Genomic DNA, 72089 nt, shown 5'->3' with positions numbered 1-72089 from the left:
CCCTCTTCAGACCCATACACAGAAGCCCCTTTCCCTACCTCTAGATGTGCATCTAGAAGGCCCATCTCTCTCTCCATATACGCACCCAGATGCCCTATCTCTCCCACCAGATCCAAACTCAGACGCCCATATCGTCCCTCCAGACACACGCCCAGAAGCCCCATCCCTTCCTCCCGAAGCATACCCAGATGCCCATTGTTAAGATGGATTTCTGAACTCTGTCCTGGAGGGGCAGAGGTTCAGAAGGACAGCCTAGTTTCTTGGAACAGGGTAACCTCTGGACAAGCCAGACCAATCAGGGTAGCGATCGCGGCGGTCAAGACTAGGTCTCAAGAGGGGTGAGGGTGACTGAAAGTCCGCAATGAGACACAAATCAAGGACACTTACAAATTACTCAAAGCAGGTGTTATATTAAAAATATATACACATTTATTACAAGGCCTTTGTAACATTGACCGTAGCGAAAAATCACAATAAAACTCAAGTAAACCAACACATATCAAACCAATACAATATATATACAAATACAAACGAGTCTAACGAGTTAGACGCACGAAATGTGTAGACCACCTAGATGGGGAGGAAAACAGGCAGTGCGAATAATAATTAGACCCAGTCCGCCTTCAGAGGCACCTAACTAAAAGGAAGTCCAAGCCCTACCAAGAGTGGAGCCTTGTGCTCAAAAGTACCTGCACACGCTGGTGCCAACGGGCAAAAAGGGGAGACTCTTCGAGGGAATTAGGCAGTTTAGTGAACAAATGAAGATGAACAGAGCTCCGCAACTCAAGCGCAGCCTCCACTGTGGGCAGAAGCAGAGCGCGAGTACGGAAAGGCGTGCTGTTAGACACAGCGGGGAAAAGCTATGGGCTCCTGCAGGAGGGCGACCAGTTCCTAGCGATGCTACTCACCGGTCCCCAATGCAAGCAGACCCAGGCTTCTCCACGTCAGTTTCAGTGCAGGTAGGTTTAGATATGAGCAGGGGACGTCTCGGCGTCGTGTAGATTCCGCAGCAGCAGAAGTTGAGTTGAGGATGTCCCAAACGCAGTGAACCCGCACAGTTTGTTACCACAGCAGAGTAACGGAGCGGCCGTGTGTATTTCAGCCAAATGTACACTACTCACTTCAGACCTGGGAATGCCAAGTGTACGAATCGTGTGAGAGTGACAAGGACTCGTAATACAACACAACCTGACGGCGGTTACAGAGCAAGACTCCTGGGTAGGCTGGTCAGTCTGCTGGATGGCCCAGAGACACTTCCGAAGGCTTACGTGCAGGAGATGGTGAAGATGCCGAGAATAGTTGTTCCCACTATTCCAAGGGGTCGGAGTACCAGTACAGGCCTTCTCGTTTGATCAGAGGTAGAAAGGGTTTCACAAAGCGACAGCAGTGCAGAGGAGCAGTCCTTCAGCGGGTCACCAGCGATTCCTCGGTTTAGCCTCGTGGTTGCAGGATACTTGGCACCTGTATTCCTTTGTTCGTGAGAACTCAGGAGATCGACCCGTAGTGGCGTTTTCATCCCCCTCTTATCCACGGTTCCCTTCGCGCCAAAAAGGAGGGGACCCAATGGGAGATCCGCTCATAAAACACTCACACCATATGTGGACCTATCACGGACCACGGGGGTCCCAGGCATTCACACCACCCTAGACTCTCTGGCGCCCAGGATGTGTATTGGGACCAGACATCCCAGCCCCCATCCTGGAGGCACACACAAGGCCTGTAGAAGCCTGCAAAAGCATCTGTGTTTCGTGGGAAAGTACATGCCCAAATAAGGAAGGCCCCGGGTCGGCTCGACCTGGGGGAGGTGAAGGGGGCAAGACGGTCAGCGGACAGGACAAAGAGCCTCGTGGTCTGGCCATTTTGGAAGCCAGGCCACCATTTTGGGCTAAGCGCGAGAAACGCGCTTAAACGCCAAAAGGAGCTCAAAAACACAAGAAACGATCGATGCCATCAATCCCGTCCATGACTCACTTGGACCGTTCATTTACAATCCAAAGAGAGCATATAGGGCCTGTAGAAGACTAGAGACCCAAGAGAGCAGTAACTTAGCTTATAGTCAGGGGTGGACTGGCCTATAGGGAACTCTGGAGATTTCCTGGTGGGCCTCTGCACCCTGGGCCTCTTTTCTGTGGTATTTCCACTTTTTCTCATAGGGAAAGCATTGGGCTTGCTGAAAATGTGTCATATGGGGCCACTTTGAACTTTATTTCCAGGGCCTCTTTTGGTCCCCAGTAATTATTTCCAGGGCCTCTTTTAGTTCCCAGTCCAGCGCTGCTTACAGTTCCCTCTTGTGCCATGTTGCGCGAAAGCTGCAACATGATAACGAAACTACGGAAAATCAACGTTTCCCGGTACTGACTGTCTTAAGGGCATGTCAGTTTCCCCGTAAGAATGGAGCGAAAGCCCAGAGGAGTGCGCAGAAGGCTGCACTTCTCTGGCAAAGTCTAGATCAGGGTGAAAACAACAGCAAAAAGTTTAGGGGTTGCCACATGGAAGGAAAATTACCCACAATTAAGAAATCTTTCCTAACACTCGCCCCTCCCAGACTATGGACAGGGGGAACTAATCCACCCCTGGATGAGTCTCGTGTTCAGGTCGGTTAAACATTCTGGACAACCCATCAGCATATGTTGGACACCTGGCCTATGCTCAATAGTGAAGTCGAAGCCTTGTAGACTTATGGCCCACCTAAGCAACTTTGGATTCTCCCCCTTCATGTTCATCAGCCACTTTAAGGGCTTATGGTCAGTTTGCACAGTGAAGTGGGTCCCATAGAGGTAGGGCCTCAGCTTCCGTAGGGCCCACACAACAGAGAAACATTCTTTCTCCACTGTGGACCATCTGAGCTCTCTGTCCTTAAGGTGGCGACTAATAAAACCAACAGGGTGTTCCTTACCCTTCTCATCTACTTGCGATAGTACAGCTCCTATCCCAGTGTCAGAGGCGTCAGTCTGCACAATAAAAGGTCTTTGATAATCAGGGGCCCTGAAGACAGGGGCCTGGCACAAGGATTCTTTTAAGCCGTTGAAGACCTTCTCACACTCGTCGGTCCAAGTTACCTTCTTGGGTTTCTTCGGAGTAGTGAGGGCAGTCAGAGGGGCAGCTATGGTGCCATAGTCTGCCATGAAGTTGCGGTAATACCCTGTGAGTCCTAAGAAGGCTCTCACTTGGGTCTGTGTAGTGGGGGTAGGCCAGTCTTATTCTGCTTGTACTTTACTGGGAAGAGGCTGTATCATCCCTCCACCTACTTCATGTCCAAGGTAAACCACTGAGCCTTGTCCAATCTGGTATTCAGTAGCCTTTATGGTCAAGTGTGCTTTCTGAAGAGCCTGGAGCACAATCCCGAGGTGTTTCACATGGTCTTCCCAGGTGGCACTGAAAACTGCTATATCATCCAGATATGCAAGACAGAATTCGTCCAACCCATTCAACACATGATTTACAAGCCTCTAGAAAGTGGCAGGTGCATTTTTCAACCCAAACGGCATTACCCTGAATTGGTAAAGACCGTCTGGAGTAGAAAACGCTGTCTTCTCCTTGGCATGTTCTGCTAAAGCTATTTGCTAATAGCCAGCAGTGAGGTCAAACGTGCTGAGGTACTTGGAGGCACCCAAGGTATCCACCAGCTCATCTGATCGAGGCAAGGGGTGTGCATCTGTCTTGGTGACAGCATTCAGAGCCCTGTAATCCACGCAGAACCTCAATTCAGAAGTGCCTGCCTTTGGAACCAAAACCACCGGGCTGGACCAAGGACTACTAGAGGGTTCAATCACCCCAAGGTCTAACATCTTGTTGACCTTGGTCTTAATGTAAGACCGTACTTTGTCTGACATCCTGTATCCCCTACTTTTGGTAGGTACACTGTCTCCTGTGTCTATGTTATGTTTGCACCAAGGTTTCAAACAGGCGACTGTGAAAACAGGGGGGAAAACTGCCTAAGCAAACTTTTCACCTCAGCCTGCTGATTAGAATTCGGGTGAGGGGCCACTCGGACACCCTCAAAGGAGCTATCTGAAGGACCGCTTTGGAACAGGTCGGGGAGAGGTTCAGACTCCTCTTCCTCAACATCTGAAGCCAGTAGCAGTGCTGCAATTTCGACTCTTGGGACGAAAGCCTTCAGCCTATTTACGTGGAACACTTTTGGAGCCTGTCCAGGCCTTCCAAGGTCCACTAAATAGTTAACCTCACCCAGGGGCTCCACCACTGTGTAAGGGCCTGACCATTTGTCCTGTAAAGCTCAAGGCCTTATGGGATTCATGATCAGGACTTGCTGACCAGGTGTAAAGTTGATGAGGGAAGCTTTCTGGTCGTACCAATGTTTCACCAGCGCTTGTACTGCCTTCAATTTATCACTAGCCAAGCCCATCAGAAGTACCATCCGTTTTCTCAGCCCCAGCGCATAATCTACTATGTTGGTAGTAACAGGGGGAGTGGGCATCTCCCATCCCTCTTTGACTATGGCTAAGGGTCCCCGTACAGGATGACCGAACAGACGTTCGAAGGGGCTGAAGCCAACACCCTCCTGTGGTACCTCTCGGTAGGCAAACAGTAAGCATGGTAAAAGAAGATCCCATTTCCTTCTGTGAGGTTCTTCCAGAGCCCCAATCATGCTTTTTAACGTTCTGTTGAAACGTTCCACCAGACCATTGGTCTGGGGGTGGTATGCAGAAGAGAACTTGTAGGTGACCCCACATTCTTTCCACATAGCCTGCATATACTTTGACATAAAGTTGCTGCCTCTGTCAGACACAACCTCTTTAGGGAAGCCAACCCTAGTAAAGATGCCAAGTAACGCTTTTGCAACTGACTTGGCAGTTACAGGGCCTCATTACACGGTAGGCGGTAAGGGTTTACCGGTACCGGTATTTTACCGGTACCGATAAATCCTTACCGCCTTACTACGAGGTCCCTTTGCGGGTTGGGGAATTTAACGCCTGCTTTTTGCAGGCGTTAAAAACCAACCCGCAAAGGGACCAGGGAGATAATTACGGTACCGCAATTTGCGGCACCGTAATTAGCGCCTTCCCCATTCCCATAGAGCCCTATGGGGGAAAAATGGGAATGGGGAAGGGCAATGGGGGAAGGGGGAATTACCACCCCACCAACCTTGGAATAGGGCGGTAATTCCCCTTTCCACCAAGGCGGTGCCGGTATTTTACCGGCATGGACCAAGGTGCTAATAGCACCTTGGTCCACCGCCATCCGTGTAATGAGGCCCACAGTTTTCAATGGGATGGCCTCAGGATATCTGGTAGCATAGTCGACTAGCACCAAGATAAACCTATTGCCTGAGGATGTCTGCGGGTCAAGGGGACCAACAATGTCGATCCCTACCCTTTCGAATGGTATTCCCTCAACTGGGAGTGGTACCAATGGAGATTGGATTGTTGAGCCACTTTTACCAGATAACTGGCAGGAGGCACAACTCCTGCAGTGACTTTCTATTTGCACCCCCATCTTGGGCCAGGAGAAGTGCATGGATAACCTTTGCTTGGTCCTCTTAATATGAAGGTGACCAGCAAGGGGTACTTCATGCGCCAACTGCAGGAGGAAGGGTCTTACAGCAAGGGGAACCACCAACCTCCTGTGGTCTCCTTCTGTAGACTCTGTGGGCTCACTATACAGGAGTCCTCCTTCCCAATAAATCCGATGCGTCCCAGGAGATTCACCCTCAAGCTGGGAGCAGGCCTGTCTCCTTAGGCCTTCCAGAGATGGGCACTCACGTTGGCCTTTACTGAATTCTTATAGCAGCAAGGAAGTGGGCACCACTCAAGGATATAATCCTTACTCAAATATTGATTTTTCAAAAAATTAGTTTCTTATGTGATTTCTTGTCCAAAGATTGTAAAAGGGAGCCAGCTGAGATAAATAAGGAGACACCCAAATTCAAATTCAACTAAAAAAGCAAAAGACCAAGTACGCAACAAGGTCACTCAGCCGCTCTCCAAAAAACCAAATCCGGGGAAAATTGATAATGCAAATTTTTCAAAAGTTTAATGTATTTCCGAAAATATATGTTCACATATAATAACCACGATGGTCCATTGATTTTTCAAAAAAAGAGTTTTTATCAACAAGTAGTTGCGTAAAAGCATAATAATCCGCCTCGTGGAGTGAGGCGTTGCTAATGTTTATTTAGCGAGGAAGGAAAAGCCACTTAGCATCTCATATCAGACCAAAACATTTGCCAATGCATTTCGGATTCATATATCCTTCTTCAGGGCGAGTCTGCAAATAGTACATGTGTCATTCCATAATATTCCAAAATTGGTGTGTTAACAATAATCATATGAATAAAGTAAATAACATACCAATAGTTGTGGTGGTGGAAAAGGTCAAGATTGATAGATGCGGATAACAGGAAACAGAAAAAGAAGAAACCAGCAGTGAGAAGGCTGATGCATATGAGATTGACAGAAGTAAGAAGTTCGAATAGCATTTACCTGACTGAGTGATAAAATGCTTGCATACGTGGTGGCTTGGTGTGCGAAAACATGTAGACGGCAGTGAACTGCCCGGGAAAATGTCAGCGCCGTAGCGCAGCCTTCGGAATGGGCTGAAATGTAATAAAAGTACCATGAGCTATAGAAGCAGACAGGTACGATCAGTGTAGAAAAATCTTTAAGAAGGCTTACCGTGAGACCAGCGAGCGGTGGAACTGTCCCTCTCGCTAGCTCGCCTGAAACTGCGGTGCACGCATCGGCGCGTTGTCAAGACAACGCCTCTTAAATATTCCACGTGACCGCTCTCCCGAAGGACACGCGGCTAGAAATAACAGAAACCAAAAGAACAGACCACAAACCAGATTTCAACTAAGGAAAACTTAGTGATCAACATATCTAGCCGACCACTGACAGGAGCAGAGGAAGACACGTTACAAAAAGGTTTGAGTTTTGTACCCACTTACGGTACCACTCTCTTCAACACGAAAATTGAGCTCTATAAATTCGTTAGAAAATTGAAATTGAAGGTCTTCTTCGAAGAACTAGAAGTTCAAGAAAAACCACCCATTGGTCCAGATTTTCAAGAATTCAGAGAAAAGAGCGACTTTGTGCCACCCATCACTGTTCCTTCCATCGATATTTTTCAGAAACTAGTTACCCGTGACTTGGAGAGAATTAGCTATAAGAATCCTCCCCATAAGAATCTGAAACCTCACGAAATGAGACTCATTAGAGACCTGTATGGAGATAAGAAAATAACCATTCGCCCAGCGGACAAAGGTGGAGCGTTAGTTATCCAAAACACGGTGGACTATGACGCAGAGTGCAACAGGCAACTTCAGGACAGGACAATTTATGCCACCCTAGACCGTGATCCTACTGTTACGATTAAACAAAATCTCAAGACTCTATTAGACAAGGCCTTCGAACTAGGGTGGATAAACGAACACACCCAGAAGTTTTTGCTTAAAGATCATCCAAGGATACCAAATTTCTATACTTTACCTAAGATTCATAAGCACCCCACCAACCCTCCAGGAAGACCAATTGTGGCTGGCATGGAAAGTATTAATCAACCACTGGGCGTCTACGTCGATTTTTTCCAACAGCCTTTAATTCAGAAAACATCCACATATACTCGTGACACCACCCACTTTTTACAGAAACTTAGCTCCATTATTCCTGAACAAGGCGATTGGTTGTTTACTATAGATGTTAGAAGCCTCTACACATCTATACCACATGATCTAGGATTAGAAGCTGTGGAATGGCTACTGCTACAAGCACCTGACATACGAGCACAAAAGGAGTTTCTATTAGCCCTCTTACAATTCATATCAGAAAATTCCTACTTTCAGTACCGTAATCGGTTCTACTTACAAACCTCTGGAACATCTATGGGGGCAACAATGGCACCCTCATACGCCAACAGCTTTATGTATAAATTTGAGACTGATAATGTGCTGAGTAATCAACTTTGGAAAAATGACATCCGCCTATGGACTCGCTACATCGATGATATCTTTGGAGTGTGGAGGGGCACCAAGACGGCCTTTGACACCTTCTTTGATTATCTCAACAGTATTGATCAACGCATCCAATTCACTAGAGAGGTTTCACAGGATACGATTACCTTTTTGGATGTCTGCATCAAGAGAGAGACTACATCTTACAGTACCTCAATCTTCCGGAAACCGACAGACCGTAACAATCTGTTACACCGCTTGAGTTTTCACCAGCCCAGTTTACTCAAGAATCTTCCATACAGTCAACTGCTTAGGGTTAAGAAGATTGTTAGCGACCCCGAGGATTGTGCAGTCCAACAACAGATTATGAAAGAGAAATTTCTAGCCCGGGGCTATAAACAAACAGAACTCGACATAGCATCAAATAGGGTCAGTACCCTGACACGAGAAACTTTGTTATCTACCCAAAATCCCAGAAATAAGAGAGAACTAAAAACACCAGTATTTGTTTCTAAATTTTCAACTCAGAGCAGCAGGATTAAGAAAACCATTAGTAAGCACTGGGGGATTTTGAAGAATGATGTCCGAGTACAAAGTTTATTCACTGAATTACCGGTATTTGCCTATCAACGTAGCAGGAACCTGAGAGATGAACTGGTATATACTAGACCCCCCTTGAAAGAATCTGTAACCCAACGCACTGGGACATACCCTTGTCTCTACTGCACCAATTGTAATTCAGTAATTAAAGGAGATTTTATCAACCATCCCAGAACAGGGGAAAAGATTCCGCTCAAGAACTATGGTACTTGTGATAGCACCAATATAATCTACGGCATTAAATGCCCGTGTGGAAAATTCTATGTGGGACAATCCACAAGAATGGCTAAAATGAGGTGGAATGAGCATCGCTCATGCATCCGGACTGCTAACACCAACTCTGCTGTAGCCCGCCACTGGATGGAGAATGGTCATAATTTGACCCAAATCAGATTTGTGATCTTGGAGATACTGACTAAGAATAATCCTCACGAAGATTTGAACCAGCGGCTGAACCGAAGAGAGACATTTTGGATCGACAAACTTGGGAGTTTGGTTCCCCATGGAATGAACGAGGAGATTAATTATCACTGTTTTCTATAATTTTTCTTTGATTTTATGGACATGTTTCTAGCTATTATATACTGTGAATTTCCATGTGACTGATCTATTTATGTCCTCCCCGCTACGTCTCCTGGACAATTGTCTGGGACCCAAGGTGGCGTTTTGCGCCACCATAGCAGTGGGGAGGCTTGTGCTATCAGTGTTACTCTCTTTGGTGTCGTCACTGTTCGACACTGCATATTGTATGTCGATTGTAATTTTAGAGTGTAATTCCACAACTATGTGTTACTAATATCATGTATACTGTGCTTAACATATTTAGTAGCCCGTTCCTAGATTGGGCACCTTATTAGTTGCCATCTTACTTTCACACCTCTTGCCATCGCTTGTCTTTACTCTTCTTTTCTTCTGCTTCAAATGTCAGTATTTCTTCTGTTTCCATGTTTTCCATTAATTACATTATTATATTTTTGAGTCACCATTATTCCGTGATCACCTTTTGATAGAAAGATAATTAATTTTTTACTTTGCACTCCCTTCCGGAGATCCACACACAGTCTGTTATTTCTAGCCGCGTGTCCTTCGGGAGCGCGGTCACGTGGAATATTTAAGAGGCGTTGTCTTGACAACGCGCCGATGCGTGCACCGCAGTTTCAGGCGAGCTAGCGAGAGGGACAGTTCCACCGCTCGCTGGTCTCACGGTAAGCCTTCTTAAAGATTTTTCTACACTGATCGTACCTGTCTGCTTCTATAGCTCATGGTACTTTTATTACATTTCAGCCCATTCCGAAGGCTGCGCTACGGCGCTGACATTTTCCCGGGCAGTTCACTGCCGTCTACATGTTTTCGCACACCAAGCCACCACGTATGCAAGCATTTTATCACTCAGTCAGGTAAATGCTATTCGAACTTCTTACTTCTGTCAATCTCATATGCATCAGCCTTCTCACTGCTGGTTTCTTCTTTTTCTGTTTCCTGTTATCCGCATCTATCAATCTTGACCTTTTCCACCACCACAACTATTGGTATGTTATTTACTTTATTCATATGATTATTGTTAACACACCAATTTTGGAATATTATGGAATGACACATGTACTATTTGCAGACTCGCCCTGAAGAAGGATATATGAATCCGAAATGCATTGGCAAATGTTTTGGTCTGATATGAGATGCTAAGTGGCTTTTCCTTCCTCGCTAAATAAACATTAGCAACGCCTCACTCCACGAGGCGGATTATTATGCTTTTACGCAACTACTTGTTGATAAAAACTCTTTTTTTGAAAAATCAATGGACCATCGTGGTTATTATATGTGAACATATATTTTCGGAAATACATTAAACTTTTGAAAAATTTGCATTATCAATTTTACCCGGATTTGGTTTTTTGGAGAGCGGCTGAGTGACCTTGTTGCGTACTTGGTCTTTTGCTTCTTTACTGAATTCTTCCCTGTCAGGACCACCTTCTACTAACAAGTCTTTTAGTACCGGATGGTCTTTGGGGTCAAATACTTCAGGCATCGCCACCTCCTCGTCAGGCCCGGGCGATTGACCAACTTCCTCCACCGCAGTGGTAGGCGAGTTCGGGGGAATGCCCTATTTCCCTCATCTTGACTTGCTTACTCCTTTCACCTTGGGTTTCCCCTTCGGCTGGGGCGGCGTATTGGTCTTGGACAATGCTGCCCGTGTTTGAGACCGGGTGCAGGGTCTGTCGGCAGTGTCTCCTACGAGCCCTAAAGCTCTGAGATCATTGCCTAACAAGACCTTTCCTGGGACGTTGAATGCTCACTGGAATCCTGACTGCTGTACCATTTAAAGTAAGATTTACAGGTATTACTGGAAACATGCGAGGTGGGCCGTCAGCCAACTTAGTGGGCATCAGAGTAGCTCTGGCAACTTCCTCTGAGTCTACCAAAGTAGAATCCACTACAGTTCGACTGCACCCACTATCCCTAAGAGCTGGAGTATCCACTCCATTGATCAGCACACTGTCTTTAAAGTAGTGCTTGGTATTATCTGGAATCCTAGCATAAGCCTCTGTGACTTTAGGCTCCCAGGAACCCAGGGAAACTAAAACTACCTCAGCTTCTATCCCGCTGGGGAAGGAGTCTGAGGAGAAGGATGCTCCTGTAATCTCTTCTTCCTCGTAGGAGGAGAAGGCCAGATTAGCGGAGTGGACCCCCAAAGGTTCATCCTTACACCGGGGATCCCCCTTCACGTGGTCAGTTGCTCCACAAGCAAAACAAGATCCATTGGGTCTGTTTACATAGGGAGGCTTACTGTAACCAGAGTTCTGTTTCGGAGGCTGACCTCCACTGCCCTGTGAGTTCTCTTGTGTCTTACCCTTATTTTTCTTTTTGTGGCCCTTTTGAGAAGAAGATTTATCAGATTCTCCACCCTCCTTATCTTTGGACTTTTGCCCTTCCTCCTGCTTACCAGGATGAGTTTTGTCATTATGGGACACTCAATGTGACACCCATAAATCTGCGGCAACGGCAAGCTTCTTAGGATCTATCTCCTTCGAATCAGCTTAATGCTGCGTAAGCTCCGGGAAAGAAGATGCAAAAATATGTTCCAGCATGACAAGACTTATCATGCCTTCAAAGGTAGAAACCTTATAACCTTCGACCCAGCCAGTCAAGTTTTTTAAGGATTCGGTTACATAAGATACCCAAGTACCACCTTCTTGTTTCATATACTCTCGGAATAGTTTTAAATATTGGGCAGGAGTCTTTCCAAACTTTAACATGAGAGTTTGCTTTAACATTGCGAAATCCGCTCGCTCAGCCTTCGACATTTCCATAATGGCACTACAGCCAGAATGAGGCAGTCTGCTGAGTAACCAGTCAATCTTATCAGCATTGTCAACTTGTTGAACTTCGCATGCATACTCAAACGCATTCAGCCAGTCCATAATGTCATTCTTTTCCTCATACACACTGAGCAGATCTTTTGGAAACCGTGGATGAGAGGAGGCCCCAGACCAATGTCCAGGACCCTTGGATCCATTTGCAACCTGAAGCTTGGCCAGTTCCAACTGGTGATCCCTGTCTTTCTGTTTTTCGGCCTGTTCGATTCTTAGTTTGGTTATGTTGAAATCAAGCTCCTTCTGCCTAAACAGCAGCTCTTGCTTCTTGAATTCAAACATGGCCTCCCCATCGACACTGGCAGAGGAAACATTAGACATCTCATCCTCCCTTTCCTCGTGGTCGCGGTGGGCCAGTGCAGCGGTAGAACCATCGGTTCTACCAGTGAGAGCAGCCCCACCTCCTTCCGCACTGTCCTCAGAAGTTATAGCGACAAGCTGCGCTTCTTGCCACGCCACGATGCTTTGGATCATATCCATTTTGGTGCCTTGAGAGGAGACACCTCTCTCCGCACACATCTTTTTCAATGTTTCGGATTTAGAAACATTTAAAGTTAACAAGGTATTTTTTCCATACTGTTAGATTGGACGATGGCCTTTTAAAAGTTATACTACGACAATTCACTACGTGTCCTGGTAGGAAAAACCTGAAATGCCTTCGCTCGTGTGCAACACTGGATACCTTCAGTCGTATCCCACCGCTGTACACCAATTTGTTAAGATGGATTTCTGAACTCTGTCCTGGAGGGGCAGAGGTTCAGAAGGCCAGCCTAGTTTCTTGGAACAGGGTAACCTCTGGACAAGCCAGACCAATCAGGGTAGCGATCGCGGCGGACAAGACTAGGTCTCAAGAGGGGTGAGGGTGACTGAAAGCCCGCAATGAGCACACAAAGCAAGGACACTTCCAAATTACTCCAAGCAGGTGTTATATTAAAAATATATACACATTTATTACAAGGCCTTTGTAACATTGACCGTAGCGAGAAATCACAATAAAACTCAAGTAAACCAACACATACCAAACCAATACAATATATATACAAATACAAACGAGTCTAACGAGTTAGACGCACGAAATGTGTAGACCACCTAGATGGGGAGGAAAACAGGCAGTGCGAATAATAATTAGACCCAGTCCTCCTTCAGAGGCACCTAACTAAAAGGAAGTCCAAGCCCTACCAAGAGTGGAGCCTTGTGCTCAAAAGTACCCGCACACGCTGGTGCCAACGGGCAAAAAGGGGAGTCTCTTCGAGGGAATCAGGCAGTTTAGTTCGGTGAACAAATGAAGATGAACAGAGCTCTGCGACTCAAACGCAGCCTCCACTGTGGGCAGAAGCAGAGCGCGAGTACGGAAAGGTGTGCTGTTAGACTCAGAGGGGAAAAGCTATGGGCTCCTGCAGGAAGGCGACCAGTTCCTAGCGATGCTACTCACCGGTCCCCGATGCAAGCAGACCCAGGCTTCTCCGCGTCAGTTTCAGTGTTGGCAGGTTCAGATACGAGCAGGTGACATCTCGACGTTGTGTAGATTCCGCAGCAGCAGAAGTTGAGTTGAGGATGTCCCAAATGCAGTGAACCCGCACAGTTTGTTACCACAGCAGGGCAACGGAGCGGCCGTGTGTATTTCAGCCAAATGTACACTACTCACTTCAGACATGGGAATGCCAAGTGTGCGAATCGTGTGAGAGTGACAAGGACTTGTAATACAACACAAACTGACGGCGGTTACAGAGCAAGACTCTTGGGTAGGCTGGTCAGTCTGCTGGATGGCCCAGAGACACTTCCGAAGGCTTACGTGCAGGAGATGGTGAAGATGCCGAGAATAGTTGTTCCCACTATTCCAAGGGGTCGAAGTACCAGTACAGGCCTTCTCGTTCGATCAGAAGTAGAAAGGCTTTCACAAAACGACAGCAGTGCAGAGGAGCAGTCCTTCAGCGGGTCACCAGCGATTCCTCGGTTCAGCCTCGTGGTTGCAGGATCCTTGGCTCCTGTATTCCTTTGTTCATGAGAACTCAGGAGATCGACCTTGTAGTGGCGTTTTCAGCCCCCACTTATCCACGGTTCCCTTCGCGCCAAAACGGAGGGGACCCAATGGGAGATCCACTCATAAAACACTCACACCATATGTGGACCTATCACGGACCACGGGGTCCCAGCCATTCACACCACCCTAGACTCTCTGGCGCCCAGGATGTGTATTGGGACCAGACATCCCAGCCCCCACCGTGGAGGCACACACAAGGCCTGTAGAAGCCCGCGAAAGCATCTGTGTTTCGCGGGAAAGTACATGCCCAAATAAGGAAGGCCCCGGGTCGGCTCAATCTGGGGGAGGTGAAGGTGGCAAGACGGTTAGCGGACAGGACAAAGAGCCTCGTGGTCTGGCCATTTTGGAAGCCAGGCCACCATTTTGGGCTGTTCGCGAGAAACGTGCTTAAACGCCAAAAGGAGCTCAAAAACACAAGAAACGATTGCTGCCACTAATCCCGTCTGTGACTCACTTGCACCGTTCATTTACAATCCAAAGAGAGTATCTAGGGTCTGTAGAAAACTAGAGACTCAAGAGAGCAGTAACGTAGCTTACAGTGACCTCTTGTGCCATGTTGCGCAAAAGCTGCAACATGATAAAGAAACTATGGAAAACAAGGTGTCCCGGTACTGACTGTCTTAAGGGCATGTCAGTTTCCCTGTAAAAATGGAGTGAAAGCCCAGAGGAGTGCGGCAGAAGGCTGCACTTCTCTGGCAAAGTCTAGATCAGGGTGAAAACAACAGCAAAAAGTTTAGGGGTTGCCACATGGAAAGAAAATTACCCACAATTAAGAAATCTTTAATAACACCCATCCCTCCATCCAGATCCACACCCAGATGCCCCATCCCTCCCAACAGATCCACACCCAAATGCCCCATCCCTCCCACCAGATCCACACCCAGATGCCCCATCCCTCTTTCCAGATTCAAACCCAGAAGCCCCATCCCTCCATCTAGATCAACACCCAGATGCACATCCCCTACCAGATCCACACCCAGAAGCCCCATCCCTCCCACCAGATCCACACCCAGACAGCCCATCCCTCCGACCAGATCCGCACAAAGGCGCACAATCCCTCCCACCAGATCTGCACCCAGACAGCCAATCCATCTGTCGAGACACACAACCAGATGCCCATTTCTCCGTTCAGATGCACACCCCGATGCCCATCCCTCCATCCACATGCACCCCCAGATGCCCATCCCTCCCACTAGATCTACAGCCAGATGCCCCATTCCTCCCAGCAGACACGCACCCAGACGACCCATTCCACCCACCAAACCCGCAACCAGATGCCCTATGCCTCCCACCAAATCTGCATCCAGACGCCCCATCCGTCCCATCAGATCCACACCCAGACACCCCATCCCTCCCACCAGACCCCCACACAGATGCCCCGTCCCTCTCGACAGACACACCAAAAAACACCTAGATGCCCCTGCCCTCTCCAGACCCATACACAGAAGCCCCTTTCCCTACCTCTAGATGTGCATCGATAAGGCCCATCTCTCTCTCCATATACGCACCCAGATGCCCTATCCCTCCCACCAGATCCACACTCAGACGCCCATATCCTCCCTCCAGACACAGACCCAGAAGCCCCATCCCCCCCTCCCGAACCATATCCAGATGCCCCATCCCTCCATCCAGATCCACACCCAGATGCCCCATCCCTCCCAACAGATCCACACCCAAATGCACCATCCCTCCCACCAGATCCACACCCAGACGCCCCACCCTCTCTCCAGATGCAAACCCAGAAGCCCCATCCCTCCATCTAGATCAACACCCAGATGCCCATCCCCTACCAGATCCACAACCAGATGCCCCATCCCTCCCACCAGATCCACACCCAGACAAACCATCCCTCCGACCAGATCCGCACAAAGGGGCTCAATCCCTACCACCAGATCTGCACCCAGACAGCCAATCCATCTGTCGAGACACACAACCAGACGCCCATTTCTCCCTTCAGATGCACACCCCGATGCCCATCCCTCCATCCACATGCACCCCCAGATGCCCATCCCTCCCACTAGATCTACAGCCAGGTGCCCCATTCCTCCCAGCAGACACGCACCCAGACGCCCCATTCCACCCACCAAACCCGCAACCAGATGCCCTATGCCTCCCACCAAATCTGCATCCAGACGCCCCATCAGTCCCATCAGATCCACACCCAGACACCCCATCCCTCCCACCAGACCCACACACAGATCCCCCGTCCCTCTCGCCAGACACACCCCCCTGACGCCCCATCCCTCGCTCCAGATGCAGATGCCCCATCCACCCAGATTCACACCCAGATGCCCCATCCCTCCCACCAGATCCATGCCTAGGTGGCCCCTCACTCCAACTTGATCCACACCCAGATGCTGCATCCCTCCTACCAGATCTGCACATGGATGCCCCATCCCACCCACAATATCCGCACCCAGACGCCCCATCCCTCCCACCAGATCTGCAACCAAATGCCCCATACCTCCCACCAGATTCGCACCCAAATGCACAGTTCCACTGACCAGATGTTCACCCAGACGCCCTATCCCTCTCGTCAGATACGCACCCAGTCGCCCCATCCCCCCTCCAGATCCAAACCCAGATGCCCTATTCATCCCACCAGACCTGTACCCAGATGCCCCATCCCACCCACCAGATCCACACCTAGATGCCCCATTCCTCCCTCCAGATCCACACCCAGATACCCTATCCCTCTCACCAGATCTGCACGCAGATGCCCCATGGCTCTCACCAGATCCACACCCAGACGCCCCATCCCTCTCTCCAGATGCAAACCCAGAAGCCCCATCCCTCCATCCAGATCAACACCCAGATGCCCCATCCCTCCATCCATATCCACACCCAGATGCCCATCCCTCCCAACAGATCCAGACCCAAATGCCCCAAACCTCCCACCAGATCCACACCCAGACGCCCCATCCCTCTCTCCAGATGCAAACCCAGAAGCCCCATCCCTCCATCCAGATCAACACCCAGATGCCCATCCTCTACCACATACACACCCAGACGCCTCATCCCTCCGACCAGTTGCGCACAAAGGCACCCCATCCCTTCTACCAGATCTGCACCCAGACAGCCAATCCAGCTCTCCAGACACTCACCCAGATGCCCATCCCTCCATCCAGATCTGTCCCCAGATGCCCCATCCCTCCCACCACATCCACAGCCAGATGCCCTGTTCCTCCTACCAGATCCACACGCAGATGCCCCATCCCTCCCACCAGATTCACACCCAGACGCCCCATCCCTCACACCAGATCCACACAGGCGCCCCATCCCTCACACCTGATCTGCACCCAGACAGCCTATCCATCACTCCAGACACACACCCAGATGCCCCATTTCTACCTCCAGATCCACACCCAGATACCCCATCCCTCCCAACAGATCCAGACCCAAATGCCCCATCCCTCCCACCAAATCCACATCTAGACGCCCCATCCCTCTCTCCCGATGCATACCCAGATGCCCCATCCCTCCATTCAGATCCACACCCAGATGCCCCATCCCTCCCAACAGATCCAGACCCAAATGCCCCATCCCTCCCACCAGATCCACACCCAGACGCCCCATCCCTCTTCTCTCCAGATGCAAACCCAGAAGCCCCATACCTCCATCCAGATCAACACCCAGATGCCCATCCCCTACCACATCCACACCCAGATGCCACATCACTCGATCCCGATTCACACCTAGATGTCCCTGCCATCTCCAGGCCGATACACAGATGACCCCTTCCCTACCTCTAGATGTGCACCCAAAAGGCCCATCTCTCACTCCAGATGCACACCCACATGCCCCATCCCTCCCACCAGATCCACACTCAAACGCCCCAATCCCTCCAAACAGATTCACACCCAAATGCCCCATCCCTCCCACCAGATCCACACCCAGACGCCCCATCCCTCTCTCCAGATGCAAACCCAGAAGCCCCATCCATCCATCCATCCATCCAGATCAACACCCACATGCCCATCCCCTACCAGATCCACACCCAGATGCCCCATCCCTCCCACCAGATCTGCACCCAGACAGCCAATCTATCTCTCCAGACACACACCCATATGCCCCAATTCTCCCTCCAGATGCACACCCAGATGCCCGTCCCTCCATCCAGATCCACCCCCAGATGCCCCATCCCTACCATCAAATCCACACCCAGACACCCCATCTCTGCCAGCAGATCCACACACAGATGTCCCGTCCCTATCTCCAGACACAGCCCCAGATGCCCCGTCCCTATCTCCAGATGCAGGTGCCACATCGATCCAGATTCACACCCAGATGCCGCATCCCTCCCACCAGTTCCATGCCCAGATGCCCCATCCCTCCCACTAGAGTCACACCCAGATACCACATCCCTCGATCCAGATTCACACCTAGATGCCCCTGCCCTCTCCAGACCCATACACAGATGCCCCATTCCCTACCTCTAGATGTGCACCCAAAAGGCCCATCTCTCATTCCAGATGTGCACCAAGATGCCCCATCCCTCCCACCAGCTCCACACTCAGACGCCCCAATTCTCCCTCCAGAACCACACCCAAATGCCCCATCCCTCCCACCAGATCCACACCCAGACACCCCATCCCTCTCTCCCGATGCATACCCAGATGCCCCATCCCTCCATTCAGATCCACACCCAGATGCCCCATCCCTCCCAACAGATCCAGACCCAAATGCCCCATCCCTCCCACCAGTTCCACACCCAGACGCCCCATCCCTCTTCTCTCCAGATGCAAACCCAGAAGCCCCATCCCTCCATCCAGATCAACACCCAGATGCCCATCCCCTACCAGATCCACACCCAGATGCCCCAGCCCTCCCACCAGATCCACACTCAGACACCCCATCCCTCCGACCAGATCCACACAAAGGCGCCCCATCCCTCCCACCAGATCTGCACCCAGATAGCCAATCTATCTCTCCAGACACACACCCATATGCCCCATTTCTCCCTCCAGATGCACACCCAGATGCCCGTCCCTCCATCCAGATCCACCCCCAGATGCCCCATCCCTCCCATCAGATCCACACCCAGACACCCCGTCCTTGCCAGCAGATCCACACACAGATGCCCCGTCCCTATCTCCAGACACAGCCCCAGATGCCTGGTCCCTATCTCCAGATGCAGATGCCCCATCCATCCAGATTCACACCCAGATGCCCCATCCCTCCCACCAGTTCCATGCCCAGATGCCCCATCCCTCCTACTAGAGCCACACCCAGATGCCACATCCCTCGATCCAGATTCACACCTAGATGCCCCTGCCCTCTCCAGACCCATACACAGATGCTCCTTTCCCTACCTCTAGATGTGCATCCAGAAGGCCCATCTCTCACTCCAGATACACACCCAGATGCCCCATCCCTCCCAACAGATCCAGACCCAAATGCCCCATCCCTCCCACCAGATCCACACCCAGACGCCTCATCCCTCTCTCCAGATGCAAACCCAGAAGCCCCATCCCTCCATCCAGATCAACACCCAGATGCCCATCCTCTACCACATCCACACCAAGACGCCTCATCCCTCCCACCAGTTGCGCACAAAGGCACCCCATCCCTTCCACCAGATCTGCACCCAGACAGCCAATCCAGCTCTCCAGACACACACCCAGATGCCCCATTTCTCCCACCAGATGTACACCCAGATGCCCATCCCTCCATCCAGATCTGTCCCCAGATGCCCCATCCCTCCCACCACATCCACAGCCAGATGCCCTTTTCCACCTACCAGATCCACAAGCAGATGCCCCATCCCTCCCACCAGATTCACACCCAGATGCCCCATCCCTCCATCCAGATCCACACCCAGATGCCCCATCCCTCCCAACAGATTCACACCCAAATGCCCCATCCCTCCCACCAGATCCACACCCAGACGCCCCATCCCTCCCACTAGAGCCACACCCAGATGCCACATCCCTCGATCCAGATTCACACCTAGATGCCCCTGCCCTCTCCAGACCCATACACAGATGCTCCTTTCCCTACCTCTAGATGTGCATCCAGAAGGCCCATCTCTCACTCCAGATACGCACAGAGATGCCCCATCCCTCCCAACAGATCCAGACCCAAATGCCCCATCCCTCCCACCAGATCCACACCCAGACGCCCCATCCCTCTCTCCAGATGCAAACCCAGAAGCCCCATCCCTCCATCCAGATCAACACCCAGATGCCCATCCTCTACCACATCCACACCCAGACGCCTCATCCCTCCCACCAGTTGCGCACAAAGGCACCCCATCCCTTCCACCAGATCTGCACCCAGACAGCCAATCCAGCTCTCCAGACACACACCCAGATGCCCAATTTCTCCCTCCAGATGTACACCCAGATGCCCATCCCTCCATCCAGATCTGTCCCCAGATGCCCCATCCCTCCCACCACATCCACAGCCAGATGCCCTATTCCTCCTACCAGATCCACAAGCAGATGCCCCATCCCTCCCACCAGATTCACACCCAGATGTCCCATCCCTCCATCCAGATCCACACCCAGATGCCCCATCCCTCCCAACAGATTCACACCCAAATGACCCATCCCTCCCACCAGATCCACACCCAGACGCTCCATCCCTCTCTCCAGATGCAAACCCAGAAGCCCCATCCATCCATCCAGATCAAAACCCGCATGCCCATCCCCTACCAGATCCACACCCAGATGCCCCATCCCTCCCACCAGATCTGCACCCAGACAGCCAATCTATCTCTCCAGACACACACCCATATGCCCCAATTCTCCCTCCAGATGCACACCCAGATGCCCGTCCCTCCATCCAGATCCACCCCCAGATACCCCATCCCTACCATCAGATCCACACCCAGACACCCCATCTCTGCCAGCAGATCCAGACACAGCCCCAGATGCCCCGTCCCTATCTCCAGATGCAGATGCCATATCCATCCAGATTCACAACCAGATGCCCCATCCCTCCCACCAGTTCCATGCCCAGATGCCCCATCCCTCCTACTAGAGCCACACCCAGATGCCACATCCCTCGATCCAGATTCACACCTAGATGCCCCTGCCCTCTCCAGACCAATACACAGATGCCCACTTCCCTACCTCTAGAGGTGCATCCAGAAGGCCCATCTCTCACTCCAGATACACAAACAGATGCCGAATCCTTCCAACCAGATCCACACCCAGATGCCCCATCCCAGTGTCCAGATGCCCATCCCTCCTACCAGATACACACCCAGATGCCCCACCCCCTCACCAGATCTACACCCAGATGGCCCATCCCTCCCTCCAGAATCACACCCAGATGCGACACACCTCCCACCAGATCCGCACCCGGATGGCCCAATCCCACCCACCATATCCGCACCCGGATGCCCCATGCCTCCCACCAGATCCACACCCAGATAAACCATCCCTCTCACCAGATCCACACCCATATGCTCCAACCCTCCCACCAGATCTGCACCCGGATGCCCCATCCCACCCACCATATCCACACCCAGACGCCCCATCCCTCCCACCAGATCTGCACCCAGATGCCCCATACTTCCCACCAGATCCACACCCAAATGCACAGTCCCACTGACCAGATACACATCCAGACTCCGCATCCCTCCCACCAGATCCAAACCCAGATGCCCCATTCCTCCCATCAGACCTGCACCCAGATGCCCCATCCCACCCACCAGATCCAGACCCAAATGCCCCATCCCTCTCACCAGATACACACCCAGATTCCCCATCCCTCTCTCCAGATGCAAACCCAGAAGCCCCATACCTCCATCCAGATCAACACCCAGATGCCCATCCCCTACCACATCCACACTCAGATTCCACATCACTCGATCCAGATTCACACCTAGATGCCCCTGCCCTCTCCAGACTGATACACAGATGACCCCTTCCCTACCTCTAGATGTGCACCCAAAAGGCCCATCTCTCACTCCAGATGCGCACCCAGATGCCCCATCCCTCCCACCAGATCCACACTCAGACGCCCCAATCCTCCCTCCAGACACATGCCCAGAAGCCCCATGCTTCCCTCCCGATGCACACCCAGATGCCCCATCCCTCCCACCAGATCCACACTCAGACGCCCCAATCCTCCCTCCAGACACATGCCCAGAAGCCCTATCCTTCCCTCCCAATGCATACCCAGATGCCCCATCCCTCCATCCAGATCCACACCCAGATGCCCCATCCCTCCCAACAGATCCAAAACCAAATGCCTCATCCCTCCCACCAGATCCACACCCAGACGCCCCATCCCTCTCTCCAGATGCAAACCCAGAAGCCCCATCCCTCCATCCAGATCAACACCCACATGCCCATCCCCTACCAGATCCACACCCAGATGCCCCATCCCTCCCACCAGATCCACACCCAGACATCCCATCCCTCCGACCAGATCCGCACACAGGCTTCCCATCCCTCCCACGAGATCTGCACCCAGACAACCAATCTATCTCTCCGGACACACACCCATATGCCCCAATTCTCATTCCAGATGCACACCCAGATGCCCGTCCCTCCATCCAGATCCACCCCCAGATGCCCCATCCCTCCCATCAGATCCACACCCAGACACCCCGTCTCTGCCAGCAGATCCACACACAGATGTCCCGTCCCTATCTCCAGACACAGCCCCAGATGCCCCGTCCCTATCTCCAGATGCAGATGCCACATCCATCCAGATTCACACCCAGATGCCCCATCCCTCCCACCAGTTCCATGCCCAGATGCCCCATCCCTCCTACTAGAGCCACACCCAGATGCCACATCCCTCGATCCAGATTCACACCTAGATGCCCCTGCCCTCTCCAGACCCAGACACAGATGCCCACTTCCCTATCTCTAGATGTGCATCCAGAAGGCCCATCTCTCACTCCAGATACACAAACAGATGCCGAATCCCTCCCACCAGATCCACACCCAGATGCCCCATCCCAGTGTCCAGATGCCCATCCCTCCTACCAGATACACACCCAGATACCCCACCCCCTCACCAGATCCACACCCAGATGGCCCATCCCTCCCTCCAGAATCACACCCAGATGCTCCAACCCTCCCACCAGATCTGCACCCGGATGCCCCATCCCACCCACCATATCCACACCCAGATGCCCCATACCTCCCACCAGATCTGCGCCCAAATGCACAGTCCCACTGACCAGATCTTCACCCAGACACCCTATCCCTCTCGCCAGATACACATCCAGACACCCCATCCCTCCCTCCAGATCCAAACCCAGATGCCCCATTCCTCCCACCAGACCTGCACCCAGATGCCCCATCCCACCCACCAGATCCAGACCCAAATGCCCCATCCCTCCCACCAGATCCACACCCAGATGCCCCATCCCTCTCTCCAGATGAAACCCAGAAGCCCCATCCCTCCATCAAGATCAACACCCAGATGCCCATCCCCTACCAGATCCACACCCAGATGCCCCATCCCTCCGGCCAGATCTGCACCCAGGCAGCTAATCCAGCTCTCCAAACACACACCCAGATGCCCCATTTCTCCCTCCAGATGCACACCTAGATGCCCATCCCTCCATCCAGATCTATACCCAGATGCCCATCCCTGCCACCACATCCACAGCCAGATGCCCTATTCCTCCTACCAGATGCACACCCAGATGCCCCATCCGTCCCACCAGATCCACACCCAGACACCCCATCCCTCCCACCAGATCCACACAGGTGCCCTATCCCTCTCACCAGATCTGCACCCAGATGCCCCATCCCTCCCACCAGATCCAGACTCAGACGCCCCAATCCTCCCTCCAGACACATGCCCAGAAGCCCCATCCTTCCCTCCCAATGCATACCCAGATGCCACATCCCTCCATCCAGATCCACACCCAGATGCCCCATCCCTCCCAACAGATCCACACCCAAATGCCCCACCCCTCCCACCAGATCCGCACCAAGACGCCCCATCCCTCTTTCCAGATACAAACCCAGAAGCCCCATCCCTCCATCCAGATCAACACCCAGATGCCCTTCCCCTACCAGATCCACACCCAGATGCCCCATCCCTCCCACCAGATCCACACCCAGACACCACATCCCTCCGACGAGATCCGCACAAAGGCGACCCATACCTCCCACCAGATCTGCACCCAGACAGCCAATCCATCTCTCCAGACACACACCATTATGCCCCATTTCTCCCTCCAGATGCACACCCAGATGCCCGTCCCTCCATCCAGATCCACCCCCAGATGCCCCATCCCTCCCATCAGATCCACACCCAGACACCCCGTCTCTGCCAGCAGATCCACACACAGATGTCCCATCCCTATCTCCAGATGCAGATGCCACATCCATCCAGATTCACACCCAAATGCCCCATTCCTCCCACGAGTTCCATGCCCAGATGCCCCATCCCTCCCATTAGAGCCACACCCAGATGCCACATCCCTCGATCCAGATTCACCCCTAGATGACCTTGCCCTCTCCAGACCGATACACAGATGCCCACTTCCCTACCTCTAGATGTGCATCCAGAAGGCCCATCTCTCACTCCAGATACACACCCAGATGCCGAATCCCTCCCACCAGATCCACACCCAGATGCCCCATCCCAGTGTCCAGATGTCCATCCCTCCTACCAGATACACACCCAGATGCCCCATCCCCTCACCAGATCCACACCCAGATGGCCCATCCCTCCCTCCAGAATCACACCCAGATGCGACACACCTCCCACCAGATCCGCACCCGGATGCCCCATCCCACCCACCATATCCACAGCCGCATGCCCCATGCCTCCCACCAGATCCACACCCAAATGCACCATCCCTCTCACCAGATCCACACCCAGATGCTCCAACCCTCCCACCAGATCTGCACCCGGATGCCCCATCCCACCCACCATATCCGCACCCAGACACCCCATCCCTCCCACCAGATCTGCACCCAGATGCCCCATACCTCCCAACAGATCCGCACCCAAATGCACAGTCCCACTGACCAGATCTTCACCCAGACACCCTATCCCTCTCGCCAGATACACACCCAGATGCCACATCCCTCCCTCCACATCCAAATCCAGATGCCTCATTCCTCCCACCAGACCTGCACCCAGATGCCCCATCCCACCCACCAGATCCACACCTAGATACCCCATTCCTCCCTCCAGATCCACACCCAGATACCCTATCCCTCTCACCAGATCTGCCCCCAGATGCCACATGGCTCTCACTAGATCCACACTCAGACGCCTCAATCCACCCTCCAGACACATGCTCAGAAGCCCCACCCCTCCCTCCCGATGCATACCCAGATGCCCCATCCCTCCATCCAGATCCACACCCAAATGCCCCATCCCTCCCAACAGATCCAGACCTAAATGCCCCATCCCTCCCACCAGATCCGCACCCAGACTCCCCATCCCTCTCTCCAGATGCAAACCCAGAAGCCCCATGCCTCCATCAAGATCAACACCAAGATGCCCATCCCCTACCAGATCCACACCCAGATACCCCAACCCTCCCACCAGATCTGCACCCGGACAGCCAATCCAGCTCTCCAGACACACACCCAGATGCCCCATTTCTCCCTCCAGATGCACACCCAGATGCCCATCCCTCCATCCAGATCTATCCCCAGATGCCCCATCCCTCCCACCACATCCACAGCCAGATGCCCTATTCCTCCTACCAGATCCACACCCAGATGCCCCATCCGTCCCACCAGATCCACACCCAGATGCCCCATCCCTCCCACCAGATCCACACAGGCGCCCCATCCCTCACACCAGATCTGCACCCAGACAGCCCATCCATCACTCCAGACACACACCCAGATGCCCCATTTCTACCTCCAGATGGACGCCCAGATGCCCCATTCCTCCATCTACATCCACCCCCAGATGCCCCATCCCTCCCACCAGACACGCACCCAGATTCCCCATTCCACCCACCAAATCTGCACGCAGATGCCCTACACCTCCCACCAGATCTGCACTCAGACACCCCATCCTTCCCATCAGATCCACACCCAGGAATCCATCCCTCCCACCAGATCCACACGCAGATGCCCCGTCCCTATCTCCAGACACAGCCCCAGATGCCCCGTCCCTCCTCCAGATGCAGATGCCCCATCATCCAGATTCACACCCAGATGCCCAATCCCTCCCACCAGTTCCATGCCCAGATGCCCCATCCCTCCCACTAGAGCCACACCCAGATGCCACATCACTCGATCCAGATTCACACCTAGATGCCCCTGTCCTCTCCAGACCCATACACAGATGCCCACTTCCCTACCACTAGATGTGCACCCAAAAGGCCCATCTCTCACTCCAGATGCGCACCCAGATGCCCCATCCCTCCCACCAGATCCACACCTAGATGCCCCAATCCTCCCTCCAGACACGCGCCCAGAAGCCCCAACCCTCCCAACAGATCCACACCCAAATGCCCCATCCCTCCGACCAGATCCACACCCAGACGCCCCATCCCTCTCTCCAGATGCAAACCCAGAAACCCCATCCCTCCATCTAGATCAACACCCAGATGCCCATCCCCTACCAGATCCACACCCAGATGCCCCATCCCTCCCACCAGATCCACACCCAGACAACCCATGCCTCCGACCAGATCCACACAAAGGCGCTCAATCCCTCCCACAAGATCTGCACCCAGACAGCCAATCCATCTCTCGAGACACAGACCCATATGCCCATTTCTACCTTCAGATGCACACCCCTATGGCCATCCCTCCATCCAGATCCACCCCCAGATGCCCATCCCTCCCACTAGCTCTACAGCCAGATGCCCCATTCCTCCCACCAGACATGCACCCAGATGCCCCATTCCACCCACCAAACCCGCAACCAGATGCCCTATCCCACCCACCAAATCTGCATCCAGACGCCTCATCCGTCCCATCAGATCCACACCCAGACACCCCATCCCTCCCACCAGACCCACACACAGATGCCCCGTCCCTCTCTCCAGACACCCCATCCCTCCCTCCAGATGAAGATGCTCCATCCATCCAGATTCACACCCAGATGCCCCCTCCCTCCCACCAGATCCATGCCTAGGGGCCCCATCACTCCAACTAGACCCACACCCAGATGCCATATCCCTCGATCCGGATTCAAACCTAGATGCCCCTGCCCTCTCCAGACCCAAACCTTCCCTACCTCTAGATGTGCATCCAGAAGGCCCATCTCTCACTCCAGATACACACCAAGATGCCCAATCCCTCCCACCAGATCCACACCCAGATGCCCCTTCCATCCCTCCAGATGCCCCATCCCTCCTATTAGATAGACACCCAGATGCCCCATCCCCTCACCAGATCCACAACCAGATGGACCATCCCTCCCTCCAGATCCACACCCAGATGCCCGACCGCTCCCACCAGATCTGCACCCGGATGCCCCATCCCACCCACCATATCCTTAGCCGGATGCCTAATACCTCCCACCCCGATTTGCACCCAGATGCTCCATGCCTCCAACCAGATCCACATCCAGTCCCACCCACCAGATCCGCAACCAGACAAACTATCCCTCTTTACAGACACACACCCAGATGCCCCATCCCTCACTCCAGGTCCACACCCAGATGCATCATCCCTCTCACCAGATTCTCCATCCCTCCCACCAGATCTGCACTCGGATGCCCCATCCCAACCACCATATCCACACCCAGATGCCCCATTTCTCCCACCAGATCTGCACCCCGACGCCCCATACCTCCCACCAGACCCACACCCGACCGCCCAGTCCCACTGCCAGATCTGCACGATACAAATGCAAGCGCCCCATCCCTCCGTCCAGGTCCACACACAGACACCCCATCCCTCGCTCCAAGTGGAAACCCATGCACTGCATCCCTCCCACCAGATCCACACCAAGACGCCCTATCCCTTTTTCCATACCCACATCCAGATGCCCCATCCCTCCCTCCAGATGCACACCCAGATGCCCCACACTTCCCAGCAGATCCACACCCAGATGCCATTCCTCCCACCAAATCCACACCCAGATGCCCCATCCCACAGACCAGATCCACACTAAGATTCCCTACCCCGCCCCATCCCACAGACCAGATCCACACTAAGTTGCCCTACCCCTCCCACCAGATCTGCACCCAGATGCCTATCCCTCCCACCAGATCCAAACGCAAGCGTCCCATCCCTCCCACCAGATCTGCACCCAGAGGCCCCAAACCTCTACCCAGATGCACACCCAGATGCCCCATCCTTTCCGTCCAGATCCACACCCAGATGCCCCATCCCTCCCTCCAGGTCCACACCCAGACACCCCATCCTTCCCTCCAAGTGGAAACCCATGTGCTCCATCCCTCCCACCAGATCCACACCCAGACGCCCTATCCCTTTTCCATACACACATCCAGATGACCCCATCCCTCCCTCCAGATGCACAACCAGATGCCCCATCCTTCCCAGCAGATCCACACCCAGATGCCATTCCTCCCACCAAATCCACACCCAGATGCCACATCCCACAGACCAGATCCACAGTAAAATGCCCTACCCCCCCACCAGATCTGCACCCAGATGCCTATCCCTCCCACCAGATCAGAACCTAGGCACCCCATCCCTCTTTCCAGATGCACACACAGACGCCCCATTCCGCTCTCCAGATGCCCCGTCCCTTCATCCAGATCAACACTCAGATGCCCATTCCCCACCAGATCCACACCCAGATGCCCCATCCCTCCCACCAGATTTACACCCAGACTCCCCATCGCTCCCAACAGATCCACACACAGACGCCCCATCCCTCCCACCAGATCTGCACCCAACCAGCCCATCCATCTCTCCAGACACACACCCAGATGCCCCATTTCTCCCTCCAGATGCACACCCAGATGCCGCAATTCCTCCAACCAGATCTGCACCCAGATGCCCGATCCCACCGAATAGATCCACACCCTGATGCCCTGTACCTACCATCATAGCCACACCCAGATGCCCCACCCCTCACACCAGATCCACACCCAGATGTCCCTTCCCTCTTTCCAGAAACAAACCCATGTGCCCCAACCCTCTCTCTCCAGATGTGACCCCAGATGCCCTATCCCTCCATTCCGATCTGCACCCAGATGTCCTATCTCATCCACCAGATCTGCACCCGGATGCCCCATCCCTCCCACCAGATCCACACCCAGATGTCCCATCACTCCCACCAGATTCACACCCAGATGCCCCATCCCTCGCACCAGATTTACACCCATATGCCCGTGCCCTCTCTCCAGACACATACACAGATGCCTGCTTCCCTACTTCTAGACGTACATCCCAATGGCCCATCCCTCCCACCAGATCCACACCCAGATGCCCCATCCCTCCCACTTGATCCACACCCAGATACTTCATGCCTCTCACAAGATCCATACTCAGATGCCCAGCCCATCCCTCCAGATCCACACCCAGATGCTCTGTCCCTCCTGTCAGATCGACACCCAGAGGCCCGTCCCTCCCACCAGATCCACACCCAGACACACTGTCCCTCTCACCAGACCCACAACCAGATGTCCCTTCCCTCTCTCCAGATACACACCCAGATGCCATATCTGTCCCTCCAGATGCACACACAGATGCCCCATCGCTCCCACCAGATCCACACCCAGATGGCCCATCCGGCCACAAGATCCACATCCAGATGGCCCATCCAGCCACCAGATCCACATCCAGATGCTGTATTCTGCCCACCATAGTATTCTGCACAACTGCCTGAACTCTTGCCAAACCAAGCCACTTGTCCACTGTAACCTTGTAAGGTACCTGTAAGTGTGCCTACACGTATGTAACTTTTTATGCAACTAAAGAATGTAAGTAACAAGCATTCTGTAACAAGTGCTACGATGCCCAAGGGCTGCCAGACGCTATACAAAATCAAATAAATAAATATCCATACCCAGATGCCCCATCCCTCCCACCAGATCCACACCCAGAAGTCCCATCACTCCCGACAGATTCACACCCAGATGCCCCAACCCTCACACCAGATTTACACCCAGATGCCCGTGTCCTCTCTCCAGACCGATACACAGATGCCCAGCCCATACCTCCAGATCCACACTCAGATGCTCTGCCGCTCCTGTCAGATCCACACCCAGACGCCCGTCCCTCCCACCAGACCCACACCCAGACACCCTGTCAATCTCACCAGACACACAACCAGATGTCCCTTCCCACTCTCCAGACACACACCCAGACGCCATATCCGTCCGAACAGATGCACACCCAGATGCCCCACTGCTCCCACCAGATCCATACCCAAGTGCCCAGCCCTTCCCTTCAGATGCCCTGTCCTGCCCATCAGATCCACCTCCAGACACCCTGTTCCTTCCACCAGACCCACACCCAGACAACCTGTCCCTCTCACCAGACCCACACCCAGACCCACACCCAGATGCCCCATCCCGCCCTCCAGATGCACACCCAGATGCCACATCCCACCTCCAGATCCACATCCAGATGCTGCATTCTGCCCAGCATATCCATACCCAGATACCCCATCTCTCCCACCAGACCCACACCCAAATACCCCATTCCTTCATCGAGATGCATACTCAGACGCCTCATCCCTCCATCCAGATCCACACCCAGATGACTCATCCTTCCCACCAGATCCATACAGAAGTGCCCCACCCAGACCCCCCATGCCTCCCTTCAGATGGACACCCAGAAGCCCCATTCCTGCCACCAGATGCACACCCAGATACCCTATCCCTCCCAATTGATCCTCACTCAGATACCCCATGTGTCCCTCGAGATCCATTACCAGATGCCCAGCCCATACCACCAGACCCAAAGCCAGACACACTGTCCCTCTCACCAGACCCACAACAAGATGTCCCTTCCCTCTCTCCAGACACACATCGCCATCCCACCCACCATATCCGCACCAGATGCCTCATCCCTCCAACTAGATCCATACTGAAATGCTCCATCCCTCCCACCAGATCCACACCCAGATACCCCATCCCTCTCTCCTGACACCCACCCAAACGCCCCATCCCTCCCTTCAGATGGGCACCCAGAAGCCCCATCCCTCCCAGCAGATACACACCCGGATGCCCATCCCTCCCAATTGATCCTCACTCAGATACCTCATGTGTCCCACCAGATCCATACCCAGATGCCCAGCCCATACCTCCAGACCCACAGCCAGACACACTGTCCCTCTCACCAGTCCCACAAACAGATGGGGCTGGTGAGTCCACCAAATCCACACTCAGACACCCCATCCCACAGACCAGATCCACATGAGATGCCCTATCTCTCCCACCAGATCTGCACCCAGATGCCTATCCCTCCCACCAGATCAGCACCCAGGCACCCATCCCTCTCTCCAGATGCACACCCAGACGATCCATCACGCTCTCCAGATGCACACCTAGATGCCCGTCCCTCCATCCAGATCAACACTCAGATGCCCATCCCACACATGATCCGCACACAGATGCCCCATCCCTCCCACCAGATCTGCACCCAGACAGCCCATCTCGCCAGACACACACCCAGATGCCCCATTTCTCCCTCCAGATGCACACCCAGATGCCGCAATTCCTCCAACCAGATCTGCACCCAGATGCCTGATCCCACCCACTAGATTGACACCCTGATGCCCTGTCCCTCCCATCAGATCCACACCTAGAAGCAACACCCCTCACACCAGATCCACACTCAGATGTTGCTTCCCTCTTTCCAGAAACACACCCAGGTGCCCCATCCCTCCCTCCAGGTGTGCCCCCTAATGCCCAATCCCTCCATCCAGATCTACACCCAGATGTCCTATCTCACCCACCAGATCTGCACCCGGATGCCCCATTGTTAAGACGGATTTCTGAACTCTGTCCTGGAGGCGCAGAGATTCAGAAGGCCAACCTAATTACTTGGAACAGGGTAACCTCTGGACAAGCCAGACCAATCAGGGTAGCGATCGCGGCGGTCAAGACTAGGTCTCAAGAGGGGTGAGGGTGACTGAAAGCCCACAATGAGCACACAAAGCAAGGACACTTACAAATTACTCCAAACAGGTGTTATATTAAAAATATATACACATTTATTCCAAGGCCTTTGCAACAATGACCGTAGCGAGAAATCACAATAAAACTCTAGTAAACCAACACATACCAAACCAATACAATATATATACAAATACAAACAAGTCTAAACACAGCAGGGAAAAGCTATGGGCTCCTGCAGGAGAGCGACCAGTTCCTGGCTATGCTACTCACCGGTCCCCGATGCAAGCAGACCCAGGCTTCTCCGCGTCAGTTTCAGTGCTGGCAGGTTCAGGGGAGCAGGGGACGTCTCGTCGTCGTGTAGATTCTGCAGCAGCAGAGTTGAGTTGAGGGCGTCCTAAACGCAGTGAACCCGCACAGTTTGTTACCACAGCAGGGCAACGGAGCGGCCGTGTGTATTTCAGCCAAATGTACACTACTCACTTCAGACCTGGGAATGCCAAGTGTACGAATCGTGTGAGAGTGACAAGGACTCGAAATACCACACAACCTGGCGGCGGTTACAGAGCAAGACTCCTGGGTAGGCTGGTCAGCCTGCTGGATGGCCCAGAGACACTTCCGAAGGCTTACGTGCAGGAGATGGTGAAGATGCCGAGAATAGCTGTCCCCACTATTCCAAGGGTTGAAGTACCAGTACAGGCCTTCTGATTCGATCAGAGATAGAAAGGGTTTCACAAAGCGACAGCAGTGCAGAGGAGCAGTCCTTCAGCGGGTCATCAGCGATTCCTCGGTTCAGCCTCGTGGTTGCAGGATACTTGGCTCCTGTATTCCTTTGTTCGTGAGAACTCAGGAGATCGACATGGTAGTGGCGTTTCCAGCCCCCTCTTATCCATGGTTCCCTTCGCGCCAAAACGGAGGGGACCCAATGGGAGATCCACTCATCAAACAGTCACACCATACGTGGACCTATCACGGACCACGGTGATCCCAGGCATTCACACCACCCTACACTCTCTGGCACCCAGGATGTGTATTGGGACCAGACATCCCAGCCCACATCCTGGAGGCACACACAAGGCCTGTAGAAGCCCGCGAACGTATCTGTGTTTCGCGGGAAAGTACATGCCCAAATAAGGAAGGCCCCGGGTCGGCTCGACCTGGGGAAGGTGAAGGGGGCAAGACGGTCAGCGGACAGGACAAATGAGCCTCGTGGTCTGGCCATTTTGGGAGCCAGGCCACCATGTTGGGCTAAGCGCGAGAAACGCGCTTAAAACGCCAAAAGGAGCTCAAAAACACAAGAAACGATCGCTGCCACCATTCCCGTCCGTGATTCACTTGCACCGATCATTTACAATCCAAACAGAGTATCTAGGGCCTGTAGAAGACTAGAGACCCAAAAGAGCAGTAACTTAGCTTACAGTGCCCTCTTGTGTCATGTTGCTCGAAAGCTGCAACATGATAAAGAAACTACGGAAAACAGCGTTTCCCGGTACTGACTGTCTTAAGGGCATGTCAGTTTCCCCGTAAGAATAGAGCGAAAGCCCAGAGGAGTGCGGCAGAAGGCTGGACTTCTCTGGCAAAGTCTAGATCATGGTGAAAACAACAGCAAAACGTTTAGGGGTTGCCACATGGAAGGAAAATTACCCACAATTGAGAAATCTTTCCTAACACCCATCCCTCCCACCAGATCCACACCCAGACACCCCATCCCTCTTACCAGATGCCCACCCAAAAGCCTGATACCTCTACCTTTGGTACAAGCCTGTACTACTATGTCAGAGTGGTAGCAGTGGCGGAGCAGCCAGGCTTATCTCAAGAGTATATGAGCAGTAGCAGATATTACACAAAGGGAACACAATTACTGTGACTCAAGCAAACACTGACTCAACGTTTCAGGTAAAAAATTATAAGTACATTTATTTTTTAACCATTCGTTATAAAAACAACACTTCTATTAAACTTAAATAAAAACCACACGTTAAATATACCACAACTAACCAATTCACTTTGTACAGTAAGTCTCAAGGTAAGTACCCTGTGTTTGAATGAACCGGTGTTACGAACAAAACACGTTACTGCGAATACGATTGCGATCACATTTTGACAGTTCGGTCTACTAAACAAACCCGTATCCGTGACATGAAATGCTACCGGGGCAAAAATGTACTTAGCACTTGAGATACCCAGAGGGAGTTGGAGACACAAATCACAGGCAATATTTTGGTTAGGCAGGCAGAATCAAGAAACGCTCAAAGACAGGAGTTCAAAAGTCAAAGGGCCGGAGACAGGGTCGAAAGACACTGGGGCCAGTTGCCAAAGATCACATGGTCAAACAGTTCATGATTCAACGTAGCCAAAAGCACTTCGATATTGTAAATGTTCAGAAGCAAAAGTTATAAGAAAGAGGGAAGACAAGGGCAAGCCTTGGAAATGAAGAAAAAGGGATTCATCCAGTTTCCTCACCAGAACACAGTACCTTGTTCCAGTGCTGCAGTTGGTGCCCTGGCAGTTGTTCCTGTTGGTTTCCCGCAGACCCACGATGCCTGGAGCTTTGTTGTGAAGGAGGACATCTGAAGGGGGTCTGCACCACACAGGGATGAAGCCGGCAGCAGCGACAAGGAAAAACAGGAGAGGCTCTTCAAGTGGCTATCCAGACCACTACAGCAGTGTGCAGCTATTTCAACCAAGGAAGAGGATCCTCTGGCTGTAGAAGATGAGCTGGTTATCCCCACCAAGCTCAAGGGAAGAAGTCTCCGGACTGGATCTTCTCTAAGTCGTTGAAGGGAAGATAGCTCGGGACTGCAGCAGGGCTTCACCGGGACGGGGTAGTTACAGCAGCCGTCGTTCTATCCGCTTCTCTTCGGTTCCTTGTAGTTCCAGTGGTGACTCTCTGACTTCTAGCCCAAGAGACCTGCCTTTTGTGCGGAAAACCCCCATTCACACAACCTAGCTGTCAATCACTCAGCAGGGGGGTTGTCCAGCCCGGACAACTACCCTGGCCAATCATGACAAAGTGCGACTTGGGTTTCCTAGGATACCCTGTGCAGGGGGTGACTACACCCCTCCCTCCCATTCAGCCCACCTAGAAACCCAGGCGCCTTGAGGAGGGCTTCTGAGCAGAAGCCCGCCAAAATACAGTGAACAAAGAAGGCAAACCTAGTTTGCACCGCAAAGTAAAACACAAGAAGGACTTTAACAAAAAGAAATGGCGAATAAACCCAACCGGAGCCAAAAGAAAGGCGATTTGGTCAAGCGGGTTTATGTTCGAGGCTAATATAATAGCCAAGAACAGTACCACGATTATCTAATATAATCGCGGTAGAAAGGTTAGGGTAGATACCACTGCCACCAGCCAAGTCTAAATGTTAAAAGATCGAAACAATACTCTAGGAGGTACAGATAAAAAGGGATACGAGTTAACCCTTTCCAGTACTCCGTGGAAGATGGGGTGTACTGGATCTGTGGTAGATTGACTAAGTAAAGTTAATGGTAACTTTACCCTTTTCTGGGGAACAGTAGTCGCCTCAGAAATGGAGTCGAGGGAAGTCTTAAAGACAACCCTGTGCCACGGCACTGAAGGTGCTGTGTGACACACAAAACGAAGAGACCTGCTGAAGTGGTGTGCCCCAGAGTCCACAATCACAAAAACAGAGAGAAACACATAGCGAAACACAGGTAAGAGTGGGGGAAAAGCTCTCACTCTTACCAAGTGGGAAAAAAATAAACTCCAGAAGTCCAGCAAAGCTGCTGGGGGACTCACTAGGTGAGGGAAATTAGCCATAGGTGAGAATTATCTCTAACACTCTCCTCCCCAGACTAAGGGACAAGAGGATTTAATCCACTCCTGGATGGACCTCATACCTCTAGTTGGTTACAAACATCCTAGAGAGACCATCAGCATTTTGGTGGTGACTTCCTGCTCTGTGCTCAATGGAAAAATCATATCCTTGCAGGCAGATGGGCCATCTGAGTAATTTTGGGTTTTCCCCTTTCATTTGCATCAGCCATCTCAAGGGTTGGTGGTAAGTCTGAATGGTGAAGGTAGATCCATACAAGTATGGTCTAAACCTCTTCAGTGCCCACACAATAGCAAAGCATTCTCTTTCTATTGTTGCCCACCTTGTCTCAGGATCCTTTAACTTCCTGCTGATGAAACAAATGGGGTGTTCCCTACCTTTCTCATCCAGTTGACTAAGGACTGCACCTATACCTACATTAGAAGCATCAGTTTGTACAATGAAGGGTTGGTGATAGTCAGGAGCTCTTAGGACTGGAGCTTGACAAAGGGCTTTCTTTAGACCTTCAAAGGCTTGATTGCACTCCTCATTCCACCTGACCTTTTTAGGAAATTTGGGAGTGCAGATGACATTCAAGGGAGAAGCTATGGTCCTATAGTTCTCTATGAAGTTCCAATACCCAGTGAGACCTTGGAAGGCTCTCACTTGGGTTTGAGTAGTAGGGGTGGCCCAGTTTTGTACAGCATTCTCCCTAACACCCATCCCTCCCAATCGATCCACGCCCATATGCCCCATCCCTCCACCAGATCCATACCCAGATGCCACATCCCTCCAGCAGATTCACACCCAGATGTCCCATTCCTCCTACCAGATCCACACAAAGATGCCCCACACCTCTCAGCAGATCCACACCCAAATGTCACATCCCTTCATCCAGATTCAAACCTAGATGCCCCATCCCTCCCTCCAGATGCCTACCAGTTCCATACCCAGATGTCCCATCCCTCCCTCCAGATGCCCCATCCTTCCCTCTAGATTCCCCACCCCCCTACCAGATCCACACCTTGATGCCCCCTGCCTCCCTCCAGACCCACACCCAGATGCCACATGCCTCCCACTAGATCCACACCCAGATGCCCCAATTCCTCCAACCCGATCCGCAACCAGATGCCTGATCTCACCCACCAGATCCACACTATGATGCCCCGTCCCTCCCATCAGATCCATACCCATGTGCCCCATCCCTCCCTCCAGATGTGCCTCCAGATGCCCCATCCCTCCATCTAGATCTGCACCCAGATGTCCTATTCCTCCCACCATATCCACACCCAGATGCCCCATCCCTCCCACCAGATTCACACCCAGATGCCCCATCCCTCCTACCAGATGTACAACCAGATGCCCATGCCCTCTCTCCAGACCCATACACAGATGGCTACTTCCGTACCTCCAGACGTACATCCCGATGGCCCATCCTTCCCTCCAGATCCACACCCAGATGCCCCATCCAACCTACCAGATCCACACCCAGATGCCCCATACCTCCAACTTGATCCACACCCAGATAACCCATGCCTCTCACCAGATCCAAACCCAGATACCCAGCCCATCCCTCCAGATCCACACCCAGATTCTCTGTACCTCCCATCAGATCATACCCAGACACCCGTCCCTCCCATCAGACCCACACTCAAGACAACCTATCCCTCCCACCAGACCCACAATCAGATGTCCCTTCCCTCTCTCCAGACACATACCCTGACGCCATATCTGCCCCTCCAGATGCACACCCAGATGCCCCACCGCTCCCACCCGATCCACACCCAGATGCCCCATCCTGCCACCAGATCCACATCCAGATGCTGTATTCCGCCCACCATATCCAAACCTAGATGCCCCATACCTCCCACCAGATCCACACCCAAATACCCCATTCCTTCATCCAGATGCGTACCCAGATGCCCCATCCCTCCCACCAGATCCACACCCAGATGCCGAATCCCTCCCACCAGATCCACACCCAGATGCCCCATCCCTCCCATTTGACCACACCTAGACAACCCGTCCCTCTCACCAGACCCGCACCCAGACCTCCATTCCCTCTCTCCAGAAGCACATCCAGGCGCCATAGCCCTCCCTCCATATGCACACAAAGATGCCACACTGCTCCCACCAGGCCTACACCCAGATGCCCCATTCCTCCCACCAGATCTGCAACCAAACACCAAGTCCCACTGACCAGATCCGCACCCAGATGCTCTGTCCCTCCCATCAGATCATACCCAGACACCCATCCCTCCCATCAGACCCACACTCAAGACAACCTGTCCCTCCCACCAGACCCACAATCAGATGTCCCTTCCCTCTCTCCAGACACATACCCTGATGCCATATCCACCCCTCCAGATGCACACCCCGATGCCCCACTGCTCCCACCCAATCCACACCCAGATGCCCCATCCTGCCACCAGATCCACATCCAGATGCTGTATTCCGCCTACCATATCCAAACCCAGATGCCCCATACCTCCCACCAGATCCACACCCAAATACCCCATTCCTTCATCCAGATGCATACCCAGATGCCCCATCCCTCCCACCAGATCCACACCCAGATGCCCCATCCCTCCCACCAGATCCACACCCAGATGACCCATCCCTCCCATTTGACCACACCTAGACAACCTGTCCCTCTCACCAGACCCGCACCCAGACGTCCCCTCCCTCTCTCCAGAAGCACATCCAGGCGCCATAACCCTCCCTCCAGATGCACACACAGATGCCCCACTGCTCCCACCAGATCTGCACCCAGATGCCCCATGCCTCCCACCAGATCTGCACCCAAACACCCAGTCCCACCGACCAGATCTGCACCCAGATGACCTATCCCTCTCTTCAGACACACACCCGAATGCCCTATCCCTGCCTCCAGTTACACACCCAGACGCCCCATCCCTCCCTCCAGATGCACACCCAGATGCCCCATCCTTCCCACCAGATCCAAACCCAGATGCCCCATTCCTCCGACCAGACCGGCATCCAGATGCCCCATCCCTCCCACCAGATCTGCACCCAGATGCCCATCCCACCCACCAGATCGGCACCCGGATGCCCCATCCCTCCCACCAGACCCACACCTGGATGCACCATCCCTCAAATGAGAGTCACACTCAGATGCCCCATCCCTCCCACCAGATTCACAGCCAGATGCCCCTGCCCTCTCTCCAGAACCATACACAGATGGCCCATTCCCAACCTCCAGACGTACGTCCTGATGGTCCATCATTCCCTCCCCATCCACCCCACCAGATCCACACCCAGATGCCCCATCCCTCCATTCAGATCGACATTTAGATACCCCATCCCTGCCATCAGATCCACACCCAGATTGCCCATCCCTCCCACTCGATCCACACCCAGATACTGCTTGCCTCCCACCATTTCCATACCCAGATGCCCAGCCCATCACTCCAGATGTCCTGTCCCTCCTGTCAGATCCACAACCAGATGCCCGTTCCTCCCACCAGACCCAAACCAAGACAACCTGTCCCTCTCACCAGAACCACACCCAGATGTCCCTTACCTCTCTCCAGGCACACATCCAGACACCCTATGCCTCCCTCCAGATGTACACCAAGATGTCCCACCCCTCCCAACAGATGCACACCCAGATGCCCCGTTGTTAGGCAGAAACCTGTGCAGTTCCCTCTGGGACCACTGCAAAAGATTTAAGACTACAGGTGGTTGGCAGTAAACCCAATTGGTAGCAGTCTGTACCACCCAGATTTACCTGGTAGCTGTGGCTGAGCAGTCAGACTTCTCTCAAGAAGAGTTAGGCAGTATACAGAGTATTCACAATAGGTCAAAAGAACACAGTAGAACAAGCAAACACTGACCAGAGCTTGGTGTAAAAGAGATATAATTATTTATTTAAAAGCACATCTAATAAACACACTGGCACTAAGTTTTAAGCAGTTCAGAAACACGGTCACTAAAAGATATACACTCCCTTCAACGATTAATAGACAACTCTTAGTTAAAGCAACACTTATTTTCAGACAGCGGTGAGAGCTTAACGCATATGACCTTCAATTCAATCAGTAAAAAAGGGAGAGACAGGCAGAGCAAAGGTAGAAACAGATCCCAACACTTTTAGAAGAACAGTATAGGAGGCAAAGGCAGGTTAAAACCGTAGAGTCAAAGTTCAAAAGGCCGGACCCACTTTAAGAGGCTCCGGTCGAAATGTGTCCAAGGTCACACGGTTGAAAGTGCACAAAAAGTCTCGCAAAAGGTTCGTAAAAGAGTTGGACCAAAGAAAGGGACCAGTTAGATGGTCAATGCGGCCAACCCAGTCCAGAAGGTTAAGGGATTATTATTACCTTGTAGCAATCTTTAGAAAGGGAGGCCTGGCGGACACGGTACCTTAAAATGGTGAGAATGCTCCAGCGGGGGCAGTTATTTCTGGCAGCGGGTGCAAGTCGGTGCGTCGTCCGGGGGAAGAGAGGTTCTCGAAGTGGAGGAAAACAGGAGTCCGTTGCCCTGCCAGGGAAGAAACCAGCCGCAGAGTTCTCAATTAAAAGGAGCGGTCCTTTTATTCGCGGTACAGGGGTAGGTGACTATCCAGCTGCCAGGGACCTTGGCACAGGCAATTCGACCACTGGAAGTCTTGGGATGCGAAGAAGAAAGCAAACTGGTTGTGCCCACCAGTCAAGGGAAGAGACTCTCCAGCAGGGAGATCTCCTCTGTCGTTGGGAAGTGGTGAGTCGATTCAGCAGGGCTCCACCGGTGGTGTCGTCGTAGCAGGTCGGCTCAGCTTCTCCCTCTTCGGATTTTCAGGTCCTGTGGCGACTTCTGAAGTTTCAGCCCCCAAAGCCCTACTTTTATGCAAGAAACCCCCATTCATTCAGCCTAGCTGTCAATCAAACATGCTAAGTGGTGAGCGGGGTGGCTCACCACTTGGGCCAATCACACAAGAGTGCGACCTGAGTTGGCAAGGCAACCTGGTCCAAGGTGCCTAAACCCCCTCCTACACCCCCTGTGGTACCCAGACAGAGTGGCACCACTTTGGAGGGCTTCTGTGCAGAAACCCGCCAAAAGTGGAACAAAGGGCTCAACCTTTGGTTTGGAGTTACAGAGGCGAACACAAACGCCATTTTAAAACCGTTTTTTGGCAGAAAATACCAACCGGTGAATTAATATTAAATAAATATACCGGTGGTATGTTCGAGGCTACCGTAAATAATTAAATAAAGATAGTAGCCTAAAACAATGGGAAATCCCATAGGAAAATATTCACGGTTGAATATAAAAAGTAGTATCCACTGCCACCAGCCAAAACTCGACGTGGGGGGACGGGACAGTGCCCCCTCGAACAACAGACCCAGGGGCAATCGAATTGCCCCTACCAGTACGCCCACAATATGATGGTTTGTACTGGTTCTGTTAGTAATTTTGGGACTAGTAAAGCCAATGGTGACTTTACATGCCCTGGGAGACAGTATTCAGTCCCAGGGTATGGAGTCTATGGTGGGGGGTCACTATGACACCTCTGTGTTACTGAACAGAGGGTGCTGTGTAACACACATAGTAAAAACACATGAGACCCTATGGAGTAAAAGACCCAATAGCCCATAAAACACATTGGCCCTCATTACGACCCTGGCGGAGAGGGGTTTACGCCAGCGTAATGCATGGCGTACCTCTCCGCCAGACTACGACATTCCGTAGCGCCATGGTGATTTTTACGCCTGCTTTTTGCAGGCGGAAAAATCCATGGCACTACGGGACTTGTTGTTAATTACGCCACCGTAATTTACGGTGGCGTAATTAACGCCTTCCCCACTCCCATTATACCCTATGGGGCAAAAATGGGAATGGGGAAGGGTAAATGGGGATTGGGGACTTACCGCCCCGCCAACCTCGGAATGGGGCGGTAAGTCCGCCAACCCCCATGGCGGTATTGGCAGCTCTGCGCCATGGTCCATGGTGCAAATTGCATTAACTTTCAAAGGAACACCACAAATCATGTCCAAGAGTGGGAGAAAAACAGTCTCACCCTTGGCAGGAGACAAAAACAAACTCCAGAAATCCAGCAAAGCTGCTGGGGGACTCACTAGGTTAGGAAATTCAGCCTAAACAGAGAATTCTCCCTAACACTCGCCCCCCCAGACTAAGGGACAGGAGGATTTAATCCACTCCTGGATGAATCTCATACCTCTAGTCGATGACATACATCCTAGAGAGACCATCAGCATTTTGGTGGTGACACCCTGACCTGTGCTCAATGGTGAAATCAAACCCTTGCAGGCAGATTGACCATCTCAGTAGTTTTGGGTTTACCCTTTCATTTGCATTAACCATCTCAAGGGTTGGTGGTCAGTCTGAATGACAAAAGTAGAACCATACAAGTGTGGCCTAAACTTCTTCAGAGCCCACACAATAGCAAAACACTCTCGTTCAATGGTTGCCCACCTTGTTTCAGGATCCTTCAATTTTCTACTGATGAAGCAAACGGGGTGCTCCCTACCTTTCCCATCCAGTTGACTGAGGACTGCACTTATTCCTACATTTGAAGAATCTGTCTGCACAATGAAAGTTTGGTAGTAGTCAGGAGCTCTGAGTACTGGGGCTTGGCAAAGAGCCTTTTTCAGGTTTTCAAAGGCCTGATTGCACTCCTCATTCCATCTAACCTTTTTAGGGAATTTTGGATAGGAGATGACATTCAGTGGAGAAGCTATGGTCCCATAGTTCTCTTTGAAATTCCTGTAGGACCCAGTGAGACCTAAGAAGGCTCTCACCTGGGTCTGAGTAGTAGGTGTTGTCCAATTTTGCACAGCTTCAATCTTACTGAGCAAAGGCCTTATTTCTCCACCTCCTACCTCATGTGCAAGGTAGACCACCTTACTCTGTCCAATCTGGCATTTACTTGCCTTCATGGTTAGATTGGCCTGTCCAAGAGCCTGCAAAACATATCTCAAGTGGCCCACTTGTTCTTCCCAGGAATTGCTGAACACTGCTAGGTCATCCAAGTATGCCATGCAGAAGTCCTCCATCCCATTCAGAACCTGGTTCACCATCCTTTGAAATGTAGCCGGTGCATTTTTCAATCCAAAAGGCATCACCTTAAACTGGTATAAGCCAACTGGGGTAGAAAATGCAGTTTTCTCCTTGGCATGGTCTGTCAGGGCTATTTGCCAATAGCCTGACGTCAAGTCAAATGTGCTGAGGAACTTGGCTGAACCAAGTCTATCCACCAACTCATCTGTCCTTGGCAAAGGGTGGGCATCAGTCTTGGTGACTGCATTAAGAGCTCTGTAATCCACACAGATTCTAAGTCCTTTAGATCCTGCCTTTGGTACTAACATAACTGGGCTAGACCATGGACTAGTAGAGGGCTCTATTACCCCGAGATCAAGCATCTTGCTGACCTCACCTTTGATGTGGGTTCTTACATTCTTAGACATTCTGTATCCTCTGCTTTTGACTGGCAGACAGTCACCAGTGAGTATGTATTGCTGGCCCCAAGGGGTCAAGCCTGGTGAAAGTGAGAACAGAGAGGCAAACGGATTCAACATAGATTTGCACTCTTCTTGTTGCTCAGGTATCAGATTTGAAGAGAGATTTACTCCTTCAATTTTTTCGTCTAAAGGTAAGCCACTGAGGAGATCAGGAAGAGCTTCACTCTCTTCTTCTTCCTCTGATGATGCTAGAAGCAAGGCTCCTACATCAGGTCTGGAGACATACGCTTTTAGTCTGTTGGTGTAGAAGACTGTTGGAGCCTCCTTGGGATTGCGCAAGTCCACCAGATAGTTGACCTTTCCAAGTTTACCCACAACTTTGAAAGGTCCCATCCATTTGTCTGGCAAGGCCCTCTGCCTTGTTGGAATCATAACGAGAACTAGCTGGTCTTGAGTAAACTCAACCATGTTAGCCTTTTGATCATGCCAGTGCTTGACCAATGCTTGTCCAGCTTTCAAGTCATCACTTGCTTCTGCCATCATGTGTGACATTCTCCTCCGCAGACCTATCACATAGTCAGTCACTCTGACTGGCTTGGGGAAGGAACACTCTCCAACCCCTCCTTGATCAGGGCCAATGGACCTCTGACCGGATGACCATAGGGAAGTTCAAAGGGAGAATAACCTACTCCCTGCTGAGGGACTTCTCTATAAGCAAAGAGAAGGCATGGCAGTAGAAGATCCCACTTTCTTTTAAGGGAGTCCTCTAAAGCACCTATCATGCTCTTCAGGGTTCTGTTGAACCTTTCAACCAATCCATTTGTCTGAGGGTGGTATGCTGTTGAGAACTTATAAGTAACTCCGCAGGTTTTCCACATGGCCTTCATGTAGTGGGACATAAAATTTGACCCCCTGTCAGAGATTACTTCCTTAGGAAACCCAACCCTGATAAAAATACCAAGGAGGGCCTTAGCTAAAGCCAGAGCTGTAACAGTCCTCATAGGAATTGGCTCAGGGTACCTAGTAGCATGGTCTACTACAACAAGTATAAACCTGTTGCCTGAGGAGGTTGGAGGATCAAGGGGACCAACAATGTCAATCCCTACTCTCTCAAATGGGACTCCCATAACTGGAAGAGGCACTAAAGGTGCCAAATTCCTGGAGCCAACATTACCAGAAGTCTGGCAGGTCTGGCAGCTCCTGCAGTGTTTATCTACTTCAGCCCCCATCTTGGCCAATAAAAGTAGAGTGATAGCCTTTCCTTAGTCTTCTTGAAACTCAAGTGACCAGCCAAAGGAATCTCATGGGCTAACTGCAAGAACTGTGGTCTGTTCTCTTGGGGTACTACAAGTCGTTTGTTGTCCCCAGGTGCAGACTCTGTTGGTTCACTGTAGAAGAGGCCATCTTCCCAGTGCAACCTATATTTCCCAGGCTCTTGCCCTTCAGCCTGAGCATCTGCCTGGTGGCGAAGACCTTCCAGAGTTGGACATTCTCTCTGTCCCTTACTGAAGTCTGCCCTGTTGGGTCCACCTTCTGTCAGTAAAGACTGCAGTTCAGGATGGTCAACAGGATCCAGATCACCAATGAGTTCCTGGCCTTCCACTAGCTCTTCCTCAGAGTCTAGTTCAACCACACAGGGTTGTACCACCCTCTCAGCCTCAGCCTGAGGGGGAGTTACTGGTGTAACTTTGGACAACCTTGGGGAAGTCCTTGTTGGCTGCACTGGAGTTCTGGCTGCTGGTGTCTTTTTAGAAGTTTTAGGTTTCCCTTTCTCTTCTGCTTTCCTTGTTACAGCAGCTGACATCTCCAGTGGAGTAGGAATGATCTCTTTCTTCGTCATCTCCTTGGGTGTACCTCCCATGGTTCTCTCCCTTGCAGGTCTGGTGAGCTCCTGTAACCTTTTACTAGGAGGTCTGGGGGTATGTGACACTACTCCAAGAGTTTCCAAGTCATTACCCAGCAGAACCCTTCCTGGCACCTCACTTTGTATGCTGACAGGTATCTTCACAGTCATGTCATTACACTGGACGAGAACTGGTAGTTGGGGAAGCATCTGCACAGGCCCTCCAGCTAACTTGGTGAGGCGTTTGGGTGCCTTAGCAACATCCTCAGCCTGAAAAAACGATTTGTCCACCACAGTTATGCTGGCCCCAGTGTCCCTAATGGCAGGAATCTCCTGACCATTCACCTGGACACTGTCCTTATAATACTCTTTAGTATTATCTGGGATAGAATTATAGACATCTAAGTTCTGTTGTTCCCACAAACCCAGAGACACTAAAGAAACACTGGCTGAGACTCCAATGGTTTCATCAGCCAGTAATAGAAAGTTTCCACTTGCCATTTGTACTTCCTCCTCTGGAGCGAAGGCTAAGGAGACAAGCTGGACCCCTGAAGGTTTACCCTTACATCTGGGATCTCCTTTCACATGGTCAGTAGAGCCACAAACAAAGCATTTACCAAATGCTTTCTGGAATGGTGGCTTGTTCTGACCTCCTTCTGGTTTGGCACCAGAAGGTACACTAGCCTGATTCGGTTTGCCTTGTGGCTTACCCTTATGGTTTTGTTTGGGGCCCTCTTTGGAATTGGAATTATTAGAATTCTCTTTGGAGTCCTTTTTTGGCTGTTTCCCTTCATCCTTTTTCTGGGTAGCCCCAGAATCCTTGTGAGTGGCCCTGTTGGCAACCCACAAGTCAGCAGCCTTAGCTAGTTTCCTGGAATCTAATTCCTTTGAATCTGCCAAGTGCTGTCTGAGCTCAGGAGAGCAGGCATCATAAATTGACCCCAACATTACAAGATTCTTCATTCCATCATACGTGTTAACTCTGTAACCCTTAATCCATCCCTCTAAGTTTTTCAAACTTTCACTCACCCAGGTAGCCCAAGGGGTATCATCATGCTTTTTTAGGGTCCTAAACCTCTTGAGATACTGGGAAGGGGTCTTCTCAAATCTAGCTATTAAAGCTAGTTTCACACATTCATAGTCCTTCTTATCCACCTCCCCCAGCTCCATTACCACATCAGTTGCAACAGGGGGAAGCCTAGAGAACAACCAAGGAAGTAACTCATTCCCTGTGATGCCCTGGAGCCCATGATTATACTCAAACATGTTCAAACAATCTAACACATCCAACTTAGGTTCATACATACCCACTAATTCCTTAGGCATCCGGGGTCTTTTGGGACTGGAACTCCTAGAGGAACCAGAGGAGAGAGAAGCATTTTCCACAGACAACTTTTTCATTTCAAGTTCATGATTAAGCTCTATTTCTCTGAGCTTCAACTCAGCTTGCTTTTGCTCAGCTTGGGCATTAATTCTTCTGAACTCTAGCTCTTGGTTTCGTTCAGATTGAGCAATAAAACGTTTGTATTCTAATTCAAGCTTCATTTTTTCATAGTATAGGCCCAGTAGGTACAGTAGGTAAGGCAGACAGAGGCTCAGAGTGGCTAACTTCATTAGGTTCACTTTCCTCTTATGACTCATTCTCAATACTTTGATTCAGATCAATACCATTACTGTTTTCTACATTTGCTGGTGAGGCAGATTCCTCTGTACCACTCAGACTTTGGTTTTCTAACAATCTTTCTACAAGTTCCATTTTCTTGCCCTTCTCAGAGAGATTCTTATGTCTACACAATATTTTCAAGCAATCAGCAGTTTTGGCAGACAATGATTCTAGGGTATAACTCTCCATAGCAGACATAGTTAGAAAAACAGCTTTTTCGTGCTAAGCTTTGTGGTTAGTTGTCCTAAAGTATTCACAAGCACACTAAAGTGTATACTCAATACAAATCCCACCGCTGTACACCAGTGTTAGGTAGAAACCTGTGCAGTTCCCTCTGGGACCACTGCAAAAGATTTAAGACTACAGGTGGTTGGCAGTAAACCCAATTGGTAGCAGTCTGTACCACCCAGATTTACCTGGTAGCTGTGGCTGAGCAGTCAGACTTCTCTCAAGAAGAGTTAGGCAGTATACAGAGTATTCACAATAGGTCAAAAGAAAACAGTAGAACAAGCAAACACTAACCAGAGCTTGGTGTAAAAGAGATATAATTATTTATTTAAAAGCACATCTAATAAACACACTGGAGCAGTTCAGAAACACGGTCACTAAAAGATATACACTCCCTTCAACGATTAATAGACAACTGTTAGTTAAAGCAACACTTATTTTCAGACAGCGGTGAGCGCTTAACGCATATGACCTTCAATTCAACCAGTAAAAAAGGGAGAGACAGGCAGAGCAAAGGTAGAAACAGATCCCAACACTTTTAGAAGAACAGTATAGGAGGCAAAGGCAGGTTAAAACCGTAGAGTCAAAGTTCAAAAGGCCGGACCCACTTTAAGAGGCTCCGGTCGAAATGTGTCCAAGGTCACACGGTTGAAAGTGCACAAAAAGTCTCGCAAAAGGTTCGTAAAAGAGTTGGACCAAAGAAAGGGACCAGTTAGATGGTCAAGGCGGCCAACCCAGTCCAGAAGGTTAAGGGATTATTATTACCTTGTAGCAATCTTTAGAAAGGGAGGCCTGGCGGACACGGTACCTTAAAATGGTGAGAATGCTCCAGCCGGGGCAGTTGTTCCTGGCAGCGGGTGCAAGTCCGTGCTTCGTCCGGGGGAAGAGAGGATCTCATCATGGAGGAAAACAGGAGTCAGTTGCACTGCCAGGGAAGAAACCAGCCGCAGAGTTCTCAATTAAAAGGAGCGGTCCTTTTATTCGCGGTACAGGGGTACCTGGCTATCAGGCTGCCGGGGTGCTTGGCACAGGCAATTCGACCACTGGACGTCCTGGGATGTGAAGAAGAAAGCAAACTGGTTGTGCCCACCAGTCAAGGGAAGAAGACTCTCCAGCAGGGAGATCTCCTCTGTCGTTGGGAAGTGGTGAGTCGATTCAGCAGGGCTCCACCGGTGGTGTTGTCGTAGCAGGTCGGCTCAGCTTCTCCCTCTTTGGATTTTCAGGTCCTGTGGCGACTTCTAAAGTTCCAGTCCCCAAAGCCCTGCTTTTATGCAAGAAACCCCCATTCATTCAGCCTAGCTGTCAATCAAACATGCTAAGTGGTGAGCGGGGTGGCTCACCACTTGGGCCAATCACACAAGAGTGCGACCTGAGTTGGCAAGGCAACCTGGTCCAAGGTGCCTAAACCCCCTCCCACACCCCCTGTGGTACCCAGACAGAGTGGCACCACTTTGGAGGGCTTCTGTGCAGAAGCCTGCCAAAAGTGGAACAAAGGGCTCGACCTTTGGTTTGGAGTTACAGAGGCGAACACAAATGCCATTTTAAAACCAAGTTTTGGCAGAAAATACCAACCGGTGAATTAATATTAAAAAAATAAACCGGCGGTATGTTAGAGGCTATGTTAAAAAGTATTAGCCTAAAACAATGGGAAAATCCCATAGAGATATATTCGCGGTTGAATATAAAAAGTAGTATCCACTGCCACCAGCCAAAACTCGACGAGGGGGGACGGGACAGTGCCCCCTTGAACCACAGTCCCAGGGGCAATCGAATTGCCCCTACCAGTACGCCCACAATATGATGGTTTGTACTGGTTCTGTTAGTAATTTTGGCGACTAGTAAAGCCAATGGTGACTTTACATGCCCTGGGAGACAGTAGTCAGTCCCAGGGTATGGAAGCTATGGTGGGCGGTCACTATGACACCCCTGTGTTACTGCACGGAGGGTGCTGTTTAACACACATAGTAAAAACACATGAGACCCTATGGAGTAAAAGACCCCACAGCCCATAAAACACATTAACATTCAAAGGAACACCACAAATCATGTCCAAGAGTGGGAGAAAAAGAGTCTCACTCTTGGCAGGAGACAAAAACAAACTCCAGAAATCCAGCAAAGCTGCTGGGGGACTCACTAGGTTAGGAAATTCAGCCTAAACAGAGAATTCTCCCTAACACCCGTCCCGCCTCCAGATCCACATCCAGATCCGGTATTCCGCCCACCATATCCAAACGAAGATGCCCCATCCCTCCCACCAGATCCACACCCAAATAACCCAACAAACACACAGATGCCCTATCCCTGCCTCCAGGTACACACCCAGACGCCCCATCCCTCCATCCAGATGCACACCCGGATGCCCCATCCCTCAAACCAGATCGAAATCAAATTGCCCCTTCCCTCCCACCAGACCAGCACCCAGATGCCCCATCCCTCCCACCAGATCTGCACCCAGATGCCCATCCCACCCACCAGATCTGCACCGGGATGCCCCATCCCTCCCACCAGACCCATACCTGGATGCACCATCCCTCACATGAGAGTCACACTCAGATGCCCCATCCCTCCCACCAGATTCAAACCCAGATGCCCCTTCCCTCTCTCCAGAGCCATACACAGATGCCCAGCCCATCCCTCCAGATCCACACCCAGATGGCTCTGTCCCTCCAATCAGATCATACCCAGACACCAGTCCCTCCCATCAGACCCACACTCAAGACAACCTGTCCCTCCCACCAGACCCACAATCAGATGTCCCTTCCCTCTCTCCAGACACATACCCTGACACCATATCCGCCCCTCCAGATGCACACCCAGATGCCCCACTGCTCCCACCCGATCCACACCCAGATGCCCCATCCTGCCACCTGATCCACAGCCAGATGCTGTATTCCGCCCACCATATCCAAACCCAGATGCCCCATCCCTCCCACCAGATCCACACGGAAATACCCCATTCCTTCATCCAGATGCATACCCAGACGCCCCATCCCTCCCACCAGATCCACACCCAGATGCCCCATCCCCCCCACCAGATCCACACCCAGATGCCCGATCCCTCCCATTTGATCCACACCTAGACAACCCGTCCCTCTCACCAGACCCGCACCCAGAAGTCCCTTCCCTCTCTCCAGAAGCACATCCAGACGCCATAGCCCTCCCTCCAGATGCACACACAGATGCCCCACTGCCCCCACCAGATCTGCACCCAGATGCCTCATGCCTCCCACCAGATCTGCACCCAAACACCCAGTCCCACCGACCAGATCCGCACCCAGATGACCTATCCCTCTCTTCAGACACACACCCAGATGCCCTATCCCTGCCTCCAGTTACACACCGAGACACCCCATCCCTCCCTCCAGATGCACACCCAGATGCCCCATCCCTCCCACCAGATCTGCACCCAGATGCCCATCCCACCCACCAGATCTGCACCCGGATGCCCCATCCCTCCCACCAGACCCACACCTGGATGCAACATCCCTCACATGAGAATCACACTCAGATGCCCCATCCCTCCCAACAGATTCACACCCAGATACCCCTGCCCTCTCTCCAGAACAATACACAGATGGCCTATTCCCAACCTCCAGATGTACGTACTGAAGGTCCATCCTTCCCTCCCCATCCACCCCACCAGATCCACACCCAGATGCCCCATCCCTCCATTCAGATCGACATTTAGATACCCCACCCCTGCCACCAGATCCACACCCAGATGCCCCATCCCTCCTACTCGATCCACACCCAGATACTGATTGCCTCCCACCAGATCCATACCCAGATGCCCAGCCCATCACTCCTGTTAAGGAGAATTCTCTGTAAAGGCTATTTTCCCAAACCTAGTGAGTCCTCCAGCAGCTTTGCTGGATTTTTGGGGTTTATTTTTTGCTTCTGCTAAGAGTGAGACTCTTTTTTCCCACTCTTAGGCATGATTTGAGAATGTCCTTTGACTTTGTAATGTGTTTTATGGGCTATGGGGTCTTTTACTCCATAGGGCTTCATGTGTTTTTGGTATATGTGTTACACAGCACCCTCAGTGCAGTAACACAGGGGTGTCATAGTGACCCCCAAACATAGACTCCATACCCTGGAACTGACTACTGTCTCCCAGTGCATGTAAAGTCACCATTGACTTTACTAGTCTTAAATTGTGAACAGAACCAGTACAAAACATCATATTATGGAAGTACTGGTAGGGGTAATTCGATTGCCCCTGGGTCTGTTTTTCAAGGGGGCACTGTCCAGTCCCCCCTTGTCTAGTTTCTGGCTGGTGGCAGTGGTTACCACGCGAAATATACCACCAGAATATTTCCTATGGGATTTTCCCATTCATTTTAAACGCACCACATTTTTGGTGCAATGTTAAAGATACCGCCGGGTTATTTATTTAATATTTATTCCCCGGTGGGTCTTTTTGCCAGGACTCGGTTTTAAAATGGCGTTTGTGTTAGCCTCTGTAACTCCAACCCAAGTCGAGCCCTTTGTTCCACTTTTGGCGGGCTTCTGCACAGAAGCCTCCAAAAGTGGTGCCACTCAGTCTGGGTCTATAGGATGTGTGGGAGGGGGGAATAGGCACCCTGGACTGAGTTGCCTCGGCAACGCAAGTCGCACTCTTGTGTGATTGGCCCAGTGGTGAGCCGCCCGGCTCACCACTTAGCATGTTTGATTGACATCTAGGGCTGTTGAATGGGGTTTTCTGCATAAAAGCAGGGCGTTGGGGACTGTAACTTCAGAAGTTGCCACAGGACCTAAAGAATCCAAAGAGGGAGAAGCTGAGCCGACCTCCAACGACGACACCACCGGTGGAGCCCTGCTGAACTGACTCACCACTTCCCAACGACAGAGAAGATCTTCTTCCAGGAGAGTCTTCTTCCTTTGAGCTGGTGGGGTTAAACAGTTCGCCGCTTTTTCGCCTTCCTGGATTGTCTCTTGGTTGAATCGACCGTGCCAAGCACCACGGCGGCCGGATAGCCACGCTTCACCACTACCGCGAATAAAAGGGTTGTACCTTTTAACCGGGAAACTCTGCGGCTGGTTTCTTCCCTGGCAGTGCAACGACCCACCAGCTTTCCTACACATCGAGATCTTCCCTTCCCCTGGATGAAACACCGACTTGCACCCGCTGCCAGGAACAACTGCCCCCGCTGGAGCTTTCTCACCATTTCAGGTGCTATGTCCCGCCTGGTCTCCCTTGCAACAGACTGTTCAAGGTGTGCCGTAAATCCTTGACTCTCTATCCTGGGGTGACCACGGACCTGCTAACTAACTTTTCTGAACTGATCTAACTCATTTTTGAACTATCTGCAAAGTCTTTTAAAGTGTACTTCAACTGTGTGAGCTTGGGCACATTCCGCCTTGCTCTCTCCAAGAGGGGGCCTGGCCTATGAACTTCTTGCTCTACAGTAGACCCTGCCTTTCTTGACTTACTGTGGTTCTTTAAAAGTGTTGGTATTGTGTGTTTTCCTATTTCTGCCTTTTCTCTCCCTTTTTAAATAATTATTGGAGTGCCATCTTGGTTAAGCGCTCACCTCTGTGTTGATAATAAGTGGTGTTCTTTTCCTAAGACTTGTCGAATAATTAATTAGGGAGGTGTATATATTTCTAGTGACTGTGTTTGAACTTGCTTGACATATTAGTGCCAGTGTATTTTTACAAGTGTGCTTTTAAATAAATAATTATATACTTTTATACCAAAGCTCTGGTCAGTGTTTGCTTGTGCTACTGTATTTTTGTACCTAATGTGTATACTCTATATACTGCCTAACTCTTCTTGAGAGAAGTCTGACTGCTCAGCCACAGCTACCAGGTAAATCTGGGTGTTACAGACTGCTACCAATTGGGTTTACTGCTAACACCTATAGTCTTAAACTTTTGGCAGTGGTCCCCAAGGGAACTGCACAGGTTTCTGCCTAACAACTCCAGATGCCACTCCTGTCAGATCCACCACCAGATGTCCCGTTCCTCCCACCAGACCCAAACCTAGACAACCCGTCCCTCTCACCAGACCCGCACCCAGACGTCCCTTCCCTCTCTCCAGACACACATCCAGACACCATATCCCTCCCTCCAGATGTGCACCCAGATGTCCCCACCCTCCCAACAGATGCACACCCATATGCCCCATCCGCCTCCAGATCCACATCCAGATGCTGCATTCCCCCTACCATATCCATACCCAGATGCCCCATGCCTCCTACCAGATCCACACCCAAATACCCCATTCATTCATCCAGATTCACACCTAGATGCCTCATCCCTCTATCCAGATGCCTACCAGATCCATACTCAGATGCCCCATACCTCCCACTCCATACATGCCCATATGCCCCACCCCTCCCTCTAGATCTACACCCAGATGCCACATTCCTCCTACCAGATCCACAAACCAGATGCCCTACACCTTCCACCAGATCCACACCCAATTGCCACATCCCTTCATGCAGATTCAAACCTCGATGCCCCATCCCTCCCTCCAGATGCCTACCAGTTCCACAATCAGATGCCCCATCCCTCCCTTTAGATGCCCCATCCTTCCCTCCAGATTCCCCATCCCTCCAACCATATGCACACCCAAATACCCCATTCCTTTTTCCAGATTCACACCTAGATGCCCCATCCCTCCCTCCATATGCCTACCAGAGCAACAACCAGATGCCCCATCCCTCCCTCTAGATGCCCCATCCTTCCCTCCAGAATCCCCATACCTCCTACCAGATCCACACCTTGATGCACCATCCCTCCAACTGGATCCACACTGAGATGCCCCATGCCTCCCACAGATCCACCCAGATGTCCCTTTCCTCCCACCAGAGCCACACCCAGATGCCCCTTCCCTTCCGCCACATCCACACCGAGATGCCCCATCCCTCACTCCAGACCCATACACAGATGACTCATCCCTCTTACCAGATCCACATCCAGATGTCCTATTCCTCCCACCCGATCTGAACTCAAATGCCCCATGCCTCCCACCAGATCCACACCCAGACACCCAGTTCCACGCACCAGATCCGCACCCAGACGCCCTATCCCTCTCTCCAGACACACACCCAGATGCCTTTTCCCTTTCTCCAGATACACACCCAGATGCCCTATCCCTCCCTCCAGATGCACACCCAGATGCCCCATCCCTCCCACTAGATCCAAACCCAGATGCCCCATTCCTCCCACCAGACCTGCACCCAGATGCCCCATCCCACCACCAGATCCACACCAAGATACACTATCCCTCCCACCAGATGCACACCCAGATGTCCCACCCCTCCCATCAGATCCACACCCAAAGGCACTATCCAGCCACCAGATGAACATACAGATGCTGCATTACGCCCACCAGATTCATACCCAGATGCCCCATCCCTACCACCAGATCCACACCCAAATACCCCATTCCTTCATCCAGATTCACAGCTAGATGCGGCATACCTCCCACCAGATGCCTACCAGATCCACCCCAGATGCCGCATCCCTCCCACTCGATCCACGCCCATATCCCCCATCCCTCCCTCTAGATCCACACCAGATGCCACATCCCTCCACCAGATCCACACCCAGATGTCCCATTCCTCCTACCAGATCCACACCAAGATGCCCCATCGATCCCTCCAGAGGCCTACCAGTTCCATACCCAGATGTCCCATCCCTCCCTCCAGGTGCCCCATCCCTCCCTCCAGATTCCCCATCCCCCTACCAGATCCACACCGTGATGCCCCATCGATCCCTCCAGAGGCCTACCAGTTCCATACCCAGATGCCCCATCCTTCCCTCCAGATTCCCCATCCCTCCAACCATATGCACACCCAAATACCCCATTCCTTTTCCCAGATTCACACCTAGATGCCCCATCCCTCCCTCCATATGCCTACCAGAGCAACAACTAGATGGACCATCCCTCCCTCTAGATGCCCCATCCTTCCCTCCAGAATCCTCATACCTCCTACAAGATCCATACCTTGATGCACCATCCCTCCCACTGGATCCACACTGAGATGCCCCTTTGCCTCCCACAGATCTACCAGATGTCCCTTTCCTCCCACCAGAGCCACACCCAGATGCCCCTTCCCTTCTGCCACATCCACACCGAGATGCCCCATCCCTCACTTCAGACCCATACACAGATGACTCATCCCTCTTACCAGATCCACATCCAGATGTCCTATTCCTCCCACCAGATCTGAACTCAAATGCCCCATGCCTCCCACCAGATCCACACCCAGACACCCAGTCCCACGCACCAGATCCGCACCCAGACGCCCTATCCCTCTCTCCAGACACACACCCAGGTGCCCTTTCGCTTTCTCCAGATACACACCCAGATGCCCTATCCCTCCCTCCAGATGCACACCCAGATGCCCCATCCCTCCCACTAGATCCAAACCCAGATGCCCCATTCCTCCCACCAGACCTGCACCCAGATGCCCCATCCCACCACCAGATCCACACCAAGATATTCTATCCCTCCCACCAGATGCACACCCAGATGTCCCACCCCTCCCATCAGATCCACACCCAAAGGCCCTATCCCGCCACCAGATCAACATCCAGATGCTGCATTATGCCCACCAGATTCATACCCAGATGCCCCATCCCTACAACCAGATCCACACCCAAATACCCCATTCCTTCATCCAGATTCACAGCTAGATGCTGCATACCTCCCACCAGATGCCTACCAGATCCACCCCAGATGCCACATCCCTCCCACTCGATCCACGCTCATTTCCCCTATCCCTCCCTCTAAATCCACACCAGATGCCACATCCCTCCACCAGATCCACATCCAGATGCCCCATTCCTTCTACCAGATCCACACCAAAATGCCCCATTGATCCCTCCAGAGGCCTACCAGTTCCATACCCAGATGTCCCATCCCTCCCTCCAGATGCCCCATCCCTCCCTCCAGATTCCCCATCCCCCTACCAGATCCACACCTTGATGCCCCCTGCCTCCCTCCAGATCCACACCCAGATGCCTGATTCCTCTAACCAGATCTTCTCCCAGATGCCTGATCTCACCCACCAGATCCACACCCTGATGCCGTGTCGCTCCCATCAGATCCACACTGTTAGGGAGAATTCTCATTTATGGCTAATTTCCCTTACCCAGTGAGTCCCTCAGCAACTTTGCTGGATTTCTGGGGTTTATTTATTTCACCTGGAAAGAGTGTGAGCCTTTTTCCCACTTTTACAGTGTATTTTTTTGTGTATGTTGTACTTTTTGTGCTCATGGGCTATGGATTGTCACCAACTTCCTAGGCATCATCTTTTTATTTGTGTGTCACACAGCACCTTTAGTGCAGTGACACGGGGATGTCTTTTAGACTTCCCTTGTGAACTCCATTATTGGGGATGACTACTGTCCCCCAGAAACATGTAAAGTCACCATTGGCTTTACTAGTCCTTTTAAAATACAGATCCAGTACAAGCCGTCTTAAAATGGAGTACTCGAGGGCATTAGCTTTCCCCTGTCCTTCTGTAACTCAAGGGGCACTTTGTGTCCCCCTTCCCGACTCGACATGACTTGTGGCAGTGGTAACTATAATTTTTACACAGATTCCCATGTTATTGTTCTGGTTTGGTGACAGACTTGAACATAAAACGCGCCACCCCATATCGTTTTTATCGTGAGTCATAGCGTGGTTTTTCGCCATTTTGTGTTGGAAAGGTCTTTCTTGTTGTTTGCTTTTCGTGCCAAACCAGGTTTGGTTTCCTTGTTCGCCGTCCTTGTTCACACTTTGTGTCGATTGGCTGAGGTGGTTGTCCGGGCTGGACAACCCCCCTGCTATGTGATTGACAGCCAGGCTGTGTGAATGGGGGATTTTGGCATAAAAGGCAGAACTCTTGGGATGGAAGGCAGAGTCGCCACTGGAACTACAAGAACCGAAGAGAAGTGGATAAGAAGACGGCTGCTGCAACTCCTGGATCACGGTGAAGCCCTGCTGCAGTCCTGAGCTATATACCCTTCAATGACAGAGAAGATCCAGTCTGGAGTCTTCTTCCCTTGAGACTGGTGGGATCAACCATCTCACCCTCTAAAGCCAGATAATCTTGTTCTGGGTTGTATTCGCTGCACTGAGCTGTAGTGGTCCGGATAGCTATCAGAAGAGCCCTCTCCTGCTTTTAAGGAGCGCACCTTTTATTCATTGTTGCTTTGCTACTGCTGGCTTCATCTCTGGGTAGTGCAGATCGCTCCAGGCGTCCTCCTTCTTGTCCCCACGACTGAAGCTTCAGGAACCGTGAGTCTGCAGAAACTACCCGGAACAACTGCCATAGCACCAGCTTTCTTCATCCGAATAAGGTACTGTGTCCATTTGGTCGTTCTCTCCGTCCGACCTTGAGGAATCGGGGTGAACCCTTTTTCCTTTCCGAAGGCTTGTCCTTTCTTTCTTCCGTCTTATAACTTTTGCTTCCCTTTAACAATATCCAGTACTCCTGGCAACTTTAATCTTGAACTATTCTAACCATGTGATCCTCGACAACAGAGCCCCTGCTCCATTTGACGCCGGCGCAGACCTATTGACTTTTATCTTCCTCTTAGAAAACGTCCTCTGATTCTATTGCCTTGTCAAAAGTATTGCCTTGATTTTTATCCACTATTTCCTTGTTTTATTTCTATGTGCTAAGTGTGTTTGACTTCGGGTGCATTTCTTCTTACAGGTACGCTTTATTTTCGTAAGACCGAACTGTCATTACTGTCAAAAAGTGATCGCGTAGTAACCCACGGTAACGTCTTTGTTTTGAAACACCGGTCTGTCAAATCCTAATGTACTAACCTTGAATTGACCGGAACAAGAGTAATTGGTTGTGTGTAGTATATTTAGAGTGTGGTTCCATTTAATAGAAGTGAAGTGTTTTGTGAACAGATGGTTTAAAAATAAATGTACTTATATTTTTTAACCAGAAACCTTGAGTCAGTGTTTGCTTGAGTCACAATAATTGTAGTCCTTTGTGTAATCCCTATCACTGCTCATTTGCTCTTGAGATAAGTCTGGCTGCTCAGCCATCGCTACCACTTTACTGTGTAGTACAGGCTTGTACCAAAGGTGAAATTGTACTATCACTTGTAGTCTTAATTGTATGTAGTGTTCCCTAAGGGTACTGCATATGATTCTGCCTAACACACGCCCAGACGCCCCACCCCTCACACCAGATCCACAGCCAGACGTACCTTCAATCTTTCCAGAAACACACCCAGATGCCCCATCCTTGCCTCCCTATGGGACCCCAGATGCCCCACCCCCGCATCCAGATCCACACCCAGATGCCCCATCCCTCCCATCATATCTGCACCCAGATGCCCCATCCCACCCACCAGATCTCCACCCGGATGCCCCATCCCTCCCATCAGATCCACAGCCAGATGCCCCATCCCTCCCACCAGATTAACAACCAGATGCCCCATCCCTCCCACCAGATTTACACCCAGATGCCTGTGCCCTCTCTCCAGAACTATACACAGGTGGACCCTTCTCTACCTCCAGATGTACATCCCGATGCCCCATGCTTCCCTCCAGATCCACACCCAGATGCCCATCCCTCCCACTTGATACAAACCCAGATACCCCATGCATCTCACCAGATCCATACCCAGATGCCCAGCCTATCCCTCCAGATCCACAGCCAGATGCTCTGACCCTCCCGTCAGATCCACACACAGATTCCTCCTCCCTCCCACCATACCCACACCCAGACACCCTGTCGCTCTCACCAGACCCACAACCAGATGTCCCTTTCCTCTCTCCAGACACACACCCAGACGCCATATCCATCCCTCCAGATGCACACCGAGATGCCCCACCGCTCACACCAGATCCACACCCAGACGCCCCATCCCATCACCAGATCCACACCCAGATGCCCCATCCCTCCCACTCGATCCACACCCAGATACCACTTGCCTCCCACCAGATCCATACCCATATGTCCATGCCCAGCCCATCCCTCCAGATGCCCTGTCCATGTTAGGGAGAATTCTCCTTCTAGGGCTAATTTCCCTCACCTAGTGAGTACCCCAGCAGCTTTGCTGGATTTCGGGAGATTCTTTTTTCCACCTGGTAAGAGTGTACATCCTTTTTCCACTCTTACATGTGTTTTGGCCTATGCGTTTTTACTCATTGTGTGATCTTGGGCACTGGAGCACACCACTCCAGGCGCCCCTGTTCTTGTGTGGGTTACACAGCACCTTCAGTGTAGTGACCCAGGGTTGTCTTTAAGACTGCCCTCTTGACTCCATTTCGCTGGGGCTGACTACTGTCCCCCAGAGAAAGGTAAAGTTGCCATTTACTTTACATAGTCACTTTTTACACAGACCCAGTACACCCCATCTTACATGGAGTACTGAAAAGGGCTAATCTGTACCCATTTTCTGCCTGTACCTCCCTGAGCATTGTTTCGCTCTTTTAACATTTAGACTTGGCTGGTGGCAGTGGTATCTACCCTAACTTTACTACCACGATTATATTAGATAAATGTGGTAATGCTTTTGGCTTTTATAGCAGCCTCAAGCATAAACCCGCTTGACCAAATTGTCTTTCTTTTGGCTCAGGTCGGGTTTATTCGCCATTTCTTTTTGTGAAAGTCCTTCTTGTGTTTTACTTTGGGCGGCAAACTAGGTTCGCCTTCTTTGTTCACCGTCTTTTGGCGGGCTTCTGCAGAGAAGCCCTCCTCTTGGCGCCTGGGTATCTAGGTAGACTGTATGTGGGGAAGGGGTGTAGTCACCCCCTGCACAGGGTATCCTTGGAAACCCAAGTCGCACTATGCCATGATTGCCTGAGGTGGTTGTCCGAGCTGGACAACCCCCCTGCTGCGTGATTGACAGCCAGGCTGTGTGAAAGGGGGTTTTGCGCATAAAAGGCAGGTCTCTTGGGATAGAAGTCAGAGTCGCCACTGGAACTACAAGGAACTGAAGAGAAGCAGAGAGAACGACCGCTGCTGCAACTACCTCATCCCGGTGAAGCCCTGCTGCAGTCCTGAGCTATCTACCCTTCAACGACAGAGAAGATCCAGTCCGGAGTCTTCTTCCCTTAAGCCTGGTGGGGATAACCGGCTCATCTTCTTCAGCCAGAGGTCTCCTTCATGGTCGAAATTGCTAAACACTGCTGTAGTGGTCCGGATAGCCACCTGACAAGCCTCTCCTGTTTTTAAGGAGCGCACCTTTTATTCATTGTCACTGCTGCCGGCTTCATCCTTGTGTGGTGCAGACTCCCTTCAGATGTCCTCCTTCACAATGAAACTCGAGGAATCGTGGGTCTGCGGGAAACCAACAGGAACAACTGCCAGGGCACCAGATGCACCATTGGAATAAGGTACTGTGTTCTGCTTGAGGAAACTGGGTGAATCCCTTTTCTTCATCTTCAAGGCTTGCCCGTGTCTTCCCTCCTCCTTATAACTTTTGCTTCCGAACATTGACAATATCAAAGTATTCTTGGCTAATGCTGAATCGTGAACTGTCTAACGGTGTGATCTTCGACAACAGGTCTCCAGTGTCACTTAAACCTGGCTCCAGCCCTTTGACTTTTGAACTCCTGTTTCTGAGTGTTTCTCGATTCTGTCTGCCTAATCTAAATATTGCCTGTGATTTTTGCCTCCCAGAGTGTTTTTGCCCCGGTAGCATTTCATGTCACGGATACGCGTTTATTTAGTAGACCGAACTGTCAAAAAGTGATCGTAACTGTATCCACGATATCGTGTTTTGTTCATAACATTCATTCAAACACAGGGTACTTACCTTGAGACATACTGTACAAAGTGAATTGGTTAGTTGTAGTATATTTAACGTGTGGTTTTGTTTAAAGTTTGATAGAAGTGTTGTGTTTATATAACTGATGGTTTAAAAATAAATGTACTTATATTTTTCTACCTGAAACCTTGAGTCAGTGTTTGCTTGAGTCACAGTAATTGTGGTCCCTTTGTGTAATCCCTGCTACTGCTCATATACTCTTGAGATAAGCCTGGCTCCTCCGCCACTGCTACCACTATGACATAGTAGTACGGGCTTGTACCAAAGGTAAAACTTGTATTGCCACCTGTGGTCTTAATTGTGTGTAGTGGTCCCTAAGGGCACTGCACAGGATTCTGCCTAACAATCCACAACCAGACACCCTGTTCCTTCCACCAGACCCACACCCAGACAACCTGTCCCTCTCACCAGAACCACACCCAGACGTCCCTTCCCTCTCTCCAGACCCACACCCAGACACCCCATCCTGACCTCCAGATGCACACCCAGATGCCCCATCCTTCCCACCAGATCCACACCCAGATGCCCCATCCCACCTCTAGATCCACATCCAGATGCTGAATTCTGCCCACCAGATCCATACCCAGGTGTCCCATTCTTCCTACCAGATCCACACCAAGATGCCCCATCCTTCCCACCAGTTCCACACCCAAATATCCCATTCCTTCATCCAGATTCACACCTAGATACTGCATCCCTCCCTCCAGATGCCTACCAGATCCACACCCAGATGCCCCATCCCTCCAACTCAATCCACGCCCATATGTCACATCCCTTCATCCAGATTCAAACCTAGATGCCCCATCCCTCCCTCCAGATGCCTACCAGTTCCATACCCAGATATCTGATCCCTCCCTCCAGATGCCCCATCCTTCCCTCCAGATTCCCCATCCCCGTACCAGATCCACACCTTGATGCCCCCTGCCTCCCTCCAGGTGCACACCCAGATGCCCCATGCCTCCCACTAGATCCACACCCAGATGCCCCAATTCGTCCAACCAGATCTGCACCCAGATGCCTGATCTCACCCACCAGATCCACACCGTGATGCACCATCCCTCCCATCAGTTACATACGCATGTGCCCATCCCTCCTTCCAGATGTGCACCCAGATGCCCCATCCCTCCATCTAGATCTGCACCCAGATGTCCTATCCCTCCCACCATATCCACACCCAGATGCCCCATCCCTCCCACCAGATTCACACCCAGATGCCCCATCCCTCCCACCAGATGTACACCCAGATGCCCATGCCCTCTCTCCAGACCCATACACAGATGGCTGCTTCCATACCTCCAGACGTACATCCCGATGGCCCATCCTTCCCTCCAGATCTACACCCAGATGCCCCATCCACCCTACCAGATCCACACCCAGATGCCCCATCCCTGCATTCAGATCCACATTTAGATACCCCATCCCTCTCACCATATCCACACCCAGATGCCCCATCCCTCCAACTTGATCCACACCCAGCTACCCCATGTCTCTCACCAGTTCCATACCCAGATGCCCAGCCCATCCCTCCAGATCCACACCTAGATGCTCTGGCCCTCCCATCAGATCATACCCAGACACCCGTCCCTCACATCAGACCCACACTCAAGACAACCTGTCCCTCCCACCAGACCCACAATCAGATGTCCCTTCCCTCTCTCCAGACAAATACCCTGATGCCATATCCGCCCCTCCAGATGCGCACCCAGATGCCCCACTGCTCCCACTTGATCCACACCCAGATGCCCCATCCTGCCACTAGATCCACATCCAGAAGCTGTATTCGGCCCACCATATGCAAACCCATATGCCCCATCCCTCCCACCAGATCCACACCCAAATACCCCATTCTTTCATCCAGATGCATACCCAGACACCCCATCCCTCCCACCAGATCCACACCGAGATGCCCCATCCCTGCCACCAGATCCACACCCAGATGCCCGATGCCTCCCATTTGATCCACACCTAGAAACCCGTCCCTCTCACCAGACCCGCACCCAGACGTCCCTTCCCTCTCTCCAGAAGCACATCCAGACGCCATAGCCCTCCCTCCAGATGCACACACAGATGCCCCACTGCTCCCACCAGATCTGCACCCAGATGTCCCATGCCTCCTACCAGATCTGCACCCAAACGCCCAGTCCCAACGACCAGATCCGCACCCAGATGACCTATGCCTCTTTTCAGACACACACACCCAGATGCCCTATCCCTGCCTCCAGTTACATACCCAGACGCCCCATCCCTCCCTCCAGATGCACACCCAGATGCCCCATCCCACCCACCATATCTGCACCCGTATGCCCCATGCCTCCCACCAGACCCACACCTGGATGCACCATCCCTCACATGAGAGTCACACTCAGATGCCCCATCCCTCCCACCAGATTCACACCCAGATGCCCCTGCCCTCTCTCCACAACCATCCACATATGGCCCATTCCCAACCTCCAGACGTACGCCCTCATAGTCCATCCTTCAGTCCTCACCCACCCCACCAGATCCACACCCAGATGCCCCATCCCTCCATTCAGATCGACATTTAGATACCCATCCCTGCCACCAGATCCACACCCAGATGCCCCATCCCTCCCACTCAATCCACACCCAGATACTGCTTGCCTCCCACCAGATTCATACTCAGATGCCCAGCCCATCACTCCAGATGCCCTGTCCCTCCTGTCAGATCCACAACCAGATCCCCCGTTCCTCCCACCAGACCCAAACCTAGATAATCCGTCCCTCTCACCAGACCTGCACCCAGACATCCCTTCCCTCTCTCCAGACACACATCCAGACGCCCTATCCCACCCTCCAGATGCGCACCCAGATGTCCCACTCCTCCCAACAGATGCACACCCAGATGCCCCGTCCCGCCACCAGATCCACACCCAAATTCCCCATTCATTCATCCAGATTCAAACCTAGATGCCCCATCCCTCGGTCCAGATGCCTACCAGATCCATACTCAGATGCCCCATACCTCCCACTCCATACATGCCCATATGCCCCATCCCTCCCTCCAGATCTACACCCAGATGCCCCATTCCTCCTACCAGATCCACAAACCAGATTCCCCACACCTCCCACCAGATTCACACCCAAAAGCCACATCCCTTCATGCAGATTCAAACCTCGATGCCCCATATTTCCCTCCAGATGCCTACCAGTTCCACATCCAGATGCCCAATCCCTCCCTTTAGATGCCCCATCCTTCCCTCCAGATTTCCCATCCCTCCAACCATATCCACACCCAAATACCCCATTCCTTTTTGCAGATTCACACCTAGATGCCCCATCCCTCCCTCCATATGCCTACCACAGCAACACCCAGATGCCCCATCACTCCCTCTAGATGCCCCATACTTCCCTCCAGAATCCCCATACCTCCTACCAGATCCACACCTTGATGTACCATCCCTCGCACTGGATCCTCGCAGGCATCACAGATCCACACTGAGATGCCCATGCCTCCCACAGATCCACCCAGATGTCCCTTCGCTCCCACCAGAGCCACACCCAGATGGACCTTCCCTTCCGCCACATCCACACCGAGATGCCCCATCCCTCACTCCAGACCCATACACAGATGACTCATCCCTCCTACCAGATCCACACCCAGATGTCCTATTCCTCCCACCAGATCTGAACTCAAATGCCCCATCCCACTCACCACATCCACAACCAGATTCCCTATCCCTCCTACCAGATACACACCCAGATGCACCATCCCCCCCAGATCCACACCCAGATGCCCCACCCCTCTACCAGATATGCACCTGATGCCCCAACCCACCCACCATATCCGCACCCGGATGTCCATCCATCCCACCCAATTCACACACACATGCCCCATGCCTCCCACCAGATCCACACCCAAACACCCAGTACCACCCACCAGATCCGCACCCAGACCACCCTATCCCTCTCTCCAGACACCCACCCAGATGCCCTCCCCCTTTCTCCAGATACACACCCAGATGCCCCATCCCTCCCTCCAGATGCACACCCAGATGCCCCATCCCTCCCACCAGATCCAAATCCAGATGCCCCATTCCTCCCACCAGACCTGCACCCAGATGCCCCATCCCACCTCCAGATCCATACCAAGATACACTAACCCTCCCACCAGATGCACACCTAGATGTCCCACCGCTCCCATCAGATCCACACCCAAAGGCCCCATCCAGCAACCAGCTCAAGATCCAGATGCTGCATTATGCCCCCCAGATTCATGCCCAGATGCCCCATCCCTCCCACCAGATCCACACCCAAATACCCCATTCCTTCATCCAGATTCACAGCTAGATGCTGCATACCTCCCACCAGATGCCTACCAGATCCACCCCAGATGCCCCATCCCTCCCACTCGATCCACGCTCATTTCCCCTATCCCTCCCTCTAAATCCACACCAGATGCCACATCCCTCCACCAGATCCACATCCAGATGCCCCATTCCTTCTACCAGATCCACACCAAAATGCCCCATTGATCCCTCCAGAGGCCTACCAGTTCCATACCCAGATGTCCCATCCCTCCCTCCAGATGCCCCATCCCTCCCTCCAGATTCCCCATCCCCCTACCAGATCCACACCTTGATGCCCCCTGCCTCCCTCCAGATCCACACCCAGATGCCTGATTCCTCTAACCAGATCTTCTCCCAGATGCCTGATCTCACCCACCAGATCCACACCCTGATGCCGTGTCGCTCCCATCAGATCCACACTGTTAGGGAGAATTCTCATTTATGGCTAATTTCCCTTACCCAGTGAGTCCCTCAGCAACTTTGCTGGATTTCTGGGGTTTATTTATTTCACCTGGAAAGAGTGTGAGCCTTTTTCCCACTTTTACAGTGTATTTTTTTGTGTATGTTGTACTTTTTGTGCTCATGGGCTATGGATTGTCACCAACTTCCTAGGCATCATCTTTTTATTTGTGTGTCACACAGCACCTTTAGTGCAGTGACACGGGGATGTCTTTTAGACTTCCCTCGTGAACTCCATTTCTGGGGATGACTACTGTCCCCCAGAAACATGTAAAGTAACCATTGGCTTTACTAGTCCTTTTAAAATACCAATCCAGTACAAGCCATCTTACAATGGAGTACTGGACAGGAATATCTTTCCCCTGTCCTTCTGTAACTCAAGGGGCACTTTGTGCCCCCCTTCCCGACTCGACATGACTGGTGGCAGTGGTAACTATCATTTTTACACAGATTCCCATGTTAGTGTTCTGGCTGTGGTGACAGACGTGAACATAAAACCTGCTACCCCATATCGCTTTTATCGTGGGTCCTAGCATGGTTTTTCGCCATTTTGTGTTGGAAAGGTCTTTCTTGTTGTTTGCTTTTTACGCCAAACCAGGTCTGGTTTCCTTGTTCGACGTCCTTTGGCGGGCTTCTGCAAAGAAGCCCTCCTTTGGCGTCTGGGTGTCTAGGTGGGCTAAATGTGAGGGAGGGGTTTAGTAACCCCCTGCACAGGGTCTCCTTGGAGACCCAAGTCGCACTTTGTGTCGATTGGCTGAGGTGGTTTTCTGGGCTGGACAACCCCCCTGCTGTGTGATTGACAGCCAGGCTGTGTGAATGGGGGATTTTGGCATAAAAGGCAGGACTCTTGGGCTGGAAGGCAGAGTCGCCACTGGAACTACAAGAACCAAAGAGAAGTGGAGAAGAAGATGGCTGCTGCAACTCCTGGATCCCGGTGAAGCCCTGCTGCAGTCCTGAGCTATCTACCCTTCAACGACAGAGAAGATCCAGTCCGGAGTCTTCTTCCCTTGAGCCTGGTGGGATCAACCAGCTCACCTTCTACAGCCAGAGAATCCTCTTCTGGATTAAAATTGCTGCACTGAGCTGTAGTGGTCCGGATAGCTATCAGAAGAGCCATCTCCTGCTTTTAAGGAGCGCACCTTTTATTCATCATTGCCTTGCTGCTGCAGGCTTAATCTCTGGGTAGTGCAGATCACTCCAGACATCCTCCTTCTTGTCCCACGACTGAAGCTTCAGGAACCGTGAGTCTGCAGGAACTACCAGGAACAACTGCCGTAGCACTAGCTTTCTTCATCCGAATAAGGTACTGTGTCCATTTGGTCGTTCTCTCCGTCCGACCTTGGGGAATCGGGGTGAACCCTTTTTCCTTTCCAAAGGCTTGTCCTTTCTTCCTTCCGTCTTATAACATTTGCTTCCCTTTGACAATATCCAGTACTCCTGGCAACTTTAATCTTGAACTATTCTAACCGTGTGATCCTCGACAACAGAGCCCCTGCTCCATCTGACACTGGTCCAGGCCTATTGACTTTTATCTGCCTCTTAGAAAACGTCTTCTGATTCTATTGCCTTGACAAAAGTATTGCCTATGATTTTTATCCACTATTCCCTTGTTTTAATTCTATGTGCTAAGAGTGTTTAGGTTCGGGTGAATTTCTTCTTGCAGGTACGCTTTATTTTCGTAAGACCAAACTGTCATTACTGTCAAAAAGTGATTGCGTATTAACCCGCGGTAACGTCTTTTGTTTCGAAACACCGGTCTGTCAAATCCTAATGTACTTACCTTGAATTGACCTGAACAAGAGTAATTGGTTGTGTGTAGTATATTTAGAGTGTGGGTCCATTTAATAGAAGTGAAGTGTTTTGTGAACAGATGGTTTAAAAATAAATGGACTTATATTTTTTAACCAGAAACCTTGAGTAAGTGTTTGCTTAAGTCACAATATTTGTAGCCCTTTGTGTAATCCCTATTACTGCTCATTTGCTCTTGAGATAAGTCTGGCTGCTCAGCCATCGCTACCACTTTACTGTGTAGTACAGACTTGTACCAAAGGTGAAATTGTACTATCACTTTTAGTTTTAATTGTGTGTAGTGTTCTATAAGGGTACTGCATATGATTCTGCCTAACACACATCCAGACGCCCCACCCCTCACACCAGATCCACAGCCAGACGTCCCTTCAATCTTTCCAGAAACACACCCAGATGCCCCATTCTTCCCTCCAGATGGGACCCCAGATGCCCCACCCCTCCATCCAGATCCAAACTCAGATGCCCCATCCCAGACCAGATCTGCACCCAGATGCCCCATCCCACCCACCAGATCTCCACCCGGATGCTCCATCCCTCCCACCATATCCACACCCAGATGCCCCATCCTTCCCACCAGATTAACACCCAGATGCCCCATCCCTCCCACCAGATTTACACCCAGATGCCTGTGCCCTCTCTCCAGACCTAATCACAATGGACCCTTCCCTACCTCCAGATGTACATCCCGATGCCCCATGCTTCCCTCCAGATCCACACCCAGATGCCCCATCCACCCCACCGAACCAATACCCAGATACCCCATCCCTCCTATCAGATCCACACCCAGATGCCCCATCCCTCCCATTTGGACCAAACAAAGATACCCCATGCCTCTCACCAGATCCATACCCAGATGACCAGCCCATCCCTCCAGATACACACCCAGAAGCTCTGACCCTCCCGTCAGATCCACACCCAGATGCCTCATCCCTCCCACCATACCCACACCCAGACACCTTGTCGCTCTCACCAGACCCACAACCAGATGTCCCTTTCCTCTCTCCAGACACACACCCAGACGCCATATCGATCCCTCCAGATGCTCACCCAGATGCCCCACTGCTCAAACCAGATCCACACCCAGAGGCCCCATCCCACCACCAGATCCACACCCAGATGCCCCACCCCTCCCACTCGATCCACACCCAAATACTGCTTGCTTCCCACCAGATCATACCCAGATGCCCATGCCCAGCCCATCCCTCCAGATGCCCTGTCCCTCCCATCAGATCCACAACCAGACACCCTATTCCTCCCACCAGACCCACACCCAGACAACCTGTCCCTCTCACCAGACCCACACCCAGACGTCCCTTCCCTCTCTCCAGACCCACACCCAGACACCCCATCCTGACCTCCAGATGCACACCCAGATGCCCCACCCCTCCCACCAGATCCACACCCAGATGTCCCATCCCACCTCCAGATCCACATCCAGATGCTGCATTCTGCCCACCAGATCCATACCCAGGTGCCCCATCCTTCCCACCAGATCCACACCCAAATCTCCCATTCCTTCATCCAGATTCACACCTAGGTACTGAATCCCTCCCTCCAGATGCCTACCAGATCCACACCCAGATGCCCCATCCCTCCCACTCGATCCACGCCCATATGCCCCATCCCTCCTCCAGATCCACACCCAGATGCCACATCCCTCCACCAAATCCACACCCAGATGTCCCATTCTTCCTACCAGATCCACACCAAGATGCTCCACACCTCCCAGCAGATCTACACCCAAATGTCACATCCCTTCATCCAGATTCAAATCTAGATGCCGCATCCCTCCCTCCAGATGCCTACCAATTCCATGCACAGATGTCTCATCCCTCCATCCAGATGCCCCAATCTTCCCTCCAGATTCCCCATGTCCTTACCATATTGTCACCTTGATGCCCCCTGACTCCCACTAGTTCCACACCCAGATGCCCCAATTCCTCTGACCAGATCTGCACCCATTTAGCTGATCCCACCCACCAAATCCACTCCTTGATGCACCGTTACTCCCATCAGAGCCACACCCATGTGCCCCATCCCTCCCTCCAGATGTGCAGATGCCCCATCCCTCCATCCAGATTTGCACCCAGATGTTCTATCACTCCCTTCAGATGTGCCCCAGATGCCCCATCCCTCCATCCAGATCTGCACCCAGATGTCCTATCCCACCCACCAGATATGCACCAGGATGCCCTATCCCTCCCAACATATCCACACCCAGATGCCCCATCCCTCTCACTAGAGTCACACCCAGATGCCCATCCCTCTCACCAGATTTACACCCAGATGCCCATGCCCTCTCTCCAGACCCATACACAGATGGCCGCTTCCCTACCTCCAGACGTACATCCCGATGGCCCATCCTTCCCTCCAGATCCACACTGAGATGCCCCATCCACCCAACCTGATCCACAATCAGATGCCCCATCCCTCCATTCAGATCCACATTTGATACCCCATCCCTCTCACCAGACCCACACCCAGATAGCCTGTACCTCCCACTTGATCCACGCCCATATGTTAGGCAGAAACCTGTGCAGTTCCCTTAGGGACCACTGCAAAAGATTTAAGACTACAGGTGTTGGCAGTAAACCCACTTGGTAGCAGTCTGTACCACCCAGATTTACCTGGTAGCTGTGGCTGAGCAGTCAGACTTCCCTCAAGAAGAGTTAGGCAGTATGCAAAGTATACTCAATAGGCACTCAGATACAATAATACAAGCAAACACTGACCAGAGCTTTGGTATCAAAGTATGTAATTATTTATTTAAAAACACACAGTTGAAACACTCCAGCACTCTTATTGTAAAATATTCTAAGCACAGTTACTATTGTAATATATACACCCCTTTTCCCCTATCAGATAAATCACAGTAAAACACCACTTATTTTCATACAGAGGTGAGCGCTTCACTAGATTGCACTCTAATAAGTTTGTGAGAAAGGGAGCGAAAAAGACAGAATATGAGGAGGTACACCACTCTATGATTCAGGAACACTGTTAGCAAGGCAGAGAGCAAAAAGTCACTGGTGAGCCAAAGTCTAAAGGCTGGGCCCACTCTTAGAGGGAGCAGAGCACAAATGCGCCCAAGATCACACAGTTACACTAGGCTTAGAAAATCTTGCAGAGGGTTCAAAAAGAGTTTAGAGAGGCTTTAAGAAAGTTAGCCAGGGTGTCCCAGACTAACCCAGGTTTGAAAGCCGGGGGCTAAATCTACCCCGTACAGTCGGTACCAAGGGAAGCCAGGTGGGACACGGTACCTTAAGTGGGAAGGATCCTCCAGCGGTGGCAGTTGTTCCTGGTAGTGGTTGCAAGTTGCGTCGTCGTCCAGGAGAAGAGAAGATCTCGACTTGGAGGAAAGATGAAGGTCGTTGCACTACCAGGGAAGAAACCAGCCTTGGAGTTTTCCAGTTAAAGGTGGTACCTTTGTTTCGCAGTCGTGGTAAAACGTGGTATCCCGGTTGCTGGGGTGCTTGGCACGGGCAAGGCGGCCACGAGGTACATCGGGAAAGCGAAAAGACGGTGAAACTGGTTATCCCCACGAGTCAAAGGAAGACTCTCCGGCGGGAGATCTCCTCTGTCGTTGGGAAAAGTGGTGAGGCAGTCCAGCAGGGCTCCACCGGTGGTGGTGTCGTGGCAGGTCGGCTCAGCTTCTCCCTCGTCGGATTCTTAGGTCCTGTGGCGACTTCTGAAGTTCCAGTCCCCAAAGCCCTGCTTTTATGCAGCAAACCCTCATTCACTCAGCCTAGCTGCCCCTCAAATATGCTAAGTGGTGAGCCGGCCGGCTCACCACTTGGGCCAATCAGGATGGAGTGCGACTTGAGTTGCCTAGGCAACTCAGTCCAGGGTGCCTAAATTTCCCTCCACCCCTCCTAAGTACCCCAGACAGAGTGGCATCACTTTGGAGGGCTTCTGTGGAGAAGCCCGCCAAAAAGTGGAACAAAGGGCTCGACTTGGGTTGGAGTCACAGAAGAGAACACAAACGCCATTTTAGAATCAAGTTTTGGCAAAAAATACCAACCGGAGAATTAATATTAATTAAATAAACCGCGGTATGTTCGAGGCTACCGTAAATAATTAAATAAAGATAGTAGCCTAAAACAATGGGAAATCCCATAGGAAAATATTTGCGGTTGAATATAAAAAGTAGTATCCACTGCCACCAGCCAAAACTCGATCAGTGGGGACGGAGACGTGCCCCCTCGACTAACAGACCCCGGGGCAATTGAATTGCCCCAGCCAGTACGTCCACAATATGATGGTTTGTACTGGTTCTGTTCAGAATTTAAGACTAGTAAAGTCAATGGTGACTTTACATGCTCTGGGAGACAGTAGTCAGTCCCAGGGTATGGAGTCTATACTGGGGGTCACTATGACACCCCCGTGTCACTGCACTGAGGGTGCTGTGTAACACACATCACAAAAACACATGAAGCCCTATGGAGTAAAAGACCCCATAGCCCATTAAACACATCTAGATTCAAAGAAACACACTCAAATCATGCCCAAGAGTGAGGGTAAAAGAGTCTCACTCTTGGCAGGAGAAAAAAAATAAACCCCAAAAATCCAGCAAAGCTGCTGGGGGACTCACTTGGTTAGGAAATTCAGCCTAAACAGAGAATTCTCCCTAACACTCGCCCCCCGCAGACTAAGGGACAGGAGGATTTATTCCACTCCTGGATGAACCTCATACTTCTAGTCGATGACATACATCCTAGAGAGTCCATCAGCATTTTGATGGGGACACCCTGACCTGTGCTCAATGGTGAAATCAAACCCTTGCAGGCAGATTGACCATCTCAATAGTTTTGGATTTTCCCCCTTCATTTGCATTAACCATCTCAAGGGTTGGTGGTCAGTCTGAATGACAAAAGTAGAACCATACAAGTATGGCCTAAACTTCTTCAGTGCCCACACTATAGCAAAGCATTCTCTTTCTATTGTTGCCCACCTTGTCTCAGGATCCTTCAGCTTACGGCTG

This window comes from Ambystoma mexicanum, chromosome 5p (genome assembly GCF_040938575.1).
Source record: "Ambystoma mexicanum isolate Mex_15411 chromosome 5p, UKY_AmexF1_1, whole genome shotgun sequence".
Taxonomy (NCBI): Eukaryota; Metazoa; Chordata; class Amphibia; order Caudata; family Ambystomatidae; genus Ambystoma; species Ambystoma mexicanum.
The sequence above is the reverse complement of the archived record's forward strand: the minus strand, read 5'-3'. Positions refer to the sequence as shown.